Genomic DNA, 62690 nt, shown 5'->3' with positions numbered 1-62690 from the left:
CAAACCAAATACTCCCGAAGCGTTTTTTCTACTAAGTAAACAAAGAATAGCTAGTTTCTTACGTCTTAACACAAAAAGACACACAATGGGGCCATTTACCGGGGTGATGTGTTCAGCAATGCATCCGGACAAAATTCGGATCGGACGTTCGCCCGGGCCGTGTGACTCCGGCCTTATTTGCCGGATAGCTATTGGATAGGAGGCAACTCGTCTTAAAAGATGAATATTTAGGCAAATATTGTCAACAGGACGTAATGCCCTTAGGTGGGCATCTAATGATGATGATAAGGGGAAAACTTTTTGTTCTTTTTTTACGCTCCGATTAAGGAACGATTATTGGAGTTCCCTGTATATCCAAGTGAAAACTAGGTGCGTTTTCGTCACCGCGGTACACTTTGATAAACTCTTGGTGCTTTGTATTGTTCTTTAACCAGTTAGATACCCCGATATTTACTGTATAAATATTGGGTTGAGAAATATATGATGTTATATATTTTCGTTCTTTGATATAAGAATATAATTGCCGTCCCTATAAATCTAAATCTACCTCAAATATTATACCCCAGTAAGCGTATACCACAGATGAAATTTCCCAACAATACCACCGTGCGTAAACGAAAATAAACACCGTGATCTCTTTTCTTTACCGCATTTTATTCAATTAAACAAAATCAAAGAGGCCGATCTTTATAGAAAATATTTTTATAAAACTACTACCGCTCTCGTTAACCATTTTTGCTCTCCAATAGTATAGTCGATAATTAGCGAAACTGGTACAGCATCTTTCTTATAATAAATTTACTTCAAATCTTTATTCCAATGAACAAAATATGGTAAACCGACAGATGAATAGAAAAGAAATTATTTCAATAACAAAAACCAAATTTATAACTCAGATTCATGAAAAGTGTATTCATATAACTTATTGAACAACTTATCTTTAACCCAATCATTTAAATATAAAAGACATCTTAATGTTGTATTATTCAGCTGGTTCCAATGATTCCTCGTGGTTAATTAAGCCCAATAAAACAACGCTACAGATGTGGCATGGATTCTTTGAAAATCCCTCGTCGTCGCGCTTAAAACCGGAAACTGAGAGTCACGATCTCCATTATAGTATTCTTGTTATCTGTCACAACGTGGCAAATAAATATATTGTTGAAGCTTCTCCATAATTATTTGGTTCCTGAGCTTTTTTGTTTCAAATACCACTTGCAAAATGTTGCTGGACCCCCTGCAGCTACAGCACCACCAATTTCCAAATCCAAATGTGACATGTGCAGCAGTTGCTGAGGTTCTTAAAATATTATCTGCATATAGTGTTAAGAAAAATCGAGCCAAACCAAATAAATTTTTATGGACTTTCGCTTACCATTATGGTCCCGTATTTTTTGTCACGCCCAACATAGACCTCCTCGAGTCTCCCGTAGACCCCTAGTAGTCCACCTGGAGCACGCTCGTTTTTTCCATTTGCATACGTGGTAACGTCAAAAGTGTCTAATTTATGCGGAGGATCCAAAATTAAGACTAAAATATAAATCCAATTTTTTTTTAACTTTTAAACCAGAATCATCACCAAATTGTTCTTCATTAGAGAGCGCTGTAGGCGTACTTTCTAATTTCAAAGTTTTGAACAAATCGTTACGTAACTTTCATAGTAAACACTCACTATAATGCGGCTTTACTCTTCTCTCTTCTCCGAAATTCGAAAGACTTTTTCAAATGTTACACGACAATCTTGACAAAAAGGAGATGATAAAATAACATCATTACAACCAAGGTTTGATGGAAGAGTCTAGAAAGTTAACAAATTCATTGGAATAACTGTTCAAAGTACTTTTAGTCTTCGGAGACGTGGGAAAATGTATTATTCTCTAGCAGGAAAAGATTTTCAATCAAAGCGAAAATAAATGATGTCATTTACCCAATGGAAAACTTTAATTAATTAATGAAAACCTTTGGCAATCGAAGGAAATTGCGACGAACAAAAAGAAATGAACCATATTTAAGAAGAATTATGGATCCATACGGAGATACCAGGTTACGGAGTCACCACAGACCAACGACAGGATTTGTGATTAAGATCTCACGATGGTTAGCATTCGTCTTCCGGTCAATTAGAAGATCAGAATCCAGCCTTTGCTAAAGCACACAATCACAATTGGCAGTACGTCTGCTACCTGGTAACCAAGAATAAAGATGATCTAAGGAGTAAATGCTGTGAACCGACTTTGGCCTATTGATGTACTGTGTACCCCGAAATTTTCAGCAGCTGGACAGCAAAGTGAGCAACCCGTTTGGTAGCTATATGGCCTACTTTTTCTGATTTTATCAAGCATTTACTCTCAGCGTAGCCTTTGTTGATGTACACTCCCAGAGCAGGTGTTCGGGTATTTTATTTTATTCCTTACTGTAACGAAAAGAGGTGTCGGGAGTGTTTCCGATGATCTTTAGGTGGTATAGTGTCCAGTAAACGTACCAGTACCTCTCTTTAAATCATTTAATCGAAGGGTGTTTTGGACATACTTGAATCTTACTCTATTCTTCCAATTTCATATTTTTCCACTTCTTTATGATCTAGAAACTATGCTTTTTGGAAAACCTATAAAAAGTCCCCTAGGGACCAGATTTTAGTCTATAAGAAACGAGGCAAAATGTTTTAGTTCAAAATCTCGATTTTTTTATATCACTATTCTCTGATTTCGTTTTGATTGTTTGAATAACTGATTCTTCATATACCTTTGGACTCTTAAGACGAGAAATTGGATGTCGAAACGCGGTTTTAGGTGATTTAGTCCTTCTAGAAACATACAGAAACAGAATCAGTTTGTTTTATATCAATTCTTAATTTAATTCATTAATATATACTTATCGTATTGTTCTTATATTAGATTTTAGAGATATTCTTAACTTTAGTTAGTTAATGTTTTAGTTATTTCATTCGTTAGTTTTCCACTTTTTACTATTATCATCCTTTTTCTAGGTAATATAGCATTCTGGAGCTTTTTATCAATTATGAACACCGTCCAAGTCACTATACTATTTCTTAAGCTTTTAATGGCTATGCAAGCTGCAAGTTATCCGAGGTAAATACAATACTATCTGATTTTTTGTAAAAAATATAGCACTGCATTGTGTGTGTCGTTGAAAAACAATGCGAATACCCGCCGCTTTCCAAGCGTGCAGATCTCTATCTCTATAATATAGGACCTTAGACTTTAAATATCTTATAAGCATATAAGAGAAGGAAATTATACACTAAAACCACGACATTTAAACTAAAAACTTATGAAGTTTCATATAATTTAACGTTGATTTTGAGTTTATAAAATTTGTTAAGTTGTAGTCCTCGTCCTTCAACATCATAATCTGATGACTACTGCCTAAAATACAAACTAAAGACACATTTTCGAGTGCGTAAAACTTTACGCTCGAGTGCGTGAAGAAATATACTTTAAGCAGTAGTGCGTTAAAAATGTATTATTAAGGTCTCCGTAATGTATTGGCTAAAATACGAGGAAATCCCAGGTTCAAATCGCGTTAATGCCATTAGTTATTTTTCTACATATGTAGTAATAATTATTTTTAGATGGTATTTATACATACCGAAGAGAAGAGTTGAAAATTTAATAATTCCAATTCGTCTGCTGCTTATATTCACATTTATCGAAAAAAGGTACTTCACACACTTGTTACATCAGACTCCACAAGCAAGCAAGCAGCAGATATAACTATTGCCAGTTATTTACTGGCCACTTTCTTCTTGTTTACTTTACTTAGCTTTTTGAGTTTCGTTTTTAAGCAGTTCACAGAATATTGAATCAAATTTTAGGCGGCCCCAATGCATTGGTGAGAAACTTGTACAATGTCAAGCTACGTGCATTATTATTACTTTGGAAGAAATTGCATACAATTTCTTGCACGTTGTCTTGCAAACTCAAGCTAATTTGTGTTGACGGAGGCAAGCATCTATCTGCTTATAATAGCGAATATGCATGTAGCTTAAATTAACTTGATTATTTTTCTCAAAGATATTATAGTCCCAATATTATCATACAATTATTATTTACCCATATAATTTGTTCTCAACGGTGTGAAATAGTTATTAAAAAAGAGTGCAAAATAAGCAAGCGAAATCAAATTTTATCAATGCATCATCATTGGTCGTGAAGTCAAATGCTACGTCCTGGGTTAATCCAAGTTATCATCGATTTGCAGCCTACCCTTATTCCAATAACATCGATAGTTTTCTATTTAAATCAATTGACAGATTTCCATACTGAATGTTGAAAAAGAAGGTAACAAAAAAAATGACATGTATTAGATCAGTTATCTTATTATTGTGTGTGATTGACGTTTAAAAAAGAAGAAGATAAATAACCTTTTTAGAGTAGATTAATATGGACGTGTTCCAATTAAAAAACTATGAAACCAAATGTAAAAACTTATTACTTGTAAGTTCTAGATTGGAGATATATGCAAAATAGACCCTTTTTCATAATTCTTGATTGTCGCCACTCCCAAAATATATCTTTGAATCCTCCTATGGCTCCGTTAGCCAAGAAAAGATTAATTCACGTTTATTTTTTCTCCAAGCCTCGTATATCTTGCGAAATAATTTTGTTATCATTAGAAATGAGCCAAATAAATCGTCTCATATACCCACAAACTTTGTTCTATTTTGACACTATTGGTTTTAACATCAAAGGAAGAAGTTTGTGAATAAAAATGGTTGAATCTACAATGTGTGAAAAGAAATGTGGATGCTTATTGGTGAAAAAACTAATAGCTCGAGTTTGTTGTGATTAAAATTTAAAGTAAATGTTTAGAATAAAACTGTAAACGGAGTCATAATATACTGAACATCTGTTGGTGGTGGAAGCGAAGAAAGTAAACCAAGAAAACTGGTTTTCTTTTGATGATAAGAGTTTATTTTTTTTAGTATAATAATATCAGTAAACAGAAACTATATAAAAGTTTGTATTAAGAAACAACTATTTGGATTTAAAATCCTTCATAGGTTTGTTTAAATTTTATTCAATATGATGTTTGATACAAAAATAAAATGAATTGAATTTCGTCAAAAACAAAGTGAAAAGGTAGAATGAAATCTGAATTCGCGTCCCTCAATTTAATGCCTTTGACCAGCAATACCCCAACATAAAATCAATGACTGGAAGCATTTTTAGAAATCTTCTTTCGAAATTGCGAAAAATAGCCGTTGACCCATTTTTAGGTCTCTTTATTTGCCGACTTTTCAGCACCTTGTTTCAACGCAAAAACTCTTTCATTTTTCACACATTTTCGTTTATTTTTGAGTGGAAAAATTTTTGTTTATCGAAGCACCTACCTTCATTAAAAAAGTCATCTAAATAACAGCAAATCAGTCTTACTTTCTGGTTAGCTAGTATCTGTAGGAATTTTTTTTATCAATACAGCCTCTTTGGACCATCTTCGTTTAGTATTCCGTGATTTATCTCCTGACATTTTAGTAATTTAGTCCTTTTAGAAATTTTTTGCATTATTAGACACTATTCTGGTCGACATCCCTTCATTATTTTTAGATATTTAGATCCTGTAAGAACTTTATATATGAATAAAGCCTCTTCTGATCTCATAGGAACTTAACCATTAACAACCATTAATAATCTTCTGACCAAGTTCAATTCAATCTTTCGAAATTTCTTCTGATACTTTTTGGCTACTTAGTCTTTTGTTATTTAGCTCTTTAATTTTCTATAGGAACTTCTCATGGTCATCTTTGATTCGATTTTTTGTGATTTTCTTCACTCTTTACAGTTATTTCGATGCTGTAGAAACTTTCTCCAACATTACACCCTCTTCTTCTATTAATTAAAACCTGTTATGAGTCCATTTAATTCGAATTTATGCAATTTCAACCTCTATTTTGATGACTTAGCTTCTGCAGTTCACCTTTCTACTTTTTGGTCTCTATAAAAACATTTTACATCAAAGAAGCATCTTTCCACTATCTCCATTAGGTCTTTTGTGTTTTTTCTTCGCATTTTTTGATTATTAATTCCTTTTAGAAGCTTTCTCCAATGATGAAGCCTCTCTGGTCGTCATAGTTCCAGTTTTTTATAATTTTTTGCGCTATTTTTAGTCTTAGCGATTTATTACGTTGATAAAACTTATCTTGGTCAAATTTAATTCAGTTTATCGAGATTTTTCTCGCTACTTTTTTGTTACTTGGTCTTCTATAATTCACATTCCTACTTTTTGTTCTTTCTCCATTAGTAAACCTTCCAAAAAGTTTTTCCATTAACAAAGCGTGTTCTGGTCGCCTTCGTTTCACTTTCTTGTGATATCCTTCGTTATTTTTGGTTATTTGGATCCTACAGGATCACTCTTCATCAATAAAGCCTCTTCTGTCATATGTTTTTCCACAACTAAATCTTTTTTCGACCAAATTTAAGTCATACTTCCGATTTTTTGGTCCTAATTTTCTTTAGTTCACCTTTTTGGTTCCTGTAGGACGTTTCTCCATTAATATTTCTGTTTTGACCGTCTGAGTTTGGTCTTTTGTGATTTTCTCAGAGATTTTGGTCCTAGCAACGTCTTTTTTAACCAAATTTGATTATGCTTTTTCAGATTCTTCGTTCAGTCTAATTGAAAATATCATTAACCTCATTTTTTTATTACGTCTCGTATATATTAGTAAATTTTCATAACGTATAGGTACATTTTTTTGAGAGTGCCTGCAGCTTTATCTTCCAATGCAAGCCTGTATAAACTCTAAAATAGTCAAGTCGAATCCAAAGTTATGAAATAAAAGCGATCTATAAATTTGTAGTGAGTGGCTTGTTTCTTTTAAGTTGACCAACATGCTGTTCTCTTTGAAACAGAAACAACTGTTTTTTAACAATAGAAAAGAAAAAATTTATCAAAAATTTCGAACTACCTTATATAAATATGAATTGTAAAAAAATCTGATATATTGAGGTTGAATAAATATATCAAAATTAAAATTTAAAGCTTTTCATTGTGAACATCGTCAGTTGTTAAAAGTTTCACAAAACTCAATCAAATTAAAATTGGGCCTTGAAATCACTATTGATATTATCAATGAAATGATTAATACTATAAATAATTGAGCCTTTGATAGAAAATCAAACTATCATCTCATCGTGAGAATACTTTTGAAATAAAAAATAAAGTGAACGATTTAGTAGCATAATAGTTTTATAATGATCTTTGTTTTTCTATTAAATTAATTGTATTGTGTCAAGGTAAGAAATTTCTTAGCATAATTAATCATATTGACACATCCTCCCATTCCCCTCAAGCACGCTCATTCCGCTAACTAACCTGCCTAAAATAGCTTGTTTGGTTTTTTCAACAAGCAGGTCCATCTTATGGAGCCTGTAAGCTTAATTTGAATAATCGTTTCTACTCGGTTATTTTCGTGAAGGTTTCGGTTGAACAACATTCCAAAACCGCGTTCGTCTACCTACCTACTCGACAAGAATTTCAGTGCGAGCAAAGTTATTCTGTCGGAGGTCGGTTTAAGAGAAGGGTGTTGCGTGTGTGCTGTAAACATAACCTATAAACAATGTTTTTGTTATTGTTGTTTGGTTTCTTCTGGGGAGTTTCTATTTCTGAACCTCTAATGAGAAATTGTGAACCTATTCGCGTTGAAATGTGTATGATGTGGTATAATTCGACAAGTATGCCCAATTTAGGAGGTAATGACATTCAACAAGAAGCTGATTTACAATTACAATCGTTTTCACCGTTGATTCAATACGGTTGCAGTCAAAATTTAAAACTTTTTTTGTGTGCCGTTTATGTACCAATGTGTACTGAAAAAGTTTCTAATCCCATCGGCCCTTGTCGAGGACTTTGCGAGGGAGTGAGATCACGATGTTACCCCGTCCTTCAGGGTTTTGGATTTCCTTGGCCAGACGCCCTCAACTGTTCCAGATTTCCTGAAGTTAATAATCACGAACACATGTGCATAGACGGGCCTAAAGATGAAATTGATATCAGGGCTCCTGTTGATCCAGCTGTACAAAAATTTGACTGTGAGCTGAGAAAAAACGGAGAGGGTTGTCTGACGGGATGTAATTCTATAATTATGTTCGATGAATCTGAGCAAAAGTTTGCAGAGGTAAGATTTATTGTATTTTTTGAAAAATTATTTTAATGAGATATTTATAATTGTGACAGTTTAAATGACTCAATTTCTTAAAGTTAAAAAAATGAGTATTAATTAAAAAATGTCACATTATTGTTCAAAACATAAAATTGAACAGGGTCGTATTAAGATATTCTTGGAAATTAAAGGTCAAAATAAATTCAATCATAGGAAATGAATTATGAAAAAGTAAGCAAATTACATAGAAATGCAAAAAATAAAAAAATGAAATGGTTGCGAGAAGATCCAAAAAAGAATTTAAAGCCATTCTGACATTCATAAAATTGAGGTTATGTAGAAATAACTAGACTTGTATTCGCAAACGAGAATACTAAGAAAAGAATTTTAATGAAAGTATGTGTACGAGCGTGGAGGACAGACATGTGTTTTCGATAATTCGCGATCGTATTTTACTTTAAATCCGAATGCACAAAGAAAAACAAATCTTACAAAGGAAACAGTGTGTTTAAAAACATGGGGAATATTGCCATGAGTTGACATTAAATAAACAATCTATTCAAGCTGTCAAAATATTGTCAGTTTAAATGTGTGTTTTTATATCTAGCACAGTTTTTATTTGGTAAAATTATATACAGCGCCCTCACGAAAATATACACCATATGGAAAATTTCTTTATTATGGGTTTTTCTAAAAAAAGCTATTCTTGGTAAAATTTTGTGCATTCCCCGAAAACAAACATGCGCCAGCCGTTACTAGAAATCATACGGGGTGTGTTCAAAATATATATTGAAAAAATCATCTTTTTAATTAAATTTATGGAATATCTTCTCGTTAAAGATAAATTAATTGGGTAGAATTGTTTTCTGCGCCTATTTTTCTCATATAATAACATCTTACGAGATTAGTACTATCCATATGGCGTAATAAAATTTGTAATAATCCCCTAATGTACTTCTTTTGTCCAATGAAGAGATCGATTATGATAATTAATGTTGCCGGAGAATATAATTTATACTTTTTACATAAAACCATAGTAAACAATCCGAGAAGATGAATTGATTTTAGATACTTCAAATGTTGATGTTTTTTTTTTTGGAGAACTTACGTTTGGTTACAGATTATTTCGAAAACATCTTTCGTTTAGTCAGATTTCATCTAAATAGATTAATGATTCTCAAAGTTAATTTCTTTCATCACAGGACTCTCATCATTAGAGGATGAAGATAAATACGTTTGAAAATGTCCCAAGGAAATTTTAATTGATCCTTGTGACAGTTTAGGACCGTTTATAGAGGCAAAACACGTCAATATAAGGCTAGGCGCATACACAAAACTTCTATCGACTCAATTATTGAGTCGAAGTCGATGGACGTCCATGATTTCAGCTCTACTCAAGTAACTATTTGTGTAGGATGCACATATAGGCAATAAATAGTCGATGGGATATCGATAAGTCCTCATTCCTTATTAATAATATGGAATGATTAATCGAAGAGCTCTGGCCAGAACTCCCCTTCATTTGAAGGATGAAAAGAGGACAAGGAGACGAATATCCTCTGTTTATCCTATTTTAAATAACAGATTACTAAATGGGATATTCCACATGATACATGGAAGAATTACCCTGAAAAATTTCTCAACGTTTGTTGAATGAGGCAAAGAAGTTTCAATGAAATTATTTCGACATCATCTATGAAAACAGGTTCCACTATTTCGAGAGCACCCAAAAAATGCAATACAAATTGAGCGTTTGATCGATAGTTATCCAACGCAAATCGATAAAGCTTTTTGACTTTTTTTTTCGAGCAACGAGTTGCGCTAGCACTGAGTCTAGTAGGACAGTAACTTGGCATTTCCCTCTTTTTTCTATAAAGTTCTTCTCTACTAAGTCTTATGGATCGCTAGTTTAATAAAAACTTGTTTATATTGAAGTATATACCAAAAAAATCACTCATAGAAGCTCTAGCACTTGAACTTGACTGGTATCGCTAGTTTATTATAAAACTGTTTCATAGTAAAATAATGTATCAAAACTCAAGTACTATCATCTTAAAATATATTCAATCATTTCTTGTTCACTACATTCACGATGATAAACAAAACGTAACGAATTTAATTGTTGCAGGTTTGGGTGACTGTGTGGGGTTTTATTTGCCTTGTAATAAGTTTGGCATCGGCAATGACGTTAACTATTGGAGGCGGTCGTGTAAAAGCAAGACCGCTGCTCAGTTTGGCTCTTTGCTATGTATTGATGAGCGCTGGCTGGGCTATAAGAATGTTTGCTGGAAGAATGTCAACATCTTGTCCGAAATCGCCTGAAGACGGACTTTCTAATATCAATTGCGCCGTCATCTTTCTACTTTTGTACTACTTTGGAATGGCAGCGAATGCTTGGTAAGCACTTATTTTTTTCGTATATATACGACATAGGATGAACTGCGAAGTTAATGTGTGTTTTTAACTGAGTTTTGATTGGATTGGATATCAATCTCTGATATACAGTGTATTGTACATAATACTTTTATTATTAGATTCTATGTGTGACTTTTATTGAAATTAGGTATATTCAGAATCAAACTTTACAGTACCATATAAAGTGTTTTTTATCATTCTTGAAGTCTACGGCTATGTTTGCGTTCTGGACGCACCACGTTGGAATCAACGTCGCCGAGTTGTAAATTCTTTGCACATGGTCACGTTTCATCGTTTTTCTACTTCAGATCAGATAAAACCGTGGAAGATAATGTACTCTTAGTAATTATTGTTTGGATGTTTTTTCGGAAAAAGCCGAGAAAAAGAAAATACGATATTTATCTAGTTAACGAGATACTTGCATGTGGACAGTTTCATCACATCATTTGGTGTTCTTAGAAACCACTTGGAAAGGTTTTTTTCCATACTTTAACATGTTAGAGAAGGTTTACAGAGACAAATAAAGTTTTCTCGTAAAGTTGCCCGTCAAAAGTCTGAATGAAACGTGTCTCGACGTTCCAAAAACTTATAAAGGGGATGAAACTAAAAAATATATTTGATATTGAGACGTATTCTGATAGAGATCTACTCTAACAAAACAAAGCTCGTCCAATGAAGACACACTCATTCTAAAGTACAGAAAAAACCTTCATGGTTTCAAATAATGTGTCAAACTGTCTACATGTTTTGCATCACTCAATAAGTCGTGTGATTGACACACATTATCCAATCCATATGACTGATGGTGACAGCCTTTTGAGTGAAGCTGCTTTTGTTATTTTGAAAAGAATGGATTCAAAACAATTTCATGTGTTAATTTATCATTGCTTCTTGATGAAAAAGTGTTATCCGAACTCTGCTCCATTGAAAAGAACCATTTGTTATTGGTTTGATGAATTTAAACGTGGTCAATCAGGCACCGATGATGGTGAACGTTCTGGTCGTTCAATTGAGGTGATTACTCCAGAAAACATCAAAAAAGTCCACAAATCGGTTATATCTAATTGTAAATTGAAATTTCGTGAAATAGCTGAGGCCGTAGATATCAGAAGACAGTATGTTTACGATTATGCATTACATTTGACCATGAAAAAGCTTTTTCAAAGTGGGTGCCGCGTTTACTTACAGTCGATCAAAAACAACAACGTGTTGATGATTCAGAGCAGTGTTTGGCAATGTTTACACATAATAAATTAGATTTTTTGCGTCGATATGTGACAATGGATGAAACATGGATCCATCACTTCACTCCGGAATCAAAAGGATCATCATCTGAGTGGACTGCAGCCGGTGAATCAAGTCTGAAGTGTCCAAAGACACAACAGTCAGCTGAGAAGGTTATGGCTTCAGTATTTTGGGTTGTGTATGAAATATTGTTTATCGACTATTAACAAAAGGGAGATACAACCACTAGCTAATTCTACAGAGAGTGGTTGGATCGTTTGAATGCAAAAAGACGGCCTAATATGTCCACCGTATAGTCTAGATCTGGCCCCCAGTGATTACTGGTTATTCGCTGCTCTCAAAAAATCCTCACCTGTAAGAAAATCAACTAAAACGAAGATGCAAGTGATGAAACTGAAACTTATTTTAAGGCAAAAGACAAATACTTTTACTAGCACGGCATTGAGAAGTTGTAGAAGCGTTGGAATTATTGTATTGCTCTTGAAGGAGATTAAATTGATTAATAAAATCAATTTTTGACAAAAAATATGTTTTTCTTATTGATGTGTTAAGTCTTTTTGCGTTAACTGGATGAATATTATTTGCAAAATCCGTATCGCTGTGACCAGGATTCAAGAATTAATACCATAAAGTGTGGGCGTCCAAAATATTATCCCATTGTTTCCGAACTCACTGTATACAATAAATGCTCGTCTTGTATGTTATTACTATGGTCATTTACTGTAAAACTATTTTGCACAGGATGCAATAACTTTTTAGTAAAATTATTTATTATAAAATTATTTATTATAAAATAATTACTAGAAAGTAATAGCTTCCATATGGACAACTTTTTTCTTTACATTTCTGTATTTATCTGTTCACAATATATTTTTCAACTTTCTCATCATCAGCATCTATTATTGAAATTATTCTTATAGACCAATTGTGTAAAGATTTACGCTATAAATTTCAAAAACAATCTAAAACCAAAATGGATCCTTATTGACCATAAGACGTATAAGCACATAGCAGGTGTTTCAAGTAAAGGTGTTAAATATATATCCATCTTATCATTAACCCTAAATTATGCATTACAAATAATAGGAAATTTGATTTGTTAATTATGAATTTTATACTGAACTTTTTCTTACAATAAATGCAGATGTTTGATATAATGAAATGTCAAGAATCAATCATGTCATATAGTAATGAATAATTACTTTAGTTTTCATTCCTCCAACCAGTTGCGACTAATGCATAAGCCCTCTCAACATGATTAAGTGTTAGATCCGTTTTTTGAAAATTAAAACTAGTGAAACCTCGGCGAATAGAAAAAAAATTGACAAAGAAACAAACCTTCTACAAAGTGAGTTTGTTTCAAAACACCTACAATTTTTGACCACCAAATTCGACTGCCTACAGTTTTCTCTTCTCCATTAATTTCCTTTTTTATGAAGCTACATCACATTTGCTTTCTGATCCGTCTATCCTATAAACTGATTACACCATTATTATAACAAAGAACTGAAAGGAAAGCTAAAGAATCATAATAGAGTGAGTTTTACTAATCAAACACTCCAAGAGATCCAAAAGATTCATAACCATATTATTTAAGAAGTGTGAGGAATTTCTCCAGATATTAAATTAGGTCTTTTGAGTGATATTTCTCTGTCAAAAATTACCTCAACCGTTAGGCATGGTAGGAGACGACTACTGCAGATTTAGCTAACAAGCTTTAGAGACAGCAGATAGCTAAGGTCAAGCTCATTTTACACAAAGACATAGGTACATCAAAGAAATTACACAAGAACCTTAAGGAGTGAGATCTTCCTTTGAAATATGTCTACGGGTTTTTGAGATACATAGTCAGGCACAACGTTTCTATTAGATCTAGACGCGGAGCGGCTATAAATCCAAAATCCCAAATAATATCCTATTGTGCAGACAAAATTACATGATTGCTAGACTATTAGAAAGTCTGTTTTTTTGGAAAATTCGATTTTTGTGGATAATATTATTAGTTATGCAGGATTCTGGTATGTAAATAACTGCTCTATAAACTATTCTCAATGCTCTACTCGTAGTTTGGCCGATATTTCGTACTGAATACGGCTTAAACTACAATTTTTTTAAGGAAAAATGATTGGAGAGCTCGGAATCTACTAGACCAAAAAAGCTGCGCTTTCAATCTAATGGTAGCAAATTTTGTGTATATATGGTGTTACAAGTCCAAATCTGGAAAAAAGTAAGCGGTTTTCAACAAATTTTTGAGAATATCAAGTTCATCATTAAGTTTACTCGTATTAAGCACATAGCGAAAATTTTGATGTTAAAAAAAAAACAGTAACTATTCTATGCCTTATTTATAATTGCATTTATAATTTATAACCTGCCATAGACATGTCATGATACGAGTGTTATTAAGATATATATTTGATAAAATAGCAATAAAAAGTGTGTAAACCATTAAATAACTCTACTTCTATTTGTATTGGTAGACGGATTAAGAAGACAGCTGTTTTATATCGCCAATTTTCTACCAATATAAAGTATCAATATAAAATTGCATTTTACGTACCTTGGAAATGATCAATTTGAACTTAACAGGTGAAACTCAATTTTTAATTTAAAAATAGTGATACTGTACACCCAAGTGTACACCCATAGGCTTCGATCTAATTTAAAAGATTAATTTCGACAATCTTTGAATGCACTGTTGCCTATATTTCGTTATGTCTCGTAAAACGGTTACTTTTTTGAATTTTCCAATAAAATAAAGGTAAATTTTTGAAAAAATATTAAAATTTTTCAAAAAATATCCAGTTAATAACCAAATTTTTGAAATCTTTCAAAAACATTCAATATGTCACGTAAATCTCAAAAAATTATTAGAATTTTCCAGTCAAGACTCCAGTACACCTTAAAAAATTTAATGAACCATTCCATTTTTCCTAAATATCTAGTACAGATTCTGTAAAACAACAAATTTTTGAAATTTTTCTAAAACATTCAATATGTCACTAAAATCTTAAGAAATTGCTAGAATTTTTCCAAAAAAAGATAGTCAAAATCACCAAATTTTTAGAAATTTTTTAAATCCTTCAAAAACATTCGATATGTCATCTAAATCTTGCGAAACTATTAGAATTTTCCACTCAAATGTATGTAAATGACGAAATTTTTGAAAAATTGTTGAAATTTTCTAAAAACTATAAGGTATATTATCAAGTTTTAAAAAAACTGAATGTTACAAATATATTCTAAAAAAGATTCTGTAAATCAACAAATTTGTGTAAATTTTTTGAAATTTTTCGAAAACATTCAGTATATCACAAAAATCTCAAGAAATTGTAAGAAATTTCCAGTCAAGACACCAAAAATCACCAAAATTTTGAGATTTTTTGTATTTTTTATAAAAGATAAAGTACATCATCAAGTTTTATAAAAACTGTTAGAACTTTACAAAAAAGATCGAGTACATGATCAAACGTATTTGAAATTGGTTTCATTTTCTAAAAAGGTCTAATGCATCACCAAATTCATGAGAAATTTTTAAAATATACTATAAAAAATCCTGTAGATAATAATTTTTTTTGGGAAATTCCTAAAAAAACAAGTGCATCAACGAAATTTTTGAAAATTGTATGAATTTTCCAAAATTTTAATAAACCATTTGATTGACACATTGTTGAAATTTTCAAAAAAAAGATCGTGCATATCATCGTGTGTCATCTAAATCTTGGGAAATTATTAGAATTTTCCACTCAAATGTACGTAAATCGCGAAATTTTTGAGAAATTTTAAGAAATTGTTACAATTGTCTGAAAAAGATTCTGTAAATCAACAACTTTTTGTAAATTTTTGAAATTTTTCTAAAACATTCGATATATCACCAAAATCTTAAGAAATTGCTAGAATTTTCCAGTCAAGACACCAATTTTTGAGACATTTTTGGAATTTTCCAAACAAATCCAAAATCATTAGTATTTTTCAAGAAAATCCAATACATAACCAATATTTCGAGAAATTATCAGAATTTGCCAAAAAATCCAGTTCTCGATCGAAGCTTGATGAAGAACTTGAACTCCCGTTGCTAAAAGAGCCCTGAAGAATAATCCTACAACTTTCTTTTTTGTAATGACTTTGACACAAGTCTCTTTTGATTCACGCAGTTGGGTCGCTAAAAGTCTTCATGTCTACCTTACTCACCAGATATGGAGAAGCTTCCCACAAAATACCCAACTACCATACTATACGAAGGGATACTAGTGTTTAATACGACCCGCAAAAACCATAATACATGTAGTTATTGCTGCACAATTAACAACAAGAACAAACATGTCCATTTATAGCGTCGATCAAATTTCTCTTCGTCTACCACCTACGACGGAAATTTATTCAGTTAGACATCGTTTTCAAAGATCTAATAAACTTTATTATAAACATAGATTTAAATATCTTCGTCTTTAATCAACCAACAAACTGATTAACAATTTCCCGTTGTTTTTATATCGCCTCTGGCAGTAAGAACTTCGTTTTGAAGAAGTAATAAAACTTTTAAAACGAGATATTTTATTGCAGAACCTAAACACTTTTATCTTGTTATTCACAAGTCGCAGGCTGATAATTATTTTTTGTTTTGTCGTTGCAGACTGCACATTTTACAAGCTTTTATATAGACCTAATAACTGCGAAAATTAAGTATCGTTATTCCTATAAATCAAGGTGACGAAATATATACAAGCTGTAACCATATGATTAATTTTAAACTTAAAACTGACCAGATATTAACACGCTTTGTTTTAACCAATTTGTAGCCACACTCTCTCAAGATCAAACATTTAACCCTCGAAGTAGTTTTCTGTCGATGTAACCTCCATTATATCTTATTCGTCCACTTGTAGTCACTTGTTTTTTATCCACCATTGGCATATTCAAGATCAAAAATGTATACTTAAAAAACATTTTTAGTCACTTGTTTTATCTAATTCATACCCAAAATGCCTCAAGATCAAACATTCATTCTCCAGCTAACAGACCCGGCAGACTTCGTACTGCCTCAATCGATAATTAAAAAATCTAAACTTTTGTGGAAAATAAACTTAAGACAAACAAAAGGAATCTTTTTTTTATTAAAAAAATGCTCGGTATGAAGTTTTATTAATCGATTAATGACACATGATGTTGCTTACTTACAAAACAGAATTTTTCTAAAATACTGGCTATTTAAAGCTTTCTAATAAACTTATAATATAATTGTCCATGCGCGAAATAGGGAAACTCCAAGTTGATTCCAAAAACTTCCGAAGACTGGCCTTGCGATTTATTTATGGTCATCGCAAAGTCCAGACGTACCGGAAATTGTAAACGTTTAACGAATCATTTTCTATGATTGTTCGCAATTTTGACAACAATACTATTTTCTCAATCTTTCTCTCTCTGCTCATCAGTGCGGTTAGCACGTAAAGTAGAAATTCGCACTTTTGATTGACTGCGACAACCAAAGTCTTATCCTAGACATCGTAAATTGTAATAATAGAAAATGAGAAAAGTTCTCGCGTAGTAAATTCTCACTATCACAAAAGATCAACAAAGAGCACACAACTTAAAATATCACTATCACCGAAGTAAAGAAAAATTCTCCCAAAGATAGAAAGATGCACTCTTTCTCTGAGGTATTGATCAACATAGAGGATGGATCGACGATGTAGGAAAGTCCTCAGATCTGAAAAGAAAACAATTTTTAAGGTTACAAGATTTAAGGTGCAAGATTAGAAAATGTTTCTTAACGTACTAGTTTTTGTCTAGTTGCGAATCCCAAATTCTCTAGCGTTTTTAAGACGCGCTAACGTCCTTGGTTCCGCTGGCGCATGGAGGAGGACGAAACTGCAGACCACGTTATCTGTGAGTGACCTGCACTCACACGGGCGCGGTTTAAACACCAGGATAAACCCCACAACACTCATAACGACATCAAAGAGTTCAAGCTAAAGCGCCTGATCGGCTTCTCAAAGGACATCGGACTTTGGTAACGTCAAATTGACCTATCTGAAGGCATATGTGCCCAACAGCCCACACCTACGAACTATGATGAAGTTCCCTGGTTAACTGTTAAATTAAAATCCAATTCCTTTTTCAAATGATTTACTTTGGTCGCGATCTCCACTTTAAACAATCTAAAGGGGTTTCTAAGATCACTAATATCAGAAAATGATGAGAAATAGTTTTTGTCTCTCTAAATCAAACATATCCCCTTAAAGAGTATAAATAAGAGAATCCTCAAATTTGTTAAAACAAGAAAATCCGAAGATATGTCTGTTTAATCAAGGATAAATTCCTCGAAGAAAGTCTCCAGGTATTATTTTAATTCATAAACTGTTTCACTGTAGAAGCGATTTTCTCTGGTTGTAGGAGAGGCTCCAGTTCTCTATAAGATCAAAAATTGTTTTCTTGCGGGTCTAATCTCCAAACACTATTCCTTTCTAAAATCGATATAAAAAAGTCCATCTTCTACGGTGCATCAAAAACTATTTGCTGTTGTCCATCTCGAAATTCTCATCGATTCTCAAGTCGACATAAAAGATTCCATCCTCTGTTAAAACCAAGAAGTCCTAGAATTATTTCCATAGAAAAAGTTATACTCCAAACTCTTTACAAAGATTTTTGTTTGTAACGACATAAAGCAAGTTTCCATTTAGAAACTTTGGTTTCTCGTGGCTCTATTGAACTCATTTCAAAATGTAGAATAACTCAAGTTATAAATGTGTTATTTAATCTAAAAAATCCGTGAAGGGAAGCCACTGACTGATTCAATATCCATTTAAATATCGCCGTTGCAGCACCGAAAGAAAAAAGGAAGAACTAAAAGAGAGTCGAGAAAATACCTGGCCTTCCACTGTGACAGGTCCGCTTCTCTCGTTTAATTTATAACTGGAAGACTAGAGACCCTTGTTACCTAAAAAAGAAATATTAATAATTCTCTTTAATTTATACCTTGATGGCTGCATGTTTATTTACACAACGCTGGTTAATTGCCTGTTATACGAAATTAAATATTTAATGGACACTTTAATTTTATATTGGATGGTCGAAGAACGATCGACTAGAAGGTTTACTTAGGTTATGTAGTTCTTCTCGAGTATTTGCTTTAGAAGTGTTGGTTTCTCGCTCAACTTGAATCCGGTTTGGTTGTGAACATCTTCAAGAGAATAATTTAGATAAATAATTATTCGTATCTCATAGGATTGCGTATTTGTGCTTGTTGGTGGTATAATTTGTTTTAATTTAATAAAATTCTAAAAATAAATACAATCTTTTGTTGTTTCCAAGATTTTTTGTATAGTTCGAAAGTCACCGATCCTGAAGACTGATATGAAATTAAATGATATAAATTTCAATGATAAAAAAAATGAAAAAGAAAAGTGAATATTTTTAAAAGCAAATGTCATTCTATTAAATGGAGGTGTTCTTCTATACACATTGTTTGACTTAATCCTCCCTCCCTGTGCATATGAAAAGGTAGATTTAGGAAGTGTTGTATGTTAAGAGATAAGGCAGGTAAAAATGAAAACGCAAGAATATACCCGTTTTTGTCAAATTTGACAACAAAGGACCAAATTCGTCTGCGTCTGATGCCAATTGTGAGATACGGAATTGACAGTATTTTTTCTAAAGCTAATTTTATGGTTGGTAGAATTGGAATTAGCTGTATTGGAGCAACATTTTCCACTGATAAATCAGCAGCGTCGCGTGGCTCAATACATCGAATGTACACAACGTCAAATACAAAAGATTTTGTCAAAAACTGATATTACTGGAAACAACTGAAATTGTTTGCATTAAACTCGTTTTTTTTTATGTTTCATGTTAATAATACTTAATTAACTGGGAGAAATACAGGGTATGTCTTCGAGCTTTAAGGGCAGTTATAAATTTCTTTTTCTTCAAGCTTCTAGTCCTAGAAGTCTGAATTGAAGACAGGCTAAACTGGAAACAAATATTTATAGTCTATTTTAATCAATAAGAAATTAATTAAATGGTGAGGCATTTGTAATCCATAGGCGTATCACTTAATTTAGTAAAATGTTTTCAAGCTATACTTGGAGTAGTTTCGTATGAAATAACTTGGCCCCCCTTTACTATATGGAATAAACTAAAATCGTGTTTTAGATGAAATTTGTCGGGAAGAGATTCTTGGAATAAAAAAAAACAAAATTTTAACTTTTATTAGGACATAGGTACTTATAGATATTATGATACGCCTAAGTAATATATAAGACACACGGTTTTTGAAAAGTCCAAACTTTTTTTATTGTTCTGTACAGATTAGGTTCATTATAGACCGATAAAAGACAGAAAACTTGTATTAGCTCAGATACATTTATGAAAATTTTTGGAAATATTTAGATTATTAGATTATTTAGATTATTAGGATATTCATATTAGCTATGATTCCGAAAAATTGAAAGGAGTAGCAAAGACGATTATATTTAGTCCGCAAGGATTTTTATACATAAACAGAAATGTGTATCGAAGGTACATAACCTCAATATAAATATTATACGAAATCACAGGTTTAAACTATTTTTTTGTTGGTTTATGTGACTGTTGACTAAAGATTTAATAACGGCCATAAAACGAAAAAATATTGCCACTTGTTAACAATCCTGAATGATTTATGCATGGCAATATAATTTTTAAATCTGTGGCTCAAAATGGTCAAATAACCTGCTGCGTGGACCCTCGTCTAGGTAGAAATTTAAAACCGACTTTTAGAACAACCATATTTTATCTGATCCTACAGAAAATACATCTGCATTCATTTATATAAACTGTCAGAGATGGATAGTTTTACGGAAGATTTTTGAAGGTAAAATATTTATTGTGTTCCAGTCACAAAACCAGACAATACAAATATATTCATAGACATTAATTTTGAAAGTAAATAAATTAACCAACTGTTCAAAGAACAGTAGCCCTTATCAAACAAGCCTTTATTAATTAAAAAAAATAGAACTTGCAACTTCCAACTTTTCATTTGGAAAGTGTTAGTTCAGTCAATTTTGACATTCGGTGATAATAAATTTACAACAAGATGAAAATTTTTCAAAATAAAATTATTAAATTGCCCACCGTTCCCATGTATGGAAAAAATTTCACTCGAGGTCAAAGGTTTTTCGCGATTTTCTGCAAAACGTTTTTCCGGTTTTCCTGCGAGCCACCATTTAATTCAAAAGTTTGTAAAAGTTGCGATTGTCATATGACACGTTTCCACATCACCAATGAGATTTTTCCAGTAGACCTGTTCCATAAGTAAGTTTTGATTCTGCTTAATTTGTATCCATTTCCAAGTAGCGGAAAATAACAAAGTTTCGAAAAATCTTAATAAAAAAGTAAAGAAGTTTATTCGTCCGATTCATAACCTTCAAATTCTTCTTGTTATTCTTGATATTCTTCTAATTCTTTGCCTTATTGTTGTTTTTCATCAACATCACGTCGATTCCACGTCAGAAGAGATCTTAAGCGAGAGGATGCTCTTTCTTGTATTCTTTTTGACCTTCTTCTGGTTCTTTTTCTTATTGTTTTTCATCAACATTATGCCGATTCCACGTCAGAAGAGATCTTAAGCAAGGGGACGCTCTGTCTTGTATTATTTTTGTTATTCTTCTTGATCTTCTTCTAGTTCTTTGCCTTGTTGTTGTTTTTAATTTTTAATCAACATCACGACGATTGTACGTCAGAAGAGATCTTAAGCAAGGGGACGCTCTGTCTTGTATTATTCTTGTTATTCTTCTTGATCTTCTTCTAGTTCTTTGCCTTGTTGTTGTTTTTCATCAACATCACGTCGATTCCACGTCAGAAGAGATCTTAAGCGAGAGGATGCTCTTTCTTGTATTCTTTTTGATCTTCTTCTGGTTCTTTTTCTTATTGTTTTTCATCAACATTATGCCGATTCCACGTCAGAAGAGATCTTAAGCAAGGGGACGCTCTGTCTTGTATTATTTTTGTTATTCTTCTTGATCTTCTTCTAGTTCTTTGCCTTGTTGTTGTTTTTAATCAACATCACGACGATTGTACGTCAGAAGAGATCTTAAGCAAGGGGACGCTCTGTCTTGTATTATTCTTGTTATTCTTCTTGATCTTCTTCTAGTTCTTTGCCTTGTTGTTGTTTTTCATCAACATCACGACGATTGTACGTCAGAAGAGATCTTAAGCAAGGGGACGCTCTGTCTTGTATTATTCTTGTTATTCTTCTTGATCTTCTTCTAGTTCTTTGCCTTGTTGTTGTTTTTAATTTTTAATCAACATCACGACGATTGTACGTCAGAAGAGATCTTAAGCAAGGGGACGCTCTGTCTTGTATTATTCTTGTTATTCTTCTTGATCTTCTTCTAGTTCTTTGCCTTGTTGTTGTTTTTCATCAACATCACGTCGATTCCACGTCAGAAGAGATCTTAAGCGAGAGGATGCTCTTTCTTGTATTCTTTTTGATCTTCTTCTGGTTCTTTTTCTTATTGTTTTTCATCAACATTATGCCGATTCCACGTCAGAAGAGATCTTAAGCAAGGGGACGCTCTGTCTTGTATTATTTTTGTTATTCTTCTTGATCTTCTTCTAGTTCTTTGCCTTGTTGTTGTTTTTAATCAACATCACGACGATTGTACGTCAGAAGAGATCTTAAGCAAGGGGACGCTCTGTCTTGTATTATTCTTGTTATTCTTCTTGATCTTCTTCTAGTTCTTTGCCTTGTTGTTGTTTTTCATCAACATCACGACGATTGTACGTCAGAAGAGATCTTAAGCAAGGGGACGCTCTGTCTTGTATTATTCTTGTTATTCTTCTTGATCTTCTTCTAGTTCTTTGCCTTGTTGTTGTTTTTCATCAACATCACGTCGATTCCACGTCAGAAGAGATCTTAAGCGAGAGGATGCTCTTTCTTGTATTCTTTTTGATCTTCTTCTGGTTCTTTTTCTTATTGTTTTTCATCAACATTATGCCGATTCCACGTCAGAAGAGATCTTAAGCAAGGGGACGCTCTGTCTTGTATTATTTTTGTTATTCTTCTTGATCTTCTTCTAGTTCTTTGCCTTGTTGTTGTTTTTAATCAACATCACGACGATTGTACGTCAGAAGAGATCTTAAGCAAGGGGACGCTCTGTCTTGTATTATTCTTGTTATTCTTCTTGATCTTCTTCTAGTTCTTTGACTTGTTGTTGTTTTTCATCAACATCACGACGATTGTACGTCAGAAGAGATCTTAAGCAAGGGGACGCTCTGTCTTGTATTATTCTTGTTATTCTTCTTGATCTTCTTCTAGTTCTTTGCCTTGTTGTTGTTTTTCATCAACATCACGTCGATTCCACGTCAGAAGAGATCTTAAGCGAGAGGATGCTCTGTCTTGTATTATTCTTGTTATTCTTCTTGATCTTCTTCTAGTTCTTTGCCTTGTTGTTGTTTTTCATCAACATCACGTCGATTCCACGTCAGAAGAGATCTTAAGCGAGAGGATGCTCTTTCTTGTATTCTTTTTGATCTTCTTCTGGTTCTTTTTCTTATTGTTTTTCATCAACATTATGCCGATTCCACGTCAGAAGAGATCTTAAGCAAGGGGACGCTCTGTCTTGTATTATTTTTGTTATTCTTCTTGATCTTCTTCTAGTTCTTTGCCTTGTTGTTGTTTTTAATCAACATCACGACGATTGTACGTCAGAAGAGATCTTAAGCAAGGGGACGCTCTGTCTTGTATTATTCTTGTTATTCTTCTTGATCTTCTTCTAGTTCTTTGCCTTGTTGTTGTTTTTCATCAACATCACGACGATTGTACGTCAGAAGAGATCTTAAGCAAGGGGACGCTCTGTCTTGTATTATTCTTGTTATTCTTCTTGATCTTCTTCTAGTTCTTTGCCTTGTTGTTGTTTTTCATCAACATCACGTCGATTCCACGTCAGAAGAGATCTTAAGCGAGAGGATGCTCTTTCTTGTATTCTTTTTGATCTTCTTCTGGTTCTTTTTCTTATTGTTTTTCATCAACATTATGCCGATTCCACGTCAGAAGAGATCTTAAGCAAGGGGACGCTCTGTCTTGTATTATTTTTGTTATTCTTCTTGATCTTCTTCTAGTTCTTTGCCTTGTTGTTGTTTTTCATCAACATCACGACGATTGTACGTCAGAAGAGATCTTAAGCGAGAGGATGCTCTTTCTTGTATTCTTTTTGATCTTCTTCTGGTTCTTTTTCTTATTGTTTTTCATCAACATCACGCCGATTCTTCGTCAGAAGAGATCTTAAGCGAGAGGATGCTCTTTCTTGTATTTTGTTTAACCTGACCTTGGAAAGAATATTTAGAAGGCTGCGGATCAACCCTACACAAGAGAGAAGGGTGTACGCAGTCGATGTTAACTTGATAAGCAGAAGGGAAATAGATGTTAGAGAGGACTTCCGGAGATTCAATGAAGAATCCAATCGAGCAGAGCTAAAACGCACTGAGAACACGCAGACATGGCAGCGTTTACGGTAGATAACTATACCTTCGATCGGGTTGACAACTTCAAATATCTTGGGTCTCTCATAACTGATAACAACGAGATTGCAATGGAGATACAGAAGAGAGTGAAAACGTTCTCATGCTTCTGAAACCCGGGCAATGACTGCTAGAGACGAACTGAGACTCAACTCGTGGTAGAGGAAAGGCAATTTCGTGATAAAACTGTAAATAATAAGGTCTAAAATCGAACAATTAAGTTCACAAGCCACGCAGAAACTTACAGTAAAAGCATTTCTTCACCCCATAGCGAAGGTCATCAGCTGATGTTGACATTTTGTTAGATTCCTCAATTGCGACGTTTTTAACTTATTGAGAAACGTCAAATAAGCCTATTTTACCATGGATTATATAATCGAAATTATACGAGGTAATTTAATTAAATAACCTACTACATGTCCTTTCAAGCACATATTCACTGTATTAAATAGTTAGTCAACGACATGAATTTCCTCGGACATAATAACTCCATGGTAACTATTGTACATAAATTACATGAAATGTCACTATAAATGACAGTAAAAGGTTTAATGTTAAGTTTAAAATACGTTTCTGTGATGTACATAGACAGTTTCAATTGTACATTAACAAGAAAATTTATAGTCGGCAGGACAATGGTACCACATTCTAGTCGGCGGATTGTTCGATACGAGACGGTGTTAAAATCATTGGCGTTTCATTATTATCTAACAAATTGAGATTTAAAACTTGTTCAACAAATAAATTTTGTAACTGAATCGTTTAAATCTATTTGTAAGAAACGTAAATTAAATCAACACACATCGGGACCGATTTTATCATTACTGCGAGATGAGATGTTATTAACTGCGTAAGAATCCAACAACATAAGGTGAAGAAAACGTTGCCAAATCTATTCAACTACAACGTGGTGCATTTGAAGAACGAAATCGTGGAAAAACGGCCCAATTTGAATAAGAGGCTCCTGCATCAACCGTATTCTCTATATCTGAACCCTGGTGATTTTCCTTCTAAGTAGTTCCAATTTTGTTTGATTATGGCTAACAAAAGGCTCATAGTGATTGTACAGAAATTTGGATTATTCTCTCTTATAGTTGACTTATTATTTTGTAATTAATTGGAATAAATGATCGTTTTAATAAGTTTCTTTATTCAATATCATTTTAAAACTATTTATTTACCTTTTTTTCTATAATTGAAAACGGACCTCGTTCTGTTGGTGGTATGTTTATAATAAAACTGCACTCTTAACATCATCTGAAAACTAACAGACAATTCACGTTTATTACTAAAGAAAAATAAACTTTGTTAGTTATACCATGAAAAATTAAATTATTATGTTAATTAAAAAAGATACCATATTCTCCGTGTTTCAAATTAAGCAAAATATATAGAGATTTTAAGAACCCTACAGCAGAACCTTCCACATTATTTCACGATGTGGAGAATACCTGATATTTCACGAATGAAAAAAGTCATATAAATGCAAATTATATGAATAGTTCCTGCAGTAAATAAGAAAGAAAAACGAAAACGAAAGTGCATTGTTGAAAAAGAAAAAAAATGACAATTAGAAAGATAAACAAAATGTGAAATTGTAAAAAGAAAGAAGAATATTAGAAGATTAAAGAAAATAGATTAAATATAGAAATCAGGGAAATACGGAATTAAAAGAGATAATGGTGAATACTGAAATACCAGAAGTTGTATGTAGAAGGTAACCGGTCATGAAATAAGATTTTAAAATTTGAATATTTAAGATATTAAACACAAAAACAATAAAAAAAAAGACCAATAACATGGTCACGCAAGATAATTTATGTAATTATTATAATTTCTTTCCGTTCGCGTAAATTGTAGATTTCCTTACAGATTGATTAGTCGAAAAGGATTTCCACCACGACTGTTTAATTTTATAAAACGCAGTTCCGAGATATGAAAGGTTCAAAGAGAAAATGATAAGTATTGGGAGTTCCGGGTAGTTTGAGAACAGACATTTACACTGTTTCTAATTGAACCGACCGCTTAAGCTACCATTATACTAGGATGGTAGCATCCCACTTTGAGTCGAATTTGTGTTGGGATGCTAGCATCCCGGACTGCTATTTTATTTTATTTTTTTGCCAGTCGTCAATATGTCCCCAACGAATGCTGATGATGTTACTAATTAAGAAAAGAAGGCATCGTGCAAAAGGAAGTTTAGTGTGGACCCCTTTTTAGCTGTCCGTCGTGTTAAAAAAGATTTCCATGCATTCAGTTTGTCAATCTTGTTGGTGTAGCTTTCTAACTTTGTATCCCAAATACAAGGATGTTTTTCCACTTCACATATTAAATTTTCTACGTCCAGTTTGTTATCGTTTGTTATATTTTTCAATACGTTTCAGCTCTTTCTTTTTCTTCTTTAGTTCTAGTTCTTTTTGTTTGGTTTTAGGCCTACTTTTGTTTTCCTTAAGCTCAGGTTCAGGTTCTTCCAGAGACGAGCCTTCCGAAGGAGCATTTCTTATGTCATCCACAACACTTTCACTCACGTCATCAAACCCTTCACTTTCCATCGCAAAACACACTAAAAATATACTTTACTCGACACAGTAATCACTCGACTCGAGACGATACGTGCAGTGCAGTCAGCAGTCTCAGCCGGGATGCACAAAATCGAGCCTCCGGTGGCATCCCTAGTCTAATCGCTCCCATTTGATTTAATGCCCCCCTAACCTCCCTGCATCCCGGATAATGGTAGCCTTAGAAATTCAGCCGTTGTGCCCTGCTTTATGAAGGATAATTTACGGGTTGGAGTACTGAGATCTACTTTGTGATATAGGTATTTTTCCGTGCTCCTACTCAAGATATCTTCTCGAATATCTCGGAGCGTAGTTCAATAAAGAATACGTGGAGTTTCGTCTACATCATAATTGGACAAACTTTTTAGAGGGAGTACCAGATAAAACGAAAAATTATGCACATTAAACAGCATGCTGAAAATGTCCAGGTCGTCTTCGATAACCTCGATGTCTTTGAATCTTCATAAAGACATTCCACGTTTGTCTCATATCTAACTCTTAAGTTTGTCTTCCGTAACTGCATTTTTAGTAAAAAATAAGTCATTTTTGACTAGTTTTCTGGAAAATAGTGCAAACTTGCTCGTCAAGTAATATTAGATACTACCCACAAATGGAGTCAATGTCTATGTGTACCAGTTTTCGGTGCTTTCCTTTATTCAAAACCCTGTCGCGGGCCGAATTAAACTGGACCGAGGGCCGTATTTGTCCCGCGGCCTGTACTTTGTCCATAATCTTTGCATCTTGAACATTGAATATCTTGCGCGATGTCCATGTTCAAAAGTACTTAAAATTATCAGTCAATATTCGCGTCATTGTTTGCTGCAAGTCACCCACTGTACATAAGATAACTGAATTTTCCGTGAATAAAATGTAACAGTCATCGAATATCCACTTTCAACGCCTGATTTAGCCATGTGCGATTTCTGGTTATTCTTTGATCTACAGAAACATTAACGTAGTCGACGTATGAAATATTTTTTTGTCTGCGGACATCCCTATATACATTAGTGCTTTTCTTAGAGAGCACCTACTACTACATTAGTAAATAGAAATATAAACATGGAAATCTAATGGTGAGAAATATTCTCAAACTTTGTTCAAATACTGGCGATTCTTCCTTGTTTAGTTTGGGTGTCTTGAACGACGGTTGACACAACAATATTTATGGTTAGAATTTTTTTGTAGTGAACCACTTCTCAACAAGAATATACTAAAAAAAACATGTCCACAAGTTGTCAGTTTAAATATTTGATAATAAAGGTAGCTGCCGAGTTACCTGTTACTATATGTGTTTTATGTTGACATTACATGTTTTTACGTATTGGAATTCAGAGTATTAAAAAAAAAACGTTATATTTACCAAATATTTTCAATTTTCTAAAATAAAAAAAAACAGTTGATCTTCCAGATCAAAAGTTTCTTGTTATAAGTGATCGCGTTTAAAGAGAAATAAATCTTTTCCGTCAGGACACCGCTTCTTGTCTCACTTCGATGATTGCTATGACTGATATTCAAATATTGCATTTAGAATTTGTTCATCACCCTCCGTATTAACGAGATCTGATCCCCAGTGACTTTTTCCTGTTTCCTAACCTTAATCTAACTGTGAAGAATCATAAATCTACCTATTTAACTTCTATTTACTATTGTATTCGTTAAAATTTATTTTAAACTGACCGTCCTCAACGTCTTACTTAAGCAGTTCCATATGTCCCTTAGACACTTGAAGTTCCATTAACTTATCAAATTACTTACCCTTATTTTTGTATTGATGTGACGTGACGACCATAAATATTATTAATTATGGCTTTTGTATATAATAGGATTAGTATTTAAATAAATAAATAAATAACAGAATGCGTACCAATAGTTACATATACGAATACCCTTTTCAAAAAACGACCTTCACGCTATTACAACTTCCTAAAAATCAACCTTCAATAACAGAGAGCGGCTGTTAAGGTATGTACCATCGATTGCTTGGTCGTCAACCTGAATATTTCCATCTCTCTCACGCCGAGCTGTCCAAACCAAGAAAACGTCGTGATTCAACATTATAACAAGTGTAAAATATTCGTATTAAATTTTTTGTCTTCGGTTTTAACGAGGCGTTAAGCAGTCAATGTTACGATCTCCACGGGTTCTTCACGGCATCCCATGATTTGTTATTAACCGACCGAGCGATGTTATCTCTTTCAATGGATTAATGGTGAAACCAACGTCGAACAGTCGTTAGACCAGTGAAGCGAGAATTTTTTTCCATAGATGCAAAATAAATATCACAAATATGTATTCTGATTTGTTAACGTTTAGAAATTTCTATAATAGATATAAATTTGATATAACTAGATTATAGTACTGATTATGACAGTTTGACATAGTAGAAAATATTTATAGACTTTAACAAATTGACTGAGTGATCGTTCGGGCTCTACTATAATAAAATGGATCGAAACACAATCTAATTAATATATTGACCGTACTACTTGCCATCAGTGTATATGGTGTTTTACACCGACGGCTCAAAAACTGATGATATGCGAGTCAGATTCTTCATACCAACTACCCTTACCAATATTTTACCATCTGCATGCGATTGCTAGTACTCCCCCAGCTGTGAGTTTTATACGTTTATGTGGAACCCGTCACAAAAATGAAAAAGAAAAATTAACCGTAAGTCCATTAGTAAATGTGAGTCTGGTAATGCAAGATATGACTTTTTTCACTCGGACTAAATAATCAGGTCAACCTTCAATGGACCAGAGGTATTCTATGGTTACCAGACTGTAATATTTTGACTTTAAGAATGTTCAAAGTCGAACCAACCGCGAGGCATGAGTGTGGATCCGATTGGCATACTCTGGGCGGCTCGTTTCCTGAAAATTGTCGGTTTTTGTCCGGCGATAAAGGGCTCGCAGTCGCTCGGTTTGCTCAGTCGCTCAGTAGCAATTATTTCTTTAAGGTGCAACTATAAATTGCGCAAAGTAGTAAAGCACTTGCTGTAGTGTTTTCACTGTCCATACCTACTAAAAATGAACTTTTATTACAAGACGTACATAGGCGTCAAGAGCGCGGCGCGAACCTGCAAATGTAGATTGTTGGCAATATTATTCGCGATTAGCGCTGCTATTTACGCCGTGATTCGCGTGCAAGTGAGGATCAGCTATAATATTTGACGTTAAAAAATTTGCCTGGTCTATATACCTATTATTTATAGACTAGTAAAGTCTTTCGTTCTACACTCTCTCATCTAATAATGGCAGCTTCGAATACGTTTACAGTATACACTATACAGTTTTTTTGTCTATATACTTTCACATAACCGTATTTCGTTGTTAAAATCTTTGTACTTAAATCACCAGAGATTTCTAAATAGATCTGAAGTAGCATTTGTCAGTTCGAGTGTACTAATTAGTTAAATTTCTGTCGAGGGTTGAATACAATGAGTTTAGCAATGGGGTTCGAAAAACTCGATGGGAATATAAAAGTAAACTATAAGAACTTATAATTAATAATATTTGTTGTACTAGTTTTTGGGTAATTCTGATCAAATCTTGAAATTACCTATCAATAAATGAGAATGAGAATAAATGAGTTTTGATTATTTAAATGTGAGGTTAGAAAATGATTTATTCTTTATGAAATCGTATTATTTATTTTTTACATACATATGAAATTAACTTATAAATTATAAAATAAACCAAATTGAGATTCAATTAAGTTTCAATAAGCAAAAATTTACGAAAACCGGATCGATCTAGTTTGATAATTACCTCATAATTCCCTCCCGTTTATTCAAAATAAGGAAATGACTGTGAGGGAATGACAAAACAAATCATAAGTACGTCATCAAAATTGAAATATAATTTTTTTATTCGTCACTGTGATGGAATGAATGAGTAAAATGCAATATTTAAAAAATTTCAATGAAATCTTCTTCCAACAAACTTCTACGATATAAAGTCTACTACCAACTGTCAAAAACTAATCGGATTATTAGCCCTAAAAAATATACTTACTTATCAACTGTTGGTAATACTGTGAGGGAAAGATTATTTTTCATGGGACAAATATTGCGTTAACATCATTAGACAAATATTTGATGTGTCTACGATATGAAGTCTACTACCAACTGTCAAAAACTAATCGGATTATTAGTCCTCAAAAATATACTTACTTATCAACTGTTGGTAATACTGTGAGGGAAAGTTTATTTTTCATGGGACAAATATTGCGTTAACATTAGACAAGTATTTGATGACTGATGATCTGAAATTCAGAAAAAGTTTGTTGTATTTACAATAGATAAGTCATAGTTCCAAACGTATTTTTGAAAAACTTTTTTGATAAAAACTTTCGACTATGTTCTAATCTGGATATTGGGACATAGTGAGGGAATGATTTTTATCCTTGATGATGTTCTTTCGAAGAAAAAACTTCCTAAGTCGGTTAGATTTATTTTAAAAGCTGCTATGGCAGGAATTTCAAGATTTCATGAGAATCGTCCCTTCATAAACACCATTCAATATTACATAGGAGATAAAATAAATGCGTCATCTACATTTTCATGTTAATACAAAGTTGTATTCGCATCACGGTACTAATTGACAATTTACCGATGGAGAAATAAATCTAAGAAACACCTTCGATAATTAACAGACACACGAAAGTCTTTGGTATAACTCATTCGGAAACTAGTTACAGTTGCACTGACATCATGGTGTAGGAGGTGTTTCTGAAATTCTCTTCGTATTGCTATCGTCAAGTTCATGCGTGTTAAAGTCGAGCAGAACAGCTTAAGAAATTAGCAACGGATGGAACGGGTGCAGAAATAAGAGATAGAAAATTATAATAATTACTGTCTATGTGAATTACTTCATATTTAATTTAATTAATGAACTTTTAAAAGAAAATTATTTGCAGATTCTATTAATAAAATTATATAATTTTGTTTATTTATGTAGTAATAACACTGGTCAACAAAATTTGAACTTATAAGGATAAAGCTCATAAAAAGCTCTATATTTTTTACGTTAACATATAGCACGATCAAAAATATCTCGTCAGGAGCCAAATTGACTAACTTAACCAAATCTCCTTTAATTATATAAGTAAACGAACCCTTTGTAACCACGAAAGGAATAGTCAATTTGATTCCTGTCGAAATACTTTGTGTCATAACAGCCAAAAGGATAACCTTTTTTATAGAGCTTTTTATGAGATTCATTTTTTATCTGAGACTTTTTTCTCTAAAATAGATATTTTGTAAAATTTTTATAACTTTGAAGTGGATTGAAAAGCAAACAATGCGATGCGTTAATAAAAATTATTTTAGAGATTATCTTTAATATTATATCGCCTTCGATTTTTTGTAGTGAAACACAAATTTCTTGGTTCCAATTCTGATTGAAATATAAATACAGGCGGATTTCCTACACATTATTATAGTAGACTGATTTTTTTACGTAATGTGAACCATCTAATGCAGACTAACTTGTACTTATCAGTTTTTCTTAGATAAGAAAAACACTATTTTCACAATTTGACTACTTTGTTGTTATTTTTTAAAAACTTGTTGTTAGTCCAGTGATTGTTTTGACAAAAACGTCCAAAAAATGCAAATGAACCGAGAAAACTGATATTTAGATTTCAAATTGTCGGTCACCCTAGATTTGCTATCTGGTCTCTTTCGAGAATATTTTTAAAAAGCACGATTGATGAACCATTCAGTAGTGTTCTCACTATAGATTTCATATAATTGTATTTACTAAGGGCCTTATCATACTGGCGGATTGCGAGCGTCTTCAAAGCGGAGCGATCACACCGCGCTCGCCCAGCGAATTCGTTGCGAACGAGCAACGAGATAGCTGCAAATAGCCATTTTGTACTGTTGCGTACAAACGTTACGAAGAAAACGTTGTCTGTCATAGATCCGCAGTGTGTTCGAGACGCTTTCGTTGCGCTCCAACTCCCGCAGCCGCTCGCAATCCGCTAGTATGGTGAAACTTTTCTATCCTCGCGTAAAGTTAACGTTAACGTCGTTACTGATAAATATGACAACTTCCTCTTCTAGCTTTTTAGATCTCAAACTGTTCAAAATGGTCTCCATGTTTCTTAATTTTTTCGTCCCAGTTGTGTGTGTAATGATGTCATTTAAGACTAATTAATTTTCCGGTTTTAATTAGTTTCCTAAGCAAAATTAATAAAATGAATCTTTCAATAATCCAAAATTTTAATACCAGTAACATAAATTGAATCCATCACTTGATGAACTCGATGTTATTGATGACTTTCTATTTTGAAACAGGTAAATGGACTTCTCCTGATGGAATCCAGATAAAATATAAACCAATTAATATTCAATAAGATAAGTAAAACCAATTCCAACGCCGATCGAATTTCATGTTTATTTATAAGTAATATGTCGATATAAAAAACAGATAATTGAAATCTTTTAAAGCTGACAGTGAAGTACAACTCTATATAATCGAAAAAACGTCTTTCATTCATAGAGAATCATCTTGTTTATGGTTTTACTTAGTCTGTTCTCTAAGATACTCTAGTGGGTTTTCAGTACCTACTTTTTTAAAAAGTAGTAAAATTAAACCTATTTCCTAATCTGTATGAATTTTCTATTATCTTACTAAATTTTTAGAAAAATTTTTTCGATCTCTTGCATTTTCATTTGGACCATATACTAATTGTTGTACCATCCTTTTAATTCAGTTTCTACATTAAGTAATTCCAAAATCAAACGAAGAGCAAAATAATAAAAGGGAATGTGCCAATCCGTGATCGTTGTTGTCATGAAGATTAGACAACTCTTGATCGTGGTTGTCATGAAGATTAGAACTTATAGAAAATTATATTAAAACTGAACTTTATTTTTCTTTTGCTCTGTAGTATACCATTTTCGGACATACCCCTGGTATTCTGTTTTAAATTATCTTCGAACACGGCTTCGGTTAGAGCCCTATACGATCGAACGATGCAATAAAGAAAAAAAAACTACTCCGTTGCTATAATAAGTTACGACGGGTATTATCTGGTTAGAATATGTCAGGTAACGATGTGGGCGTGACCGGACTGCACGGAATTTCTTGAAGGATTAAAATCAGTTAATATTTTGACATTGATTATATGTTTGGATTAGAGAAGACAAACAAGATTTATAATCTGTGTTTTATTGACTTTATCTATCAAATTAATTTTGAAAAATAAATTATTAAGAAACTTGTAAAATATTATAAGTTTATTTCGTTATAAGTATCGATTCTAATTTTGTTGATGACGGTGTTCAATAAGGAACGACTGAGCTAGTTTTTTGAAATTTGCTGCTCGAAATTTTGACTTTCAAATTGCAACTTAAAAATGTTCACGATTATATGAAGACAAATCATCACGTCTGAGGAATTGGTTAGGGGTAATAGGACCGGTGTAAACACTACGAGAATTAGTCTTTCGTAGTTTCAAGTAAAACGGGTGCCAAAAGAAAATATCCTAAATTTTCCACCTCTCGTTGTAACAATATCAGATGAATTTAAACGTGGTCAATCAGACACCGATGATGGTGAACGTTCTGGTCGTCTGAGGTGGTTACTCCAGAAAACATCAAAAAAGTCCACAAATTGGTTTTATCTAATAGTAAATTGAAATTGTATGAGTTAGCTAAGGCCGTAATGATATCAGAAGGCAGTGTGTTTACAATTATGCATGAATACTTGACCATGAAAAAGCTGTTTCAAAGTGGGTGCCGCGTTTACTTAGAGTCGATCAAAAACAACAACGTATTGATGATTCATAGCAATGTTTGGACATGTTTACACGTAATAAATTTAATTTTTTGCGTCGATATGTGACAATGAATGAAACATGGATCCTTCACTTCACTCTTGAATCAAAACGATCATCATCTGAGTGGACAGCAGCCGGTGAATCAAGTCCGAAGTGTCCAAAGGCATAACAGTCAGTAGAGTTGTTGTATCGTTTGAACAACAGTTTCACCGATTCACAAGTCGATGGCAACGGTAATTACACTTGGAATTGCTTTCTCATCCACCGTATAGTCAAAATCAGACCCCCAGTGACTACTGGCTATTCGCTGATCTGATAAAAATGCTCGCTAGTAAGAAATTCAGCTCAGATGAAGAAGCAATTTCTGAAACCGAAGCTTATTTTGAGACAAAAGACAAATCTCTTTACAATCACTGTATCGAGAAGTTAGAGAAGCGTCGGAATGTTTGTATTGCTCTTGAAAGAGATTACATTGATGAATAAAATCGATTTGTCGCAAAAAAATTTTCATTTGATGAGAATATTAATGATGAAATAAAACCTGTAACATATAATTTTTGGAAATTATAATTTTATAAACTCATGTTGCTGAAACTATCAAACAGCTTTGATTTAGAATACTTTTTTAAACAATAAACCAATAAAATTGAAAACTACAATAGACCATTGTCTCTTTTATATATATTATATTGTGAATTACTCGTGCAATTTTTCCCAGTCGGTAAAAGAACACAACCAGTTCGAATATAGGAACAATAGAGCATCTTATTAACTCGACAAGATCGTTTATTTCTCCATCGTTTCGTTATTTTCCTTTGCCAAGAATAAATATCTTGGTCCGACAACTAACATGCCATAAATCTTCAGATAATTTGAATATCCACTTGTATCTAATATTCGGAGAATTCGATTTAAATAATGCCTGCTGCTTAAACTTCAATCTTTAATTAGGTGGGATGCATTCGACTTGTTTGGAAAGAGATTTTGTTCAGAATATAAATTATTTATTTAAGCTTGCTTTAATTTGCGATAGATATGAATCATTTCCTGGAATTCCGCAATGAAGAAGATTGAATCAGGTATTCTGTCAGTTGCCAATCGGAACGTTTACGCTCAGATCCGATGTTGCATATAGCATTCAAAAACTGTGACCTCAATCCATATCTTTATTGTATATTATGTCCCGATTATAGCAAATTATGAATGAATTTATAAAGAGTGGTTTGATTAGAATCAATCAATTAAATCCATTAAGTATCGATCATTCTTTTGTCTAATATATCTCATCTGAAGTACCCCAACCCGGCGCTTTTGATACTGAATGAACGGATAGAAAACAACTAGATCCGTGTAGAAGATAAGAAAATTGACAAACGTTGATACATCAAATGATATTTCGGTTATCTGCTTTTAAGTAAACATTTCAAATTTACTATGATAACAAATAATCTAATAAATTGAGTAGATCAATATAGACATAAATTATGTAAAAAATAATTTATTTTTATTGAAATGAAATGAAAAATAAGGAACAGATTACAAAGGTCCGGATCAACCAACGAATTTTAAATTCAAATACTTAAAAGTGGTTTATAAAAAATAAACTTGTAGAGATACATTTCATAAACAAAAAACATATGACACACAGAAATTTGACATGTCTATGTAAATTATACAAGCTTAACCACGGTTTTTCTTGTAAATTCAAATATTCGACAACGGCGTTTTGTGAATGAATTCATGAAAAACGTCGATACCCGTAAAGCAGCTCCAAATTTGATATTGAGATATCGTTCTCAAGGTCAACATTAAAACCACAAAATTTATTATATTTTGTGAATGTAGACGTGAGATTACAAGCACTACTAAATTTAAAGTGACCAAATGACCAAGAAAAGGTACTTAAATTTACAAAAATTGGAACAGTAAGTTTTGGAATAGAACAAATCGGTGAAGAAACTGCTTCGTCACTGGATTTGTATTTTTGAATTTACCCAACATCAAAACCACAAATTTTATTATATTTTTTGCATACGACGTAAAATGCGAAGCACATCTCCTTGTATATAGATAGCATGTTTCCGGAATCAGCAAAACTGAGTAAAAAGTGACCAAATCAACAAGAGAAGGAACTGTTGCAAAAATGAAACAGTAAGCTCTGAAATACAAGAAATGGTTGGAGCAACTTCCTTACTTGATTGGTGAAAGCGTATTTCTAAGTTTACTTTACCACAATACCACCAATTTTCTGCGTAAGAAACTTAGCTACGAAAAAGAAAGCATTGAAATTATAATAAATTATCAGAGAAAATTTTTTGCTTGATGACTGTAATAATATATTACTTAACGAGTTTGGAAAGTGAGTGCTGAAACGTAACGAGTACGAAATACACTTTCCAACGAGTTGTGTACTCTATTTTCTCTACGACCACAAAAAACTTATTTTTTAAATAAGAAAGTCAATTAAACAATATCACACATGTGTTGAAAAGCATACTTGAAATAATTTTTAAACTTTTAACTTACCTGTTAGTAAAATCAAGACATTCGTGAAGAATGTTTTTCTTCACTATGGAGAATAAACATTCATTCAACTACTTTATACATTTTCCAGTAAAAGTAATAACACTTGATTTTAACGTTTAAATTATCTTGCAGATACTATTATGTATTTGAACACAAATCACAACAAACTTTCAATTTCTATTGTAAACAATAATATAACCTCAAAAAATCATATTCTCTACTTCTTGAGTCTTCTTAAATTTGGCCTTTTGCCTTTCGGCACCCAGCCAGATTCATATTCGCGTATTCCCTCTATCGTTCGAAACCATAAAAGAAAAAGAAGCATTTCGATACATATATGTTTTGTTATGTTTTAGCATATATGTGAAATAAGCTACTTTATTAGGTAAAAATGAGTGTACGATGTTCGACAAACAATTTTATTCTGTTTTTTGCATAATTCCAAGCGGGAAAAACGTTTCTTGATTCCTGAAAACTGGAAAATATAAATAAACAACCAAGAAAATGGAATAAACGTTTCAAAAAAGTACCAGAAAGCTTCGAAACAAAAAAAATTGTGTTCTTATAATGCATATTCTACTTTTAACATAAATCTAAAGTAAAATATGTGTTGGAATCTCTAGTTTATTATATTTTTTTCAGGTGGGTATGCCTCTGCGGTTGGTGGGTGGCCCGAGTTGGACTTTCCTGGTCTCCTGATAAAATGAGAAGCTTAAATTCCGTTCTCCATGTTTGTGCATGGACTTTACCGGCTGCCCAAACGGTTTCAGCTTTAGTTAGAAGAGACGTGGACTCTGACGATTTAACAGGTAAGTTAAATACCTAATCCCAAAAAATTTCTCGTCGCATAGAACTAAATCTTGAGATTAAAGCGGATCCGGTTAGATAATAAGATTTAATTGACGTAAATTCTCGAATAAATTGCATGTGAAGTTGTCATTATTAACGTATTTGACTATTTTTTCACTTATTTTCATTTATTTTTGACACCCTAATCGACAATTTAACCAATTTACACTCTTCAAATTTACTACATCATCATAGATAGATGAGACAAATGCATGACTGGAGAAGTATTATGGTGACCATGAATAAAACGTGGATTGGACTAGCCAAAATTACAGTTTATGTGTTATTTATCAGACGACCTCAAACGCCAAAGATAATGCACAAGTTGAGAAAAATGGCGATCAAATTGGATCAATTTCTTCATATCTGTCCTCCATCGACTATTGGTTGTTTTGAAACCTGAAAACTCCTCTAAACCAAAAATTGAATCGAATGATGAAATCAACAATGAAACAGAAGCTTATTTTTATAAATGTTTTTTTACTAAACATCCTTGTGATTTTCTTATTTCAGCTCGATTCAAAACTTTACGTTAAAGCATTGTTATCGTCTTTTTGGTCGGCAGTGTATAAAAATTGTTAATTTGTTAAAACCTACGGCATATTTATAATAATTTACTGCTCTATAGAATCGCACTAGTCATCTGAACAAACACAATAAAAACCAATTATGACGGAACTCGATTCTTCAAACCGGTTCATATAACAAGCATGAAAAACTTAAGATGGTTTGACGGACCTGTCTCGTTGGGAAGATAAAGTCATTAAACAGGTGAATATCGCGTGGAATTTTAAATGCGCCATTTTGACGCGTGTTTGAAAATACTCTAAATGGTTTTTCTAATAATTTAACTGAGTTGATAATAGTTTTATTTGGCGTGTCTCGCAATTTTAATACCGACGCTTTTTTGATTACTCGATCGTGTTTTTTATTTATACTAATCAGTTCTGATTAAATCTTACGTTTTTGTTTGAAAAATGTACTTATAAAAACACGATAAAGCATCTTAAGAAAAATATGTGAATTGATACGGGATGTGGTGACAACATTTTATTTGATTCTGTAGGCAAAGTTTTGTTTTACATAGTTTCGAAGATCGAATCATGTAGGTGACTTCGATAAACGTTCTTTTTAAATTCTGAAGGGCTTCTGAACTGCTCACTTAAACCAATTGATCAAAAAACCCCATAGAAACAACCACAAAAGGAAAAATCGAAAAAAAAATCGTCCCTGAATAAAATGAGGCGTTCTGAGAAGTGTTGGAATACTGTTCTTGTGAATATTATTATGTCAAAACCATCTATTCATTCTTTATCTTTCAATATATTTATTGGCTCTTATTCTCTAGTCCACGTCTCTTTCTTTTTTCCATAAGACTCAAAATTTTGTTTACTTATTGGCATCCTTAACCGTTTCTATCTGTTCGTGATTTTAGTTTTAATTATTTCGAATCTTTCTCGTATAAAACAATCACTAGGTAAAAGTTTTACTCCAAGTTTTCTTTTGCTACTTGAACTGTATTTATTAACAAAAATATAACATAATCTTATTATTTGATGTTTCCTCAACTTCCACACTTTTTTTAAAGTCTGGCAACGTTGTAAATATATGATCTCGTAAGTCTTTCAATGACGCGAACCAAATTTTTATAATATAGGCCTACATTACAAATTCACGTTTCCATGTCTCTTACTTATTATTTCCTTCCATAATAAATTCTTCGTTCTTAAAATCGATCTGTAGACATACATTTTTCAAATCCTGGGATCTTAGCGGTATATTATTAATTTTTTTATGAAACCGGTTTCATCCTATATTTTATATTCACTTCCACTTATGTAGATGAGAATCTACTTTACAGGTACTAATTATATGTATACCCCTTGTTTGTTTGTACAACTAAAAAAAAACTATTCTTTCGAATACATAATAACCGTTTACGATATAAAAAAAATCCAGTATTTGTATTACGGTTGTTAAGTCGAAAAAAGATAATAGGCTCATAATTGAGGACAGTCTTTTTTGGTAGTAATCGATAATCGATTTCCAATCTTAAGGAACGTCATTATATATGTTTGTGTGTACCGCAGACTGATTGATAAATAGAGAAAGCTTCGTTTTGGTTTCAACAAAAAATAAATATGTAGCACGGGTTTAGCTTTCAACCTCTATTCTTATAATTACTTCATATGTCATCTGTGAACTCTCTTGTGTCATTTGTCACGAGTTCTGTGTCATAAGTCACTGTTCTGCGTCTTGTGTTATGTATAATTTGTGAAGTTTCCATATGTCATTCACGTTTTAACAAAATATCTCTTTTCTTTCTATCGCCTTTTGATACTTTAAAGAAATTGGAGTAAAAAAGACAGAAAAAAGGTTTTTAAGGTTAGGATTAAGTTGCGTTCGATAAGGTTAAGCACGGAGTGAAATTAACGTATACCACAGAACTGGTTCTGTTGGATCGCATGAGGCAATCTAAGAAAACAGCTAATCTGCGCCAAACTGGTTGCGTGGGGTAAAGAAATGAGTTTTTCGTATGTACTCGTGGTAACTTTTCTTATTTTTTTCGCTAGGGAGAGCTGTTTTTAATTGCTTTTTCATTTCATGGTGATAAGAAGACTCCATAGATACTTTTTAGATTTGTTGCTGAGTATTTTACTCAGTTTTCAAGTCGACTTTCAAGCAATTTAAAAAATTTAGGACATTTGTGATTGTTTTGTGCCTAAATTTTTTGAACATTAATTTTAACTGTTGCGTTCATGTTTATCAAACATGAGTGAACACTTTCTAAGGTTGCAAAATGATAACCCAGTGGTAATTAAAAGGTACAAGGACAAACTTAAAGCTTTTGGTGGTATGATGAAAAGAGCTTTCGTCAGAATCCTGCTAAGTTTCCAATATATTTTATTCTAAAATCGACCAAATTAGGTCGCAAGCCACACAAAGACTTTAGACAAAGCATTCGTTTATTCCACGGCGGGTATTTTCTAGAAAATCTGGGGAAATGCGTGTCTAACGCATCTACTCACTTGAAACATTGATGTTAAAATGTTAAATTTTGCCCAACAATATCATTTGGGGGTTGAGGTTAATTTAGAATTCGATTCAACTAATTTCCACTAGAACTCGTGATATAAGCGTATATTCTAAATACCTAGTCCGGTCCTTAACTCGACCGTCAATAAGGATAATTATCAATTATCCGATAATGAAAATTATTTTGCTTTGCATGCTAAATAATTGTGATATATGCAAGAACTGCTTGTTACGATATAATCGCTTCGGATACGGTCATCTGCTCGAAATAAGTCGTCGTTTATTAAAATTAATTAACTTCGTAAACTATAAAGAGAAAATATTGTGATAATTCTGTTAAACATTTAAATGTAGTAATTAGATCAATTCGTTCTAAATACTACTTTTCATATTCAGTTTCACACTTTGTTATTAGAATGAGTAGACGTGTTCTGTTTTGAATTAACGCATAAATAAGTCCGACAAGGTATTCGATTACATTCGGCGCTTTTAAACGTCAAAGTTGTGTGATGTTGATCTTTGGTACCATCTTTGTTTTTATACAAGGATTGTTTATTAAAATAAGGTTCCCGAGGAGCTAAGGACGCTACGTAGCTTGGCTCTTTTTATCTCAGTCTGTAACCTTCATGGTAATCGTGAAAGATGGAGCTTCCATTTGATTCTCATGCCAGATGCGAATTACGCTGTGATTAGTTTTTTGTGTGCAAAAAACCTTCCTCTAGTGGAAAAGGCAATGCTGAAAGATCGAAGGGTGACGGTTCGGGACGTTAGCGAGATGATCCCTGATGTCAGCAAGTCCTGTATCCACAACATTTTGTGAAACGGTTAGAATATACCAAGGTTTGTGCAAGATGGATCCCGAAAATGCTAAAGTATGACAACAACACAGAAAAAAATTTCCGATATTTGCCTGTGCTAATATTAATCTAGTTAGACATTTTCTTTGTAGAATAATGTATCGTTAATAGCTAAAAAAACTCATTCTTTTGCTTGTAATTGAAGCGTGATACGTTTAAACGCTTCGAGGGTTGTTTGCCAACTTTTCTGTCAATTTACGATCGCAAACAAGCGATATTCAAACCAATATGCAAAACAGCTGCCTATACGTGCATCAGATTGCATTCAATATGCTTTGTCTTAACCGCGTGACATTATTCACGACTAGTGACTTGAAAACAAAAGATGCAGCTTCGATTTCATGTACATCTAGATGGAGAAAACTCGAGTGCAGACACACAGGACCGTCCTCAATCAAATAACATTCATAAGAACGAAAAAGCTTTGAATTATCATTTATAAAAGTTTTTAAAAATTCTCTTTTTCGTGTATTAGATTCGGTTCCAAGAATTTTTGAATATCAAAAAATTATAAAGATTCAAAAAGTCTTGAAACGGAATCTATTACACGAAAAGTAGTGTTTTGAAAGTGGATCACGTTCGTAAGATGGCTGCTACATATTTTTGAGATGTAAAAATGGAAAAAAGAATAATTTTTCTTGTTAAAACAGATTTAAATTTTGATATTAATGATGTAGGTGATCTGTTGATTAATATAAACTCGCAAATTGTCAGTGTTAAATCATATTATGATGAAAAACTGCAAATCGTCGAAATGTCAATTTTTTCTTACAAAAATCGTTTAAAAAATGATCGCATGAAACGGTTTTTGAACACATTGTGTCCTGAGTACGCCAACTAAATTTTTACTGATAAGTGAAATTAATTGATTTTCAAAAAACAAGTAAAATGTGGGGTAAAAGTGATAGCGGGATAAAAATGATTCTTCCCGCTTTGGAAATTGTAGCATATTTTGCGGGATAAAAGAAAAATGTTTATTTTCTTTACCGACAAGAAAGTAGATTGAAATCTCGTTCCGTCAAAAAAATTTCTCTCCCGTTATATGCGATGTAATTTTTGTGTAAAAATTGAGCAAAATTGTTTCATCACGTCAGAATATTGCGTAATTTTGGGTGGTATGGCCCATTAAAAGTGCTTGTGGATAAATTTGACGTCGTGAAGAAATATCATTAAACTTTTTCTGTCCTCTCTTTAATTTCGTGACAAATTCTGAATTAATGGGGTCGTTTCAAGTAAAACCTGATTTTAGAAGATAAAAAATTTCAAAAATTCAGATTTAATGTCTTATAATTAGATTTTTATTGGAACATGTCCCCCTCATCACAAAATTCCAGATCAAATGAACTGCAAGAAAAAAATTTACTTATTAAGTTATTTATTTTCAAAATTTATTGTTGTGAGAGAATGTTCCACAGCAATTCATACTGAAAATAATTCATTATTTTCCAGGTACCTGCTATATCGGCAACAGAAACTCAACAACCCTCTTGACTTTAGTTTTGATTCCGTATCTCTTTTATTTCATTATTGGGACCATCTTACTTCTCTTAGGATGTATATACGTTATGAGAAAACCACAATCATTGGCTTCTGCACCTCTTACAAACGCAGCTCCTAGGAAAGAAAGTGATTTTTTGGGCGCGATTTGCACATTGTATGCTATTCCTACATTTTGCGTCATGGTCAATATCTGTTATGAATATAATAATAGGGAAAGATGGTTCGCCGGCGAGAGAAAACCGGCATTGTGGGCATTTTTACTTAAATACTTCATGAACTTTTTCATCGGAGTCAGTAGCGTTTTCTGGATTTGGTAAGTATATACATGCACATCCTCAATTTGTGTTATAGTCAAAGATAAAATACGAAATCTTGTCATATAAACATTTTAAAAAAAGTATTATGCATTCCATACACTAAATTTAAACTTGACGATCTGGAAATCAGCCACATTCTTATAGAACACGTTAGGCTGGAACCTATTCTGGCACCTTCATTCTCAAGTTTGGAGAATGGAAAATCCTAATAAATAATCTTTCCTCAAAAAGTTATTTATTGATCAAATAAAAACCCAACGTTCTAAATTCAGGCACTTAAATCAGGGTCTGTTTTACTTTTACCAAAAAGTTTGTGATGTAACAATTAGTCCTTAAATTCTCGAAAAATCAAAATAAAAACTCTAATCCTGGAAACAGCCACTCTTCTCAGATCGAATGTTGAAAACAAATCAGAGTTGTATACTAGACAGTCAAAGAAAATCCAAATTCTAGTTCTTTAAGCATTTCTTAAAATATGCTAAAAAAAGAGTTTGTCTTGCAGCCAGATTGCCATCGTTCTCATTTACTTGGTTCAAAGTACATATCATCTATGAAGTATATTGAAGTTTTATTTAATACCAAGAAGGTAGATAATTAGAGGTTAACTTGAAGCTTATTTTACACCCCTATCAGAGCTGATTCAGTTCGCCTCCAGTTCCAGAGTTCTGGTAAACTATACTTTTTACCAAGAGGATAGATCTTAGCTCCTAGAACTTTCTTATCCAAAGCACTTTGTCTAAATGCTTGCATCAGCCACACATTCTAAAACTAAATAAACAAAATGTGGAATTATCAGTTTTCAGTGTTCTAAGTTTCATTCCCCTACAGAATCTGCATTTATCAGTTTCTGTTAGACCTTCAAGTCTTTTTTGAGTGTGCAGTGTCCTGAGTTTTATCCCCCTCACAAAATCTGGAATTATCAGTTCCTGCTAGACCTTCCAGTGCTTTCTAAAATTGTAGAAATCTGTAATAAAGTATAAACTTCATAGTTACTTTTCGAAGTAAGGGAAGGCATTGCGAGAGTATTTTTTTTGACACTCTTTATTCCAGACCAATGACTTCCCTTTTTTTGATCTCTCCATTTGATTCCTATGTGTCAGGAAACTAAAAAGAATCTGTTATACATTTCGTCAATTTTCTACTGCGCATGTCATTTTCAAGTTAACACATGGAAGCTCATTGTTTTAATAGCTTCTTGAAAGTCACATTTTTGATAGTTGAATTTTTTATGTAGGTCTATGAAAAGTGTGTTGGCTTGGAAATCCGTCTTACGACGACTTGGTCCAAGGAAACAGCCGCCATTGAAAGTACAAACAATGCCACAACAAATGATGCGTTACATGCCTTCACAAACGGTATCTACTAGCTTAAGTACCACTTCTAAGCACTCTACAAGAACGCATCCTCATAGAAAACCCAGGGTGCATCATATGAGAACGGGAAGTGAAACAATTATATAAATCTGATTGTATTTCGAATAGGTCAACAAATGATACATTATTATGGCTTAATTGTAATATTTACTAAGCCAAAAGCAATGACGTTACTTTTTGTTTTTGATACTCACAATTTTTTTCTACAATCACTTTAGTTTGGTTATTAATATGAATTTTAATTTGGTGGTTGAAAAATTACTTCATATTATTTGTGGTATTCAAATATTCCCACTACACGTAGTACATTACTGTTCATCCTGTAATGTATATTATTCCAGTATTTATTAAAAGATATTAAGGAAAAGTTATCAGTATAAAAAGACATTGTTGAATAGTAATCAATGTTTTTGTAAATTGTACCAAAAACGTTTGTTTACCGAGTGATTGTAGAAAAATAGTTAAGGGGCTAAGAGTTATCGTTATTCAGAAGACTACATTGACAAATTTTTAGTTGCACCTCGTAAATATTAATGATCTCTAAGAATGGGTACATTTTTTAAAGAATAACGATAATTCTGTAGAAATTTTGTTTTCCTGCCGCATGTACATTAAAGGAGAGATGAAAATATAAATTTGAAGATTTTTTCAAAAAAAATCTCCTTTATTTGCCTTTTGTAAATAGTCTGTGATTATTTGTATACAAAGTAATTTATTTTTTACGTGTCAAATAATTAATCAATGCATATATTTTTATTTTATAACTTTTTCATAAATTAAAATTGTAAATATTTCTTTTTAAAATTGTTAAGAATAATTTTAGGTGTCCTTCTTTTCTGCTAATTGACTATTTCTCAATCGAACAAACTGTGACAATAGTTTATCTATTTATTGTTTGTCAAATCTTAGCTAAAATCAAGAAATCGCCAAGAAAAACTAAATAAAATTACCAGCTTCTTTTGTGAATTCTGTATTAACAGTAAATATAAGTGGACACATTTCATCATTTACCTTCACTTGGAAATAATTTTTACTCCCATTGTCTTGTTTGCAATAAGAGAAGAATCGAATTTATATATCATAATCCGTATTCTTACAAAATCAGCCCTGAATTAAGGTCTAGGGCAAAATAATTTATTATATGAATTCATTAAAAAGATCTAAAGTTCCTGTAAAATTTAACATGTATGTAACATATTCAATATTTATTTCACATGTTCAGCTTCTTATTTCATTTGATGCGCTTATTTTGTCATTTTTATTTATTCCACAAAATATATTGTCAGTTTTATGACAATTTGTAATTCACTATCATAGGAGAGGGTGTTAGACTTGAATCTAAACTAAATCCTCAATGGTATCAATACACTCACAAGTATTTTTTTCTGTGCCTTCTAATTGAAAATACTGTATTTATATCTGTGCCATTTAATTTAGCTACAGTATTTCTCGAAAAAGTTCTATTTTTTATTATATAATAATATTTTTATACAAATATGTTGTAATATCTACTTATCCATGTATTTATTTAGTATTTAAGTTTGTGTAAAATGTAATGTGATATATGTGTAGGAGTAGTTGAATAAATAACACTTTTGTTATATTATTGTTTTATTTACTTGTAACTTCCATCAGAACTAAACTAATGGCAAGTATGTTCAGTATTTTTCACATTAAACAACAGTTTGGATGTCTTCTAATTATTATAACAAATGGAATTCTTAAAATCACAATTAGAAATAACACAAGACAAATTGTACAGAAAAACTGAAATGCATTCTCCAAGAAATAAGTTTTCTTCTACTTCTCTTTATGCCCGTTGGAGAATAAGATTATTGAAATTTTAGTTTTCATTTTTATTTTATCCATTTTCTCTACTATTTGATTCTTTGCTATATTTTTCCCCTCCTCCTTCTTGTGCTACTTGTAGTCAAGTTTTCCTTATTCCTTAACTCGGTTTAAAAAAAAACTAAATAGTATCTGCACAAAACATAAGTCAATTCAAGGTAATTTCACATTTCAATATGTTTATTTAAATTATATATTTCATTACATAAGAAATAACAAAAACATTTTACAATTCATATTACCAGTTGCAAAAACTTCTCACATTTTACTTCAACAATGCTCCATTTTCGATGTTCTTTACCTCACGTTTCTTCTAATTTCTTTGTTTCCACTTTATTTTGTTCATCTATTTCTAAATTTGTAACTTCTTTACTAGCTGATCTTAATTTAAACACAACAGGCACTTTTCCTAAGTTGGGATAACCATCTTTTTCTAAATGTCTAATCCAAGATAATAATGAGTCCTTACTGGAGGTACCAGTCGCACATACTGAAAATATCACTCCATCATCTTGTTCATGAACAGACGGTATCACTTTAACATGTTTTGCAACTGGAGGCTTCAATGTGAATAAAGACACGTTCAAATCACTCACGTCATCAGGATTTTTATCTTGTTCTATTATAGGTTTTGCTTCTCCTCTTAAGATGAAGTAGTTTATTGGATTACCTTTTATCCAAACTTTAAAAGAACCTAAAATAGTGTAAATGATTAATTTTCCCCTGTACCTTTACCTAAATAAAAAATTTCTAATTAAAATGAAAGTCTTGAGCTACATAATGCAATTAAGAAAATGTTTGTCTAAATGATTTTTTATATTGGATTTATTCTGTTTCATATTACATTTTTTTTGGAAAATAACACTATCTATACATTTTAATGTAACAAAGTTTGGACCCAAAGGAGAAATATGATTATAATCATATTCATTTTGAAGAAATGGATGGGTTAGCTATATAACTGCAATGATTTAAACAGAAAGTGAACATGAGACCCCCAAATGAAATATTGGCATCTAGAGACTTCTAATCAATTAACTAAATCCGTACTGAATAGTAGAAAGGGGTACGTCCAGGAAAGGCTGTCTCCGACCATCAATGAGAAATGTACAGATTTATAGTATACATATACAGTTTTATACCAAAACTATGTATATAAGCAGGAATCAGATAAAGGAACACAATTTTATTCTAATATAGGAGTGCAAAAAAACTCTAAATGCAATAATAGCAATAATTGAAACAATAACAAGTAAAGCTAATTCCCTGTTAAAAGACATCTTAAATGAAGATGATTAAATGACTAAAAATATACAAAGGTCTAAGAAATAAGGAATTTATATAAAACCTTACATTCTATTAGAATATGATAGAAACATGAGGTTGATATGATTTTTTTATATCAGATAACTTAATTCCTCGTGTAATAAAATTAAATTCAACAAGTAAAAATTAGTTTTGACTTACCTTCTACAAAAATTGGTTTATCTAATTGATGCTCATTCAGTAACCGCCTTTGAGTTTTACTCTGTGCACTAACAATCCATGTATCATCAATTGAATCGGGGATTTCTGAAGTCTGATAAACACTCACAACAGAATTCACATCAACACTACTAATCCTTTCGATAGCATATTTTGCTAAATCAAATGTGTCTTTAGGTAGAGGATCGGGAACAGGCCAAGGAGATAAGTTTTTAAACTTGGGCATCCAATACATCATTCTCCAATATTTTCTAAGCGGATAACCTCTTCTTCCAAATATATTGAGTAACATATCTTCCATTTCCATATCTGGCATCACACCATTATCTTCCATTTGTTCTAGTAAATCTATAATACATTGTTGTTGTTTTGGATAATGCATGAATTCAGCTTGAATCATGTTCTGGGGAATGAATTTTCCTGAAAGAAAAATCAAGTTAGGTAGGCTTCATCAACCTTAACAATACAATTTACAAGCTTTAAACATATTAACCTTTGGGAAGAATATCGATAAGTGATTTATACACCTCTAAATCTCTATTAACCCCAAATTCCTCCATATTCTTTAGAGCTGAATAAATAAACTCGACGTGTCCTCTTCGATAAATATGATCCCTATTTATGAAAATTTTTACCATTTCTAGATACGAATTTTTGTTTTTGTTTTGTATATTTTCAAAAGAATCTTTTAACGTTAATGCTTTGGGGTTTTTCTCTTCCTCTTTGTTACACCTGGTTGCAGAAAGTCTCATATATTTAGGAAAATTGGCGTTAAATTGACATTGTTTTGATTTAGAAAGAACCGAACAACATCGTAATATCTTTTTTGAAAACATATCGGAAACTATAATTATAATTAATAACCTCTTCTACATCATTAAACTAAACTCTTCTTCTTTTAGTATTTCTTATGTAATAAGCTTAAACAAGGAACGTTCCTTGTCTAACAAAAATCCATTTCTGTTTCTTGAATGCAGAATAATAATAGCTAATAATTTGGACACACTCCGAATGTAGTCTGATGATGTATTGCACTAAGCATTCACGGTTCCTGAAATACTTTTTTATGTGTTCCACAAAGCGGCTACCATCGTTATGGTCACAGCGAGAACGTCACTCATGACGCCATAACTAACGTTCACGACGATCCTTTTCGAGAGGTAGGTCGAAGTGAGAGTTAAAAGAATTAACGGAATTTTCAAAACTCAAGCAACGCCGATTGCAACCATAAGAATATATCTCATTATTTGCTGCGGTATGGGATATTATAAATACTTTTGAATCACCACCAAATATTTTATATCGCTACAGAAGATATTTTGATCTTACTCTAATGTAAATCAGTTAAGCACTCCACTAAAAAGTTCAATAACTTATAATAAAATAACCTCTTGAAACTTTCGCTTCATTTTTCTGTTTTGCCATTCTTTAATATTTATCTCAAGGCTCATAACGCCTCGTAATCCACATCACTTGGATTTACAATTATAACGATCAGTACTAAGTGGAACGGGAAAGATCGTGGTCATGAACGGTTAGCGTGCTTTGTTTAAAATATATTCCTCTATGAACGATTCATGTACAGATAAAATTATAATTTGAATTCAAAAATAGTTAAGAGAATAAAATTTATATAATTAACTCGCTGAAGATTTATTCTTGATATATAAAAGTATAAAGTTTTTTATAATACGTGTAATAACCAAATGATTGATATTTATGTATTATTTATTCTGGTTGATTTCTTGGGAAAAATATTGCACAACCCAGGTAAATGTTACATTTTGAGTTTGGATGGTTCTTCTAAAAATTAAATTTTGCTAACCTTTTCTATACAGTTTTAGAAATATGTGGAATGATGCTGAAGCTATTTTACCTCTTAGAGGAAAATTCAAGTCCTACAAATTAGATACCTACTCTATAGCAACAAATCTGTAGCTTCCACTCTTTTCATCATCTCAAAGCCATTAGTATTAGTTTTATACTGAGTGGTTTATGTTGTTATTGAGTTATTTTTTTTTGCAAAGAAAAAATATTAAACGAAAAGGAATCTTAAACAATGAAACACAGTGAAAAAAATACAAGCTTAAATTCATAAAAATAATAATTTATTTGAAAGTAACCTATCAATGATTAGTATTCTTTCCCCTGGTCCTAATGTAAGCTTCCAATCGCTTTTTATAGATCGAATAAGTTTCTTGACTCAATCTTATTTGTTGTTATACCATGCTGAGCGCTGTTTTGAGGTCCGAATTCGTGGCTGGTGAGGATTTCTAGCCCAAACTTTTCTCTCAAGTAAATGCTCGATAGGTATAAATAAATTGAATTGGTAACTACCTGTTTGACAACTTTCTTAATAAAATATTGATATTAATGTAAAATATACATTATTAGATTTGGAATGCACATATATAGTAAACTACTTGGACTTTTATTCATTTGTGACGGTTGTTAAATAATAGTTATGTTAAGTGTAGGTCATGAAAAATAAAAAACTTGTAATTTGATTTTGATTAACAATTCTGTGTTACAGGTGAAAATTAAATACTTAATGTATACTTTGAGTAGTGTAGGCCTTCAATATGGAAGTTTTAGTAAACATCTGCAGTTTGAAATAAATATTTCACATAGATTAGGGTAAAATTGGTATCAAAAATCATATTCGTGGATATATTTAAATGTAAAATAGAGAGATGCAGGTAGTACTTTTTGGATCTAGATTTCAGAGGGAACTTTTAGGGGTAATTTAGCCTAGAAAAGCAGTGCTACTGTTTCTAAACCCTTCCTTATAACATTTTCACTAAATACACGTGCGGTATACAAATTTTTCTTTTATGATTTTATTCTACTTACAACAAATTAATGCAGTTTTAAATATATTAATCCACAAGTAGCGACATTGTTTGATTTATATTATCTTGAAAGTGAGTTTAAGAAGAAAAAAATCCACATCAACTATTGTATAATTATCGTACAATATTAAACTACAATTAAATATAAAACTAAATCTTAAGCATTTACCACCTATTCAAGTTACCACTAGGTTTTGAAAAATCTGGAGCCGGTAACCGTTGAAAGTTCCTTTGATTACCAGGACCTGATCTATTTTTATTAAACGCGTCACCATCAAACGGACCCTTACCGAGCCCGAAATTTCCGGCACCTCCTAATCCTGGCCCTCCCTGTCTTGCACCCATCATTCGTGGTCCATTCAATCCTGGCGCTCCTAGTGAATTCAAAGGTTGTCTATTAATTCCGGTATTACCAAAACTTCTATCATCAAATCCGGGCCCTAATCGACCTGGGCCACCTAACGCTGCTCTATCCTGTCCTGGTCCAAATCCTGATTTAAATCTATCATCAGATCCTGTCCCGAATCTATCTGGCACAACCGGTCCCAACCTATCGGGGCCTCCTAACCCAAGTCTGTCATTTCCTCCTGAACCATACCTATCTGGAATTCCAGGCCTTTGAAAATCTAAAGCTGACCCTTGCCTATCCAAGCTTCCTGGACCAAGTCTATTGGATCCGAATCGGTCTTGACCAACGGGACCAAATCGATCAGAGCCTCCCGGTCCGAATCGTTCAGGGGTTGGTCCAAATCGATCAGAACTCCCTGGTACGAATCGATCAGGACCTCCAGGTCCAAATCGGTCGGGACCTCCAGGTCTAAATCGATCTGGTTCTGTGGGTATAAATCGATCAGGGCCTACTGGCGCAAAGCGATCAGAGCCTCCTTGCCCGAATCGATCAAAAACTCCAGATCCAAACCTGTCATTTTCACCTCGAAGTGGTATTCTGTTAATATCTGGTCCTCTAGGTCCATCATTTTGATTTGATCCTACATGAAATTTTTTATTAGTTACGTCCAACGGTCTATTTATATCAAAATGGTCTCTGTCTATTGCACCACTGTTTTGTCCTTCTTTTAAGAAATCTGATTTCAATTGTCCTAAATCAAAATTCAACGTTGGTTGATTGTTTGACATTGTTGGTTTAAAATTACTTTGATTATCATTTGCCGACATATTTTTAACATTATTCACAATACTCGCTAAACTAGCAACATTAATATTAAGTAATCTACTTAAATCCATAGTTGTTGTTGTACTTGTAGGTGGCGGATTAGACGAAGCAGGTTGGCCTAATCCTAACAAATCAATATTTTTAGTTGTTGTAGAATTGTTTTTACTAATATTACTCATAAGCTGTGATATGAGATCTTTAGCGTTAGTTAAATTGGATCTGTTTTGATCGTATTTCATCGTTTCTTCAACTACTTTCTTATTTTGTTCCATTTCCTTCTCTTTTACGTTTTTAGAGACAGTTTTTACAACATCTTCGAAAGTATATTCATCCTCTTCTGAATCTACATTGACTTTTTTATCAGATTTATCATTTTCTGGTTCCGCTTCATTGTGATTATCTTTTTCTGTTTCTTCTTCTTCATCAGATTCAACATTTTCCAACTACAAAAAAATTAACATATTAGTATATTCAAAGATGATCTTGCATTTTATAGGTCTTTGCATTGACTCAATGAGTTATAACTTCCCTCATAAACTAGTGTTGCTATGTTATGTACATTTAACAAATCATTTTACTCTAGACCAGTGTTAGGTTAATCTTGTAGCACTCTAATAGCTTTTTAAGAAAAAATTCTCTTTTCTGTGTTTCTTTTAATATGTAAAATAGACAATTTTAGTCATTAGATAAACATTCCAAATCAAACATTTATGAAAACCACAGTTGTTAGTTAAATTTATACTTTACATCATTAACAGTAATTTATAGTTTGTATATGTGATTAATTGATCCTAAATGAAATATCTTTTCCGGCCTTATTAGGTAAATAACTATTTTGTAATTGTTACCTCTTCGTTTCCAAGATTATCTTCAAATCTATTTGAGAAGGGACTACCCTTTTCACTAGATTTACTCCTGGTTTTAGATTCTTCTACACCTTCATTGGAACAATCTTTGATGCTGTCAATCGATTCATCTTTTGTTTTTGAATTTGGTTCCAAGTTAACAAACTTTCTCAACTTTTCAACTCTGTCCGGTTCTTGGTATTCTAATTTTTTCAGGTAATTTATCAAGTTATGTTGTTCTTCTGTAGATAAATCTTTGAAATTTTGCAGAAGCGTTTGTAAATCAGAATCAGACAAATTTTCCATGTTACTTATAGACGTTTTTCCCGGACTTGGCGTTAATGGTTCTGTAATTTTGTCTAAATCGATAATTGTTTTAGTTTCTTTCTTTCCAAATTCGTTTCCACTGATCATATTTAAGAAACCAGCCGTTGTTATAGGTTTGCTGACTACTTTAGACGCTTCTGCCATACCGACCTGAAAATTTTTAAATTATTTACAAACATCGGGCGATTATCATGAGTTTCAGCAATATTGTACTTAACTGCGTTTTGCTACATACAATTTTTTGGCACCTAATATTGAAATTGATATTTTAGAAATTCTTCATTAATAAAGACATCATTTTCAACTTACCACTGCATTTATAAGTTGTTCTAATTCAGCTTGAGTTACGTCAGTCTTTCCCTGAAGAATTAATGCATTTGCAATTTGTTTGGCGATGGCGGCTTTGTCTACTTTACCAGTAGCAGTAACAGTTGGTAATTTTGGAAGCAACTTTTCTCGTTGTCCTTTTCTTTTTCCTGCCAAATGGATTAAACTTGCTATTTTCTTTATCGCCTTTTTGAAGGCTCTTTGTTGTATGTGGTCCACTAATCCAGCAAACATCTGACCTGAAATTATATGAAACATACTAAGTATGCCATGAATGTGACACAATTTTGTAATCACATTATTTCCACTACCACTATATCAACACATTACCTTATTGAGAAATGTGGTGCAAATATTTACCAGAATCATAGAAAAGAGATTAAGGGAAATATTAGAAAAAGCTTAGTTTGAATTCCGACAGCTTTAGAAGTACTCAGGACGAGATATTCATACCGAGACAAACAGCAGAGAAAGTAATAAGAAAAAAAAAAGAGGAATTTACACCTGTATTTCATCAATCTTCATCAAATTTAACCGAATTCACTCACCTTTCAATTTTTCTTTAATAGTTTCAAAAAGGACACAATTTATTTCATTGTCCAACAGTTGTTCAGAACTGTTAGCCTCACTTTTTTCCATCGCCAAAGCCTGAGCCAAAAGATCGACAACTTTAGGACCCAAAGATCCTAAACGTTCTTCAAGTGCCGTAAGGATACGAAGAACATCGACAACATTAACTTCCACGTCATCATCGTTATCTTCGAGTATCGGAACAACATCCCGCATACTTGGAGGTGGTAGATAAGGATTTCTGTATACTATAAAAAATGTTTCTAGTTGTATTCACGAACATTAATTTAATCTACGGTTTTTACAACGATATTAATACCAGTAGTTGTAAGCCTAATTAATTTCACTATTATACCTGAATCTCTCTCCCAAGGTAGATCAGCTACAGTCCTAATTCTTTCCTTGCCTCGTAAATCTCTTTCGAATGAGCTCTCCCTTATTTGTCTCTTCTTTTCATAACTCCTTTCCCTTGAAGGCGATTTGGAATCCCTGAAAATGATTTAAAAATACATACTGTATATTTTTTATATTGAAATCATAGAAAGGAGGTAATATATTACCTTTCTTTAAAATAACAAGATTAAGATGTAATTATTGTAAGAAAAAAATTACCTTGAACTGTCCGATATGTCACTGATAGGAGAAGCATTTTTGATTCGTTGTTTATCATTTAGTAGTTTCTTTTTACTCTGGATTGGGTAGTCTCTAGATCTAGATCTCGATCGAGTGTAACGAACAGGACTACGATTTTTCTTGGTAAGATTCCTTTCTCTAGATATTCTCAGTCGAGGACTCGGTGAACGTCTCTTAATTTTTCTACTTCCATCACCTATTAATATATGGAGGAATTAAAATATACGAAACAGGCTGGAGAATCAGAAATAATAGAGAAATCGATGAAATACCAGGCAATTAAAAAACATTAAAGCCAATAGGGTTAAGATGGAGGACAATATCTATGAAGACTTACAAATAATTAATGGGAGAGGATTGGGAACGTTGGTGAAGACCAGACCAGTTTGGAGGCGAATTTTCGAGGAGGCCCCGACCTATAGTGCCAATTGGAAAGGTATCACCTATATTAATATATTAATAGAGGTATCCAAATTATACAACAGTGATAGAATACTTTCATTGGTAATCTACAACACATATCAATTTACACCAACTTGTTGCCAACCAATTCAAAAAAATTAAAAATTCCAGACCTAAAAGTTTCTATTGTCTAAAAATTATTTCTTAACAAGTGAATAAACAATGACCGAGTTTATACCTTGTTCTTGATGAAAGAAAAAATGAAAATGCTTAATATGTTTCAGCAGTATAAGAAGAAATGTATCCATAAATTTCACAAAACAAGACTAGTATCAGTACTTCATTTACACTTTTTGTGAAGTTGTGTTACAACTGTAGTTTGCTATTTTGGTTTTTGGGAATCAAATCAGAAGTCATAATCCCTTTATTTATATATATTTATACAAAATTTTCACAAAAACTATATATACTTACAAATATGAAATCTGATCAGCTTTCTTCTATTTATTGGGAGACATTTTTGTGTAATAAAGGAACATCTGTGAAGTGTTGTTGTTAGAGGGATACCTTCAACCCTTTTGTCAATAAATTCAATATCAATAAAAAACCATATAAACAGAATCATCAGTACTTCTATTAATATAAAATAAGTTACCATGCGAGTTGGTAATTATGATATTAAACTTACCATAAAGTGAGGGAATATTATAAGCAATAAGATACAACAGGAATGACATTTAAATTTTCAAATATTCATTTTAACTATTTTAGCTTGAATTAGTATGAAATGTTTACCTCTGCTTTTCGTTGCATCGTCCCAAATCACTTTTCTTTCTTCATCTTTATCTTCGATAATGATAACATCATTATCCTGATCGGGAAGTGCAGCCATGGGAAGCGGTTTCTGCACATTCATAGAGGTACCTGCTCCAATTTTAAATTTAATCGGATTAATTTCTTCTGGAAGAGCTAGACGTTTTCTCAACGCTTCTTTGCGATTCCTCAATTCGTCACTGTGTAATTCAACTAAACGTTTATTCCAGAATTCTATCCATTCTGGTTTGAAATCATATTTGGAAGCGTCTTTGCCTTCGTTTTTCAATTCCTTGTACCTACAATATGAAATAATGTATTTCTAATAAATTGAGCCAATCATTAATTTTTCACCTCCGATTCCAAAATTTTTTCCATTCTTCATTATAATGAGGATGTTTTTCTGGATTTTTCTCATGTTGTTTCAATGTTTTAAACATATCATTCTCAATAGCCCTTGCAAGTTTTTTGTATTCCTCCATTTTTCTCATTTTTTCTTTTTCTTGTTCAGATTTGAATGAGGGAGATTTGGATCGACGTCTGATCGGAGATCTTCGCCTAGGAGATGGAGACCTACGTCTAGTAGGTGATGGTGTTCTACGTCTAGGAATAGATCTACGTCTTGGAGATCTCCGCCTGAAAGAAATATGTTCATCATATGATTAAACTTTTACATCATTTCTCAACAATGAGAGACAATTTATTGTGGTGATTTCAATAACTCAATACAGAATAATGTACCTTCCATATGAAAGCTGGACATCAGGAGGTTTACCACCTCTTTGAGAAGCATACAGATCCCTTCTATTAGCTTTATCGCTATTGTCACTCCTATCAGAAAGACTCGATAGACTTGATAAAGATCTTCTTCTGATTGGTTGTTTCTGAACAATTTGAGTCGCCACTTTATTTGGTTGAGGAGCTAAAATTTTATATGTATATATAATATATATATATATATATATATATATATATATATATATATATATATATATATATATAAGTTTTCTTAAAAAAATTTATTAATTATAAAAACATATATCAACCTCCACCCTCTTTGCTGTTCTGTATAGGTGGTTTCTGATTCTGAACTACTGTTGAAAAAGCTGGTTCTTGTTTCCTCGGATTAGTTTGAGCGTTTCCTTTTGTCTTTTTTGAAGGCATATTTACGACGGGAGGAGAAGGACTACGCTTCTTGAAAGGTTTTTCTATGTAAGCTGTTGTAGCACCCCAATTATTTGAGGAAGACGGCTCATTCTGTTTCTCTTCTGGTGCTAAAATATGTAAATTGCAATTAACTCACACACACATGAGGTTTTTCTAATTAATAGGCATTGCATATTAAAAAGAGGAAGGTTTTAAATTATTGTTGTTGTTGTTTTCGATATCTTAATAAGAATGGATTTTAGAAACAGTTTATAGCAAGAAAATGTTTTATAACAAAAAGGCAAGTTGAGAAATAATTTAGGAGAATTGGTATTTTATTTTTTGAAGCAATATAATACTTGATCACATTTAAAAAGAGATCAAAGGACCAACTTTGAATACTTGGAACATACTATATCAATTTAGGTCTATAGTATCGGAAAATATTTTTTTAAAACAGGAATTTCATTGTAAATTCATTAACCAATTTACCAGTTTTAGATGTTACTGAATTGTCACCAATATATTCCTTCTCATTTCAATAAGAAGCTAATATTCTACTTTACGATTATATACAAGTTTGGTAGTAGAAAAAATATCAACTTACTGTCTACATTCTTCGTTAACTCGTCGTGTACGACAAGCTCTTCGAAAGTATAGCCACTCATTTCTGAGAAGTGCCTTCCTTTGCCAACAATCTTAAGATAGTGCATCCTGTCCTTTTGAAACTTATCCTTTTCAATTGGGTACGGTTTCAGTCGACCGAATTTTTTCTCTATACCTTCAGCAATTTTTTGCAGTGTCGTCTGCCAATTTCTTCTATACTGTTTGGTATTATAAGGAGCCAGTAAACGCCAACAAGTCGGAAAATGTTTTTGTAAGTACTGAAAATTATTTTTCAAATCCTCAAATCAATACTTATGAAACATTAATGGACAGAAAAATTATTTTTACCTGAGAAATATGATTGTAACTAGCTAGATGAGTTAAAACAGTACGTGGATCTCCTCTTTTATCACATAATATGCATAAATAATATGGTTCCTTTGAAGGATCGTCATCTTGCAGTTCTATAAGATATTCCAAAGCCACCAAAGGTCCAAATCTGAACCCATCTAGACGTTCCTAAAACAATATACCAATAAAATTAATATCTACTTCTAATTTTATAAAACCAAAAATATACTGTACTGTTATCTGGTAAAATAACAAATTACCTGAATGATAGATACTCTACAGGCATCTTCAAAGCCTGGTGGTATTGGTTCTCCTGGTGCTACTTCGACAACAGTTTCAGGAGGTGGAGTATCATTTTTAAGATTCTCCACATTATGGTGTGTATTAAATATGGATAGAGCATGTCGTCTGCCCAACTCATGTTGAAAAACACGTCCCATAACTGGACATTCACAGGCATTACAATACCAATGCTCAGATCCATTTTGAATAGTTAAATCAAATACGTTCGAATATTTTCCGTTTTTTAAAAAGGCTTTTTGGGAAAGTAAGCGCTGTTGTTCACTTTCCTGAAAATTAATAATTTATAAAAGTCTTGTTATGCACAGACAAAATATGATTTTCTTAACGGACATAAACTAAAATTAAGAATTATATGGTACCCAAATGAAGAAGCAATTAGCCAATGAACTGGAACAAGTATATGAATCATATTTAGAATTGACAGTATTCTTATGAACTATTAAGGGAAGAGTGCCAAATAAAATGCAAATGCAATTATATTCGGTACTGACATCTTCAAGATCATAAATCGTAAGAATTTCTGTCATCTCTATTATCACATTTTTAAAAATATATTATGATTAGAGGAACTTACTGGATTTACATTTTCCACCAGAAAAACTATATATTTAGTATTCAGTAGAAAATAAAAACATACATACAAATAACTTAAATGGAAACCAATATGTAGATAGTTTAATCATAAAGTCTTATAATTTACTCCAATGATATAATACCATCAATTTGTTACACTTTTAATACAGTTCACAACCCAAAAAATGGTCTAATAGGGCTTATTTTTTAATCTCAAACTTTAGGTTTCGACACAATATTTTTTTTTTTTTTCCAAAAAAAGTATAACAGACATTAAAAAAGGCTCCTCAATACTACAAGACAACATTGTCATCTCAATATAATTCTCCAATATTATAGAACTTTACAACCATAAAGTGATTAAGCTCCTCATTGGTTTCACATTTGCCAAAAGTCTCTACAGTGATGTATTTATATCGAACAGCCTATAATCACTTAATCCATGTCTTTATATCTTTCTCATTTTTTTTTAAATGAGCTAGTATAGTACCTCTATCAAAGAATAACTCTTCTTGTCTATTTTCTAAAATGTAGTTTGAGTTTCTCAAATCGATTGAGTTAATATAAAATATACTGTTTCACGTCCTATGTGACTGCTTCAAAGTTGATAGTTGTCAGGTGTGTTTAATTAGATACTAATTTTATTATAAAACAAAACACCTAAATGGTTTTAGAAATTATAGCAATTTTTAACATTCAGTTTCACTGGTTTTTTAATTTCGACGATTTTCTCAATTTTTTCAATAGTCACAGCTCTTCCAGAACATTTAGTACCTTTAGCGACCAAGTAACCTAAGTTTTTCTAAACGTTAGTTAGCTGATTTTTATCCATCAAAATGCACATGTCACATATGTCACTCATTTTTAAATATAATATAGTCACTAGAATTGAAATATGGTCGAAAGGTAAAAGGAATTTGGCAAAACAAACTGGCCAAAATCAAATTTCATTCTAATCTTTATCATTTTAAGTAGTTGCACTTCTGTCTCCCGAACTACTTATCTATTGGTTGTAAATTTCATAATGCTTGACAAAGGTCACATTTAAAGATGTATCATAGAATTTGTTGCAACCAAATTCCTCTTTTAAATTATAACGTTCACTACACACTTTTTCAAAATCACTAATAAAAAACAGCATTTTATCTTAATTCTAAATTCTCTTAGAGATATTTGAAGATTTTCCCAATCAGGCTTTGGTTAAGTAGAAAAGAAGAAAATAACAAGCATAATTGGACATATTTATCTACAAAATTTAGAGAAAATTATAAATTTTTTTTCATATTTCTTGTAGTTAGCAAATGTGTTAAATAATCGAGTACTCAGTTAATTTGAAACTGGTTTAAACCAAAGTTAGTTCGGTTAAATTATACCGAAATATAAGTTTCATATAAGAGCAGTTAATATTTGTAAGGATATGATAAATAACTTGAACCGCCCATACCCAGACCTTAATTTCAATCTATTGATGGACATCTACTCCAATAACGAGATAAATAAGTGGAAATAAAACAAATACATTTACTTATAATAGAAGTTGTATTTTTAGATGAAGTTATAGATTTTTTTTCAAGAAAATATAATAATTTTATGAAAACAGGCATGTATTTAAATTATACAGTACCGAAAAATGTATTTATTAAAATGATTTGACAGAGTAATTTTCCAGATTTACAAAGAGAGTTTTTGTGGTAATTTGATTATATATTGAATAAATTTAACCATGGACAAGACTTAAAACCAATATGGTTATGTCAAATAGCTAAAAGTTATATTTACGTTCATATAAATAAGGATATGAAGGTTTTATCACCAACCTACGAAAATTATATTAAACATCGTATCTAAGTTGATTTACATAAACTTAGATAATGAAGTACCATATAGCAATTGAATGCTCTTTAAAACATTTTATTGGTAGTAGTGTAACATATATTAAATGAATGATTATAAAAGTTTTAGAGATGATATGGTGTACATTTTAATGTGGTCACCAATTCTCTAAGCATAAAAAAACCTTGTTAAATAAATAACGTGCTTACCATTTCTTAAAAATATTCATATTTAATGATAAAAATATGTGCGACATATTCACATTCACTAGAAACCTGTACCATGACTTGATATACATGTGTGTTTAAGAAAATTTGATATTTTTTGTTGAATTCGTTTTTCATAGGGTTACATAGGTATTTACTGTTTTTTTTGAAAAACAGTATTTGTACATACTTTGTTGTGATGTTTAAAAATTTAAACATCATAATGAAAATTATTGCAATCTGCAATATTGAAATAAAGATTAAAATAAAAAAAATCCTTACTTACCTACACTTGTACAAATTGTAAAGAAATCTACACATTTCAATAATAAAAATTCAAGAATTAAGTACCTTTTTAGTAAGTGAAGAATACATAATCGGAGGATCATCTTCAGTACCGGGAGCACAAGGTTCCATTTTATAACACTACACTTTTCCAGAAAACGAATTTCTAATGTAACAGCAGTATTTATAAAATGCTGAAAAAAATCGTTGGATTATTTAGAGCTTCTATCATGAAATTTCTATTAGTTTCCAGTAAGACTTACCGTAAAAATATACATGTATTCAAAATACCTGCTAAAAAATTTTATAGTCGTAGGTTTATTTTTAAATTTACCGCCACAAACACATCACATAATGGCCGACTCAAATTTTCGATGAAAAATTTCTTTCAACCAATCTTTTCACACAAATACACAAGATTTAATAATAACGTTTTGATTATGGGAAAAGATCAATAGACAGTATAAAAATAATTTAATTTTTATAAGAATACAGTCGGCGAATTAAAGCGTATGCATATGTTTCTAAAAATATAGTTAATATAAAATTAACTATGCTTACCTAATTTTTGTGTATACAATATGAGCAATAACACAATATTGAGCAATTTAATAACTTTTTGGGCACTAAATTACTCTCAACCAATATATCTTCTAAAAACATATAGACGCTAATCTGAAATTTGACAAATTGTCTATTCTGACAGATTAATATGATATGTCAAATTTCATTCAGAGAATGTAAATATCAGACTCTTACATTTTTTTAACACTATAATCTATGTAGTATGACGAGAATTCTATTTTTTTCAGGATAAAGTCGAAATATAATTTTTTAGTTATCTTATTCAATTTTCAATAATATTGAAACATTTTCAAAGAATTTCTATAGGCAGCACATATATTTTTCTCGTAATATATGTTGCCTATCTGAACCTTTATTGAAAACAATAGTTTTGAGCTTAGATATAAATGTGAGTTCATAAAAAACAAACGAACCTCATATTTTTATTTCCATTTAA

The 62690-nt window shown here is 32.1% G+C and overlaps 3 protein-coding genes across 4 annotated transcripts; 1 reads left to right on the top strand and 2 right to left on the bottom strand.

Annotated features, from left to right (window-relative positions):
- The first annotated feature begins 7478 nt into the window (after nt 1-7478).
- On the top strand, nt 7479-46691 carry LOC130445649 (frizzled-4-like). Its single transcript, XM_056781402.1, has 5 exons — nt 7479-8134; nt 10248-10516; nt 37801-37967; nt 43350-43713; nt 44952-46691. Exons 1-5 carry the CDS (start codon nt 7577-7579, stop codon nt 45175-45177), a joined length of 1584 nt encoding a protein of 527 aa, XP_056637380.1. The 5' UTR covers nt 7479-7576; the 3' UTR covers nt 45178-46691.
- A 409-nt stretch (nt 46692-47100) lies between these two features.
- LOC130445650 (evolutionarily conserved signaling intermediate in Toll pathway, mitochondrial) lies at nt 47101-49491 on the bottom strand. Its single transcript, XM_056781403.1, has 3 exons — nt 48917-49491; nt 48406-48843; nt 47101-47632 (listed from the first exon to the last, which is right to left on the bottom strand). Exons 1-3 carry the CDS (start codon nt 49257-49259, stop codon nt 47241-47243), a joined length of 1173 nt encoding a protein of 390 aa, XP_056637381.1. The 5' UTR covers nt 49260-49491; the 3' UTR covers nt 47101-47240.
- Nucleotides 49492-51243: 1752 nt separating this feature from the next.
- LOC130445609 (uncharacterized protein CG7065-like) lies at nt 51244-62386 on the bottom strand. 2 transcript variants are annotated; one of them, XM_056781338.1, is made up of 15 exons: nt 62231-62386; nt 61736-61863; nt 58730-59038; nt 58467-58637; nt 58120-58396; nt 57413-57640; nt 57108-57288; nt 56721-57002; nt 56349-56665; nt 55131-55347; nt 54874-55007; nt 54497-54766; nt 53931-54187; nt 53298-53771; nt 51244-52892 (listed from the first exon to the last, which is right to left on the bottom strand). In XM_056781338.1, exons 2-15 carry the CDS (start codon nt 61799-61801, stop codon nt 51441-51443), a joined length of 4635 nt encoding a protein of 1544 aa, XP_056637316.1. In that variant the 5' UTR covers nt 61802-61863; nt 62231-62386; the 3' UTR covers nt 51244-51440. The 2 variants fall into 2 exon arrangements, with proteins under 2 accessions (XP_056637316.1, XP_056637317.1); XM_056781339.1 differs by lacking the exon at nt 61736-61863 and having other exon boundaries at nt 62231-62360.
- Between the last annotated feature and the right edge of the window lie 304 nt (nt 62387-62690).

This window comes from Diorhabda sublineata, chromosome 6, assembly GCF_026230105.1.
Source record: "Diorhabda sublineata isolate icDioSubl1.1 chromosome 6, icDioSubl1.1, whole genome shotgun sequence".
Classification (NCBI taxonomy): domain Eukaryota; kingdom Metazoa; phylum Arthropoda; class Insecta; order Coleoptera; family Chrysomelidae; genus Diorhabda; species Diorhabda sublineata.
This window is presented reverse-complemented; position numbering and strand designations above follow the sequence as displayed.

Coding starts and splice junctions, on each gene's coding strand:
- LOC130445649 (XM_056781402.1), top strand. CDS start 7,577: ATGTTTTTGTTATTGTTGTTTGGTTTCTTCTGGGGAGTTTCTATTTCT. Junction 8,135..10,247: donor CTGAGCAAAAGTTTGCAGAG/GTAAGATTTATT, acceptor TAATTGTTGCAG/GTTTGGGTGACTGTGTGGGG. Junction 43,714..44,951: donor AGTAGCGTTTTCTGGATTTG/GTAAGTATATAC, acceptor TTTTTTATGTAG/GTCTATGAAAAGTGTGTTGG.
- LOC130445650 (XM_056781403.1), bottom strand. CDS start 49,259: ATGTTTTCAAAAAAGATATTACGATGTTGTTCGGTTCTTTCTAAATCA. Junction 48,844..48,916: donor TATCGATATTCTTCCCAAAG/GTTAATATGTTT, acceptor TTTTTCTTTCAG/GAAAATTCATTCCCCAGAAC. Junction 47,633..48,405: donor TAAACCAATTTTTGTAGAAG/GTAAGTCAAAAC, acceptor ACACTATTTTAG/GTTCTTTTAAAGTTTGGATA.
- LOC130445609 (XM_056781338.1), bottom strand. CDS start 61,801: ATGGAACCTTGTGCTCCCGGTACTGAAGATGATCCTCCGATTATGTAT. Junction 57,641..58,119: donor GTTAACGAAGAATGTAGACA/GTAAGTTGATAT, acceptor TACATATTTTAG/CACCAGAAGAGAAACAGAAT. Junction 54,188..54,496: donor TATTAAAGAAAAATTGAAAG/GTGAGTGAATTC, acceptor ATATAATTTCAG/GTCAGATGTTTGCTGGATTA.